Below are 72,089 nucleotides of genomic sequence, written 5' to 3'. Positions count from 1 at the left end.
TGACTTTTTGCAGAATTCATTCCAGTTAAAGAAACATTGGATTTGTGAACCGTTTATTAGCAAAGTAAGAAAAAGCTGATTTTTTCTTAAAGTTTTTTTTAAGGGTATTTGTATTCTGTTCATTATTTACAACAAAAAGTATAGTGGTATTGTGTTAATGTTTGTAATATTATTCTCCTCACAAAACTCATCAAGAAAACCCAAAGCTAGACCATCATCATTACCTAAAATAATCAAGTTTACATCTTTACATTGATTTTCTTATTAGCAAAATATTTTTACATAATTACAAATCTATTGTTATCTGTAAATAGATCAAATAAATTAGTTTCAGATGTTGGGTAAAGCAAATCTGTGTGAATTTGTGCATTCAATGTGTATTCCACAGCAAACACTGACTCTGAACTTTGACACTGTCATTTAGATTAATTCTACAGAGAAAGTACTGCTATATACGGATGCGTCAATACATTTTTGTATCCTAACTTCAGTTCAATATAGTACTTATTTGATATAGGAGCATATTTACTCATTTCTGATACTAATTGTACTATCTTAAGTTCTATGTTTTTTTTTTACATTTTGCATTGTTATAGTTAGTTACACAATTGGGAATACAGTCAATATTCAGAATGTTGAAACCATAATTTCAACAGTTATGAAATACTGACATTGAATATGTCAGCATCTGCATAAAATCCCCTATGTTGACATGTGAAATGTTGGCATTCTACAGGGACTGGAGGGATAGAATTAGTATATGGGAGGGGAGAGTTAAGGTTAGGCTCTAGAGGGAAGGTTAGGGTTCGGTTGTGGGATTGGAGGATTAGAACTAGGCAATAGAATGATTTTTAGGTTTAGTCTGCGAGAGCGAAGTCAAGGGCTAGGCACTAGGGGAAAGGTTTGGGTTAGGGGTTAGGGATACACCCCACCATCAGCACCTCAGGAACAGCTTGAAATCCCTATCAGTTGACTGCTGGACCCAGAAGACAATGCTGGAGCTTCCCACACTCAATACCAGGTAAATCACCTCTAGGCCACCAGGAATGTTTTGTTGACTTTCATCAGTGTTGACATGATGAATGTCAATGTGGTCAAAGTTGACATTACAACCATGTCAACATGATGAATGTTGACAAAACATACCACACCCCTAGATTGAATACTTGGATTTTGACAGTTGTACAATATTTACTGTATATAATTTTTTGCCATATTTTATAGGCTTGGGAGAGAGACTAGATTTTGAAATAGTGAAGAAGAGATTGACACCGACCCATGGATATGAGGAACAAAGGCTGGGAAAAGGAGAAGAGGAGTCTCGACTGTTAACTCCAATGGGACATAGACTGATGAAGAATAAAATATTTACTGTAAAGCACAGTATAATGGTGGTCCAATATATTTAAGAAAAACAAGAAGCACAAAAGTTTTTGCTAGAATACACAAAGAGAAGCTAGTTTATAATAGCTTTCAAGTTGACTTTACATATTGTATGATGCAAGCATACATGTCCATATAAACTCAAGGATTGCCATTAGAGTTTCCTCAGCTTCCTCAGGATTTACTATTGTTTGCTTTATTAGGGAGAAACCCATCAATAGTTTTCTCCCAAATAAACACTGTTTGTTCAATGCTCTGTATAATGTACACATCTTGGTAAGGAATATTTACTTTGTAAACTATAAAACATATGATTGATTCCCTATGAACTATGTCATTATAATAATATTAAACTTACAAAATTTCCTGTACTTTTCCAATTGAAATAGAAATATTGAATTATCATAGACAAGCACTTAGCTGCCTTAAAAACCTTAACTTGCTGCTTAAAGAAAGGAGATGCATTTTTTAAAATAAATGTCCAGCTCCTTTTGTTACAAGAAATAGCATAGATATATTACACTAAACAGCTTATTAAATCAATACCATATCTCCTTGACAATGTACTCTTAATAGTTATTCACCTAAAGCATTTGTAATTACTACATTTATTCTTCTCTGTTTGCTTTATGGTTTGTAATTGCAAAGTGGTAAGAACTGTATCTAGCACATATACTGAACTCATTCATACTACGCTACCATCTACTGGCTGCATCCTATATTGCATTAAATCTTTAATCATACTGGATGAGAAGCTTTATTTGTTTCTCTGATTTGCACCTAATAATACTAAGAACACTCTGTAGTAGCAAAGTACAGTGTATCAGTTTTTTTACATTCCCCAATTTTTCCTGGTGCAGTTTCTTGGCAAACACTGTGCAACACGCACACATTTATATACATTTCAAATTGCTTAACAAAAACAAACTAATTGTTATTGTTATGATCTGGGGGTACTAAATTTCACATGAAAACATGTCAGATAGTTTTGTTAACAATTTGGTCACCTTATTTTGTGGATTGACGAATAGTCTATGAAATACAAGAGTTCCAATATTTCAAGTGCACTTGTCCTATACACATTATTTACATATCTGTACAGATAGCATGTTTTACTTTATTATTTGTTATATACTATATAGTTTCTTCTATATTAACATTCTACTTGTCTGTATAAGATTGTAGTAATAGGAGCCATTTTCCCATCAGGTATCCATGTGAGAAACAATTCCATGTACTGTACCAGCAGATGTTTGCTCCTAGAGCAGATGTCCCCTGGGTTCCTAAGAACACTACATTTTTCCATCCAGAAAATTTTCTGATATGCAGCATTGAATGGGAATTGTGGTTTGTCACACAAAGCCAGAGTTCTAATCTTGTGACCGGAAAACTGAGTTTTTCATTCACTGTTTCCTGTCATTATGGGAGTTTCTCAGTATTACTTTTTTCTGGATGAAAAATCACAGTGTTTTAAAACACCCATGTAACAGCATGAGAACTTTTTGGTAACCTCTTCAAACTGGAGGAAAACGCACATAATTGCCAATCTGAAACATAGTTTTCTAAATGGATCCAATTTATTCCTCAGAAAACAGGGTAAGGCCTCGTTGTATCAAACTGTAATTTTTATCAATCCTCAAGTTTAAATGCATCTTTTTGAGTGGTTTTAAAACCATTCAATTTATCGATGTAAAAACCACATCAAAATGCATGTATTTAAATTACCAGATAAGAAACCACAATGACAATTTTGCAACTTGGAATCCATACGATAGATACCGTATGAATGGATTGTAAAACCACAGGAAAAGCACGAGGGAGGATGTACAACTTTTACATGTATCATACTGGCAAGATTGTGCAAGTGGCAAACATTTGAGTATGATAACTAGAAAAAGGTACTTTTTAAAATTGATGTAAAAATTGCATTCTGAAATTTGCAGTAATAAAAACTTCTGGACATTTATCTTAAGATATATGTAAGACAGTATTGAACACACTGCAAAGGGGCATAATTAACGTGTGTATGCTCTTACTGTACTACAGTTACATCAGATTGTGTCCTATATGTGAATGCAAGAATAAAGTATTGCAAGAATAAGATATAGTCAATTCAGATTACATGGATAAATTATTTGCATAGAGGATGCTATTAATAAATTACACTTTTTTGCTCAGTGTTGAACTAAGTATTCCTGCATAAGGTCTCATTTGCAAAGCCAGAGAAATGTGTTTGCTTAAAAACTTCCTGTGAAAAATGATACCACTGCTGATCATCTGGTTATCTGACTGTATATTCCTAGGATAAACACATTTTAGATGGAATATGCCCATAGGTGTGTTGACTACCTGAAGAATAAGTTTTATAGATTTGGTGATAAACTGGGAAAGGTGCTGAAGCACATTGCATGTCGCAAACATTACTTCACTCGAATTGCTAACCCTGCTACAGATGCCAGCTCACTTCTCACTCTGACACTGACACTCAGTTTCATACATTTTTTACAAACTTGAATTCCATTACTTCTGTTAAGCCTTTGATGTCCAACTCTCTTTTAATGTTGGGGAAATTACCTAGGCTCATTGCTCAGTAGAGGGAAAAGCTGAATACTGACATGTCATAAGACCTGGTGCTGCACACCATTCCATCTCTACCATCTAATAAATCCCTCAATCTGAATGGATAACATAGGGATTTTGGTAGAATATATTGTGCCTATGTAATCTAATCGATTCCAATTGACACTTAAAGACCAGGTTCCTTATCTCAACTTTAATGAGGCACTAACAATCCTCTTACCAAAACCTGACAAAAACCATTAATCTCTTGCCTATTATAAAAAAATGTCATTATCAAATCAGGACTACTGTATAAGATATTTACTAAATTGATGCCCACTAAACTCCAATCCTTTTTGTGACAGGTTCTTACATCTCATCAGCTGGGGTTCACTCATGGTTGTCATGCAAGTAAGGACATTCAAATTACCCTAGAAGATGTTCTAGCCTCTCAAAATGCCCTTCTCAGGTTACTGTAGAAAACATTTCCTGGACTCACTTCCAATGTATCTTTGTGGCCCATGGCTTTGATTTCCAATGTTCTTTCTCTGTCTACTGTATCTCTTTATCTTTCTATCTAACTATCTATCTGTCCATCTATCTATATATTTGCTGCATGTGCCGGCACTCCCTACATGCTGTTAAGTGTATTGCGTCTGGTGCCCTCCTATTACCATTACCAGTCAGGTAAAGGAAAAGTACAATACTTATGGTGCGGTGGCACTAAAGGATGTCTTTGAAGAAAGTATATAATAGCCGTAAATAGCAACGATGTTTCAGAACTATATTTAACGCTCTGTCATCAGGTTACAACAAATATGAACAATATCATTGCTTAAATACCTTACATCTGGTGCAATCCTTTAACCTCGTTGCAGAGTTACGTCAGAAAATGTGTGACATCACACCACCAATAATAATATAGAAACATACAATGCACTGTAAAACTGCAAAATGCAAAAATAAAAAAGTATTAAGATATCATATAAAAATTTAGTTACATAGATAAATTGTAACAGTTATAAATCAGAAATTCTGCATACTGATTAAATGCAGTTGCGCAGCATGATCTATAACTAAATGAAATTACAACTGGGATTTTATAGATACATTGGTGGAATATGTTGAAAAAAAAATTGACACATAAATAGTGAAGAATGATCACAGCAAAAATTTAAAGAAACTGTACTAGTAACTGAAAATACAAAGTAACAATTAGCTAAGCCTTTTAAAAGGATTATCATAATTAGCCCATACGTATCCAGAGACCCGATTGTAATAGAAACCAAAATTGAAATAATATTCACATAAAACATTGTAAGCTAAGTTGCTCATTCAAGCCCTTCGGTTACATTATATATATATATATATATATATATATATATATATACACAGAAAGATGAGGCGGCACTCTACAGACTTATAGCTGTAATCAATGGTCCATTATTCCGATGGCGTTTTGGGGGTATACCCCCATCTTCAGGGACATGCAAAAATATAATACACACAAAATGACACATATATACCTACAAGGCTTAATACAATTAACTACGCAAGGAACACATCCATTAAGGTGTCAGCCTTAATGATCATAATTTCATTGCTTTTTGAAGTTTGAGTGGCACAAATTCAGTAGGTTTTGTGAATTTTCAGATCATGTCTAAGCAGCCTTAATGGGACATGTGAAACCATAAAGTTTTTTGTCAATGGAATATATATATATATATATATATATATATCAAAATGAAGCCCGGCAATCCAGTATTGTAGCTTTGCTGTACTGCTGTGGTGCCCTCCTTGGGTGATAACATACCCCAATGTATGCGGAAAGATGAGGCTGCACTCTACAGACTTATAACTGTAATCAATAGTCCTTTATTCAGACAGCGTTTTGGGGTTATACCCCCATCTTCAGGGACATACAAAAATATAATACACACAAAATGACACATATATACCAACAAGGCTTAGTACAATTAACTACATTAAAAACATAATATGTCTCACATGTGTCACGCCGACTGGCATCGGCACCGCTTCATGTGCTGTGTCCATGCAGACGAGGGTACAATGACGACACCGGTCAGCGCCACACTATAGATCCAACTGCAACGTCTCTGGAGGAGCTCCGTGCTGTAAACAAACATTGATGTTTAAAAACAAAATAAACATTATTAAAAATAACCAGAATAGACTCAAAATGTACAATGTCTGATACACCTTCAAGCAACATTCATAATAACTGCACAAGTAGATATTGCTTTACAAAAAACACTGCAGACCCCAATATTCATTTAGCCCTTTAGGGGTCATATTGCCCAGGTCATGTTTCCACTCACACTCTTTCTTGAGTAAAATTATACCTCTATTACCTCCTCTTAAGTTTATAGGAACGTGGTCAATAATAGTAGTTCTCATATTTGCTATGTTATGTTTAGAGGCTCATTATATCATCCAGTTTCTATATGGTTAGATTCTTTGCCTAACCCATGTGTACAAAATATACCTTCATATTTAAAGGACACCATGGGCCTGATTCAGACCCACTCGCGAGCGGCTGTCCGCTCGCAAGTGGGTCGATGTTATGCACTGAGCATGCGCACGACGGAGGGAGCTCCGTCGTGCGCATGCGCCAGACGCGACGAGCGAAAGAAAGTCCTTCGCTCGTTGTGTCCGATCAAAGGGGGCGTGCTGTCAATGCTGATTGACAGCACGCCCCCTTTGGTGGGCATGCCGGGGGCGTCTGACATCACTAGTGAAGCCGGCCCACTGACATCACTAGTGATGTCAGTGGGAGTGATTTTGGCTCTGATAGAGCCAAAATCACTCCGGAGCTTGCGGTTGAAAACCTCAACCGCAGGCTCCGGCTCGCAATTTCGATGGTCGCGATGGTCTCGACCATCGCGGCCATCAAAAAGCACGCTCGTATAGCCTGTGGGTGGTGACCCACAGCTATACGAGCGTCCAGGAGGACGCTCCATGAAAATGGAGCCCGGCCCTCATTCAGAGCGTGCGCTCTACTCAGAGCGTACGGCTCTGAATGAGGGCCCATGTCTTTATTGATCATATTGCAACAACTGGGATCTATTCCAGTAGGCATCAATGTGTGTAGTTCTGTTGTGACTAGCCTCTACACCTGCATCCCACATGATGAGCTTGTAGAGGCAGTCAGGATGTTGATCACTGGTAATCCACATTATACAGGTCCTCCAGTTATCTTGTTTTTGCAATTGTTATCATTGGTTTTAACCAGGAATTATTTCCTATATGATGGCAAGTATTATATTCAAATATCAGGATGTGCCATGGGGTCATCAGTGGTTCCGGCATACGCTAACTCTTTTATGTATAATGTGGAGCAGAAATAATTTTATAACAATGGTAACCTACATGGAGATATGTTGCTGTATTTGAGCTATATAGACGATTTGTTAATAGTATGGAAGGGTGCTGTTAATGACTTGATCCAATTACTGGAATCCCAGAATAACTCTAATAGTGTTGTCAAATTGACATATAAAATTAGTGCAGAATCTATTCAGTATCTGGATGTTAATATTGCCAATGATAATCAGGTAATGTCCACCTCCTTATATACCAAAAGTACTGATCATAATACAATCTTAAGATATGAGAGTTTTCATCCATTGTCCAAGCAAAAGGGACTACCATACTCGCAATTATTGCATGTAAGATGCATTACTTCGGCCCCTAATCAGGTTGAACAGGCCTTGAATGAAATGGTAGACAAATTTGTTGTCAGAGGTTACAGGAGGAGTGAATTAGAAATCTTAAAAAGAAAAGTAATGGACACCCCACGTACATTTACTTTCGAAAGTTAACAGAAATCAAGATCCCTATTACCTAGTGACAATATACTGTGGGTCAATAGACTTTACCATGTGAGTAAAAGTACCACATACCAAGCAAAAAAATGGTGGCCGATAGTAAGTAGTGACCCAGAATTAACATCGTTGTACAATAAAAAATTGCTACCAAGTTATACAAGGGGTAAAAATATCAGAGACCAACTTGTGAAGCTAGATATTATGGGCTTAGATAAAAAGAAACCCACTCACTTCCTCAGTCATAAGACAGGATGTCATAGATGTCTAGGATGTGTGACATGTCGATCACTAATACCAGGTAGTACTTTTAGCCACCCACATACTGGAAAGCGCATTAGTATTAATTTTGCAGTCACCTGCACTACTACCTATGTTATATATATGCTAACATTTCCATGTGGACTGGCATATATAGGTAAGACACAAAGGCAATTTAGGGAACGCATGGCCCTACACCATAGTGCAACCAGGCAGGCACTGGAGTCGGGTCATAGTGATCAGCCAGTCGACAGGCATTACTTACAGGCTAAACATAACAGCAAATATGAGAACTACTATTATTGATCATTTTCCTTTGAACTTAAGAGGAGGTAATAGAGGTAAAATGATACTCCAGAAAGAGTGTAGGTGGATACATGACCTGGGCACTATGATCCCTAAAGGGCTAAATGAATATTGGGGTCTGCAGTGTTTCTTGTAAAGCATTATCAACTTGTACAGTTATTATACATGTTGCATGAAAAGTGTATCAGACATTGTACATTTTGAGTCTGTTCTGGTTATTTTTAATAATGTTTATTTTGTTTTTAAACATCAATTGTTTTTTATAGCACAGAGCTGGTTGCTTGGCAACCTCCTCCAGAGATGTTGCAGTTGGGTCTCTAGTGTGGCGCTGACCGGTGACATCATCGTACCTGCATCTGCATGGCCACATCGTGTGAAGGGTGCCGATGCCGGTCGGCATGACACAGGTGAGACATATTATGTTTTTAATGTAGTTAATTGTATTAAGCCTTGTAGGTATACCGCATATGTGTCATTGTGAGTGTATTAAATTTTTGTATGCCCCTGAAGACGTGGGTATAGCCCCTAAACGCTGTTGGAATAAAGGACCATTGATTATTACTATAAGTCTGTAGAGTGCTGCCTCATTTTTCCGCATACATTGGGGTATGTTATCACCCAAGGAGGGCACCATAGCACCACAGCAAAGCTACAAGACCAGAGTGCCGGGCTTCATTTTATATATATATATATTCCATAGACAAAAAACCTTATGGTTTCACATGTCCCATTAAGGCTGCTTAGGGAGAGATGGCTGTGGAGACAGGCTTCAGATGTGTAGGCAAGTGGCAGAAACAGGACATCAGAAGTATCAGCGGGTGACAGAGGGACTCACTGGTGCTGGGCATGCACATGAGAAAATGAAATCAATAAGACACAGATGCATGGACGTTTCAGTGAGATCCATCCATGCATTGTTTTAAAAAATGAATGTGTAATATAAAAAAAAAAATGATGTGTCCCCACAGCACAACCAGCATTGAGCTTTGGATCCCCAGTGCTGGTTGTGCTAAACATAGGGGACAAATGACATAGGGGTTCCCTGTATAAAGCACAATCAGCACCAGGTTAATCAGAGCCACTCCTGGTTACCAAAATACAGGGGACAAACGACATAGAGGTCCCCTAATAAAAACATAAATCTCCCATAGAGAATTGCGGAGGGAGGGGGCATGGTATTTAAGGGGCTACACTTCAAAAGCTATTGGAGATATGGAGCTTAAATTTGATGAAGTTCCACCAGGTAGTTTTATTTGCAGTATTGATGTTTCAAACCTGTATACTGTAATGCCCAGTCATTTGGGAATGACAGCAGTTTGCAAATTGATTGAAGATAATCCTCTATATGTGGGTCCCCCGTGGAGTCTTATTGGTGAGTTATTAGACATGATTCTTACTCTAATTAATTTCCTTAATGATTCTAAATTTTATTTATAATTGGCGGGGTGTGTGATGGGATCCAATCTGGCCCCATCGTATTCCAATGCCTTTATGTTTTTGGCAAAGAGGGAAATATTTTTTTTCTGATCCTGATGTATCTGGTTCTATACCAGATACATAGATGATTTATTTTTGATTTGGACGGGGACTGACTCACAATTTCTGGACTTCATGGATAGACATAGTGGTAGCAGTAGTCCCATTAAGTTAACATATACAGTAGTATAGATCTCAATACTGTTAACTTTTTGGATGTTCAGGTGACACTGTCAGCTGATAAGTTTGTAACCACTCTATATAATAAACCTACGGCTAGGAACACATTGTTACATTCTGGAAGTTTCCATCCTAGGTCATTAAAATATGGTCTACCATATTCCCAAATCATTCGAGCAGTTCACATTTGTAGTGATTTACGGTCAGCTGAGGAACACATTCACACAATGGTTACCAAATTTGTGCAACAAGACTACCTTTACTCAAAGCCAAGGAAAGAGCACATAAGACACCTTGAGATCACCTGTTGCAATCAGGTGTGAAATCTAAGGATAGAAAGCAGATGCCTTGGATTAATCAGTATAATGTAGCCAGTGGTGGCATTAATGTGGTGACAAAAAAATTGTAGCCAATGTTGCAATCTGACAGTGATCTAAACTTGTCAGATGTTTCGGTGATGTCTAGCTATAAGAGAGGACGCAATATATGTGATTGGGTCATGAGAACAGACATTTCTAAGATGCCAGGACCTGAAATTTTGCACTTTATGCAGCCGAAGAAGGGCTGCTTTAGATGTTTGAATTGTTTAACGTGTCACTAACTCACTGTTTGTGAAAGTTTCCATCATCCTTTCAGTGGGAAGAAATTTTTGATCAGACATAGACATGTTCTACCAAGTTTATTGTATACATAATTGTGTCCCTGTGGGAAGACTGACAGAACCCTCAGGGAATGCATGGCATTACACCGCTCCACTATTTGGAGTGCATTGAGCTCGGGTCAGAGTGATCAGCCAATGGCGTGGCATTTTTTGCAAGCTGGGCACAGTTTGGCAGCCCTATGATACATGATCATAGATTACATCCCCCAATCTATTAGAGGGGGTGATAGATCCCATAAATTATTAAGGTGTGAGTCTTGTTGGACCATTAGACTTGGAATGTTATCACCTAAGGGGTTAAATGAATCCATAGGATTGCATTGTTTTATGTAATATCGATTTAGGCGTACAGATGCTAATGTGCAATTCGTTGTATATAAAGTCAATATGCTATTGGGTTTAGTGATATTTGTAAATTCATATTGTATATACTTAATTAGCTTATGGATGGAGATGTATGTAATTGTGTTTTAGCTTTTTGTATATGCTGATATTTTTGTGTATATGTTGATATTGCTATTATGACATATGATGATTGGGCTCTATCTATCTTCATTGGTTCATCTGTAACACATATGTTGTATGTTGGGCCGTATTATGCTGACATCATCAGTGGGCGTTCATTTCCGGTTCCGAGACGCAATGGATATACATGGTGTTGGTGGAGGTTAAAAAGATGAGCTATTTTTATTGTTTGTGACCTTGATAATTATGCATTAAAGGCATCAAAACGTTGGTGATACCCCTGTGTCTTGTATCTTTCATTTAACTGAGTGCCGCCACGTGGACTTTGGAATTATATATATAACATAGTGCCTTGGGTTGAGTGCCCAGCATTTAGTCTGATTTAGAAATGTATGCACTGCTATTGTCAGATGTAGTGGGGCAATATTTTTGCATCTAAGTTGCATTGCGTATGCATCCTGATTGTGTCTATATAACATTGCAGATGTGATTTCAGATGCACGTGTGAAGAAGTGTATTGAAAATGTAGTTCCTGGGTGGTGACAGGGGAGTGCAGGTATGGAATTGGTCCATCTTATGGGTATGTTATGGGCGTTTTGTGGACATGTCACTGAAAGTGTCTGCATACACAGATGCTCAACTGCTCACATTGGAAGCCATACTCAGATGGAGAAACTGCACCCGCCACCTTCTTTTCTGAGATATAAATATGACATATATATTTGTTATTGGGATTTTCACATTTTATGGGATATGCATGTATGAGATGTGAATAAAAGTTTACATGTAATACCTTTTCTTGTGCAATGATTTCAAATTGCCACACGTGTTTTAGCACTTTCATTTAGTTCTTTTTAAGTGAGTATTTTATAGGCAACATCCTATCTCTAAACAGAAGCAATAATCTATGTGGATACTTGTAAATCTTTTTCAGGTATTAATAATAATTGGATACGTCTAGATAATAATTTTAGAATACTGCAAAAGACTGAAGTGAGACAAGCAGCACAGCCCTTTGTTTCTGATGCTGCATTATAGAAACTATCTTTCCACACCTAGGGGCATTTCTATTGGTTTACACTCTACTTCACACTGGCCAAAATGTTCTTGTGATAATGGTTTCATGTTATGACACAGATAACTTTTTCCCCCTTGCTCTTGATTGGGAAATTTTATTGGTCTCCTTCCCAGGCTTTAGAATCACAACTGGTTGTAAGATATTATTGCTGCTCATACTTGGAGTGGCAAAGAAATGTGTTTTACAACACTGGATTCAATGTGGTAATTTGGTCTAGAGATTTCTAACTTTTGGGAGCCTAGAGACAATAAATTTTGTCCACATTTATACCAGAATGAAAAATGATGCTTATAAAAAAGGCACACTTACCAAACAGGAACACAATTTCCTACAACTCAATCACATTAGAACACCTACATTATATATCTTATCTAAGGTGCTCAAAAACATTTCCTGGCAGACCTACTGTGTCAAAGATTGGCTGTCTTATATAACAAGCAAGCATCTTCCTTGACAAACATCTTAGACATTATATATGCCGATTACCTTCATATCTACAGGACACATATGATGTACTGAGAAAACTCCATGATGTCCAACTTACCATCAACCAATATCTTGACATAAAGGCCTTCTACATCTGCATAGGACATCAAGAAGTGATAGCTGCAGTGAGATCTTTTCTTAATAGAAAAGGCATGGATTGCTTTCAAGAATTCCTGCTAGAACTGTTGGAATTTATTTTTTATAGAAATTTATTTACTTATCATAACAAGTTCTTTCTACAAATCTGAGATGGGGACACAACATGTGCACCCATGTATGCTAACCTGTTCCTAGGATGGTGGGAAATAAATCACATGTTAATTTATGCAAATTATAAAATCACCAACCATCTTGGCTATATTCTTATGGTATAGCATGGAACTGAGGAATATCTTCTGGAGTTCATCACAACTCTGAACCACTCTAAATTTAGGACTAACATATGATATCAGTAAGAAGTCTGCAAACTTCCTCAATCTCAAACTAATAATGTGATGATGGTGCTAAATAGTAAGGAGACAGCAATAAATAGTGTACTACACCATAATAGTTCCCATTATTCACCAAACATCAGGAACATTCCTCAGACAATGTAAGAACTGTTCTGGGGATTAGACCTACAAGAAAAAAAGAGAAAAATTAACAAGTAAACTTCTTAACAGAGGTTACAATAGGAAATCTATAAAGCAAGTCAAATACCTTGAGTCTAAAACTAATAGGGAACTCTTATTTTACCTACCAACAAAGGCATATTCTACTTATGGACAAATGATCACAAAAATGCACTCGAACCCTGGGCATCTTTCAGCTGGCAGAGATCTACTAATCTGTGGGACAATTTAATCAAGAGTCACTTTGATAACAATTGTAAAAAAACAAACTTAAAGGTACTTATTCATGCGGAAAGTGTAAAGCATGCAACTACATCATCAAAAAAGTATTGTAAGACAATGTAGATTTGGCAGTTAATAAATTGCAATGCAATGAGTGTTATATACTGCCTGGAATGTACTTGTGGACTGAGATATGTGGGCATGACATCACAAACTCTGAAGTAGAGTGTACTAGAACATGCTGGCAATATAAAACACTGTGGCCACAGATATTCAGGACATAAAAAAAATTACCTCTGTTGCCAGAGACTTCCTGAGGACACACAAAGGGTACCTGAAGGACCTTCAAACTTTTTGACTAGAACATGTAAGAATCTGCATAAGAGGAGGCAAGCTTTGTAAGTGTTACTCCAAAGAGAAAGTCAATGGACATTCATACTAAATATTGTACATCCTCATGGGCTCAATTAGATAATTAACTATAGAGCATTTTTGTGATCCTTATACTCCCCCCTATTTATAGACGCCAACATAAGAACTATAGACATACATGTAAATTCTTTCTATATTATTATCAATTATGTATAGCCATTTCATCAAGGATACTACTACCATCTTATTTTAGAAAGCACATTTATACACTACTTGTGTTGTGTATTGGATCCCAGTGGTCGGGATGCCGGCAGCCAGAATACTGATAGCGGCATCATGACAGTCACAATCCCCTAACCCTCCCCCTATCCCTAACCCACTTTCTCACCGCTGTCGAGATTGCAGCATTGGGATGCTGAGTACAGACATTCTATGCACCAAGATCCCAACTACATCCCCACTATTTACCAGCTTTTTACTTTATTTACTTTTATTTTCAATACTTTTAATATTTAATTTTATTTCTAAATTAATCTAAATTACTTTTCATGTTATTATTAGAGATAAGCAGTTCAGTTTTGATGAAAACGAACACATCCAAACTGACTTACTTTGACATAAACAGCATCATCCTCTTGAATTTTATCAACTTGTTCTTGTCCAACAACTGCAACATCAACATCCTCATTACTGTCAGATACATAATAATTCCCCTCATCATGCTGAACTTCCAAAGTAGTATCCTCAATTTTCAATTTTCTATATCTAAACTATCATCATTACTTTTACTACTCCACATCCTCACATTTGCAGAAAATTCAGAAATGATGGAAGGAGGGTTCTCTAGGATTACAGTGTCAGAAACATCAGACACACACAGCACTTGTGGACACCCTTAGATCCTCTGCAGGAATCTGTGAATTTTGTGAAAACACAATTTGTTCTTCAGCCTTAGTGTTCTTTTTGTCACTGATTTACCTGTTTTAGAGGTGACATATCTAGACTCAAGAAGGAAGTACATGTGTACATTTGGCCCTGGCTTTTGCTATAGGCATTCTAGTGCATAAAAGAGCAGTAGCAAGACCAAAACTCACAAATAAAGGCCATGCTCTGAGTCTTTCCTTGCCACTACATGTTGTGTATGGCATGTTGACAATTTTGTTTTTTGACAGTAACTTTTCTCTTTGTTTGATGTTTTCTTTAAGATTGTTAAACATTGTTTAGATTTGGAGTGCCCTGTCTTACACCATTTTACCCCTTAACCTTCTTTAGGGGTAGATATTGAAGAAATACAGTATTATGACTGCCAGCACTTGTGTTTGGTTGTTCCTGTTCATCTATCAACTTCTCCATAATAAATGTTATTTTTACACCAGGACCAGAGTAAAACTACTGTAGTCAAATATAACTGCCACGACACCTAGTGAATGTACAAAGATGAGGGCCTGTTACCTTTATCATGCAGTTTTTTTGTTAAAATAATTGATGTTTTTAGACACCAGAGAAGAATTATATTTGCACTTATATTTCTTTTTGAGGTGCAGCTGATGGGAACATAACCACACCCTGTAAGTACAGTAATATATGCTGCTTCTTAGAAATGCACAGTCTTGAAATATGATTTAAATTGAATTATAAATCACTTGAGATGTTTTTTGACATCAGAATAAATGTCTGTTATTGCAATTGTTATTTTTGGGTGAAGCTGGTGGGGACATGATCACAGCCAGTAAGTACAGTAATATTCACTGCCTCTCAAAAACACACACTCTTGAAATATGATTTAAATTTAATGATAAAAGACTTTGTTTTTTGACACCAGAAAAAATACTTTTTTGCACTTATTATTTTGAGGTGCAGCTGACAGGCATATGACCACACAGAGTAAGTACAGTAATATATACCGCCTCTCAAAACACACACTCTTGAATTATGATTTCAGTTGATTTATAAAATACTTTATTTATACCAGATAAAAAGGTTTTTCTTCGCACTTACTATTGTGGGGTGCAGCTGACAGGGACATTACTTTACTCAGTAAGTACAGTAATATATGCTGCCTCTTAAAAACACACACTTTTGAAATATGACACAAAATGAATTATAAAAGACTTGAGATGTCTTTTGACACCAGCATTTTTTTTACTCTTTGGGGTGCAGCTAATGGGGACACCACACCTAGTAAGTATAGCAAGAAATATGAATGAAATTGAATTATAAAAGACGTGTTTTTTTTAAACAGGAAAATATATCTTATATGTGAGGCAGTTGACACAAACAGAGCACAGTATTTTGTGGACAGTTAAGTTTGAAATCACACTGTCTCTGCCCAATACAAGTTACAATAAATACTGCAGTATAGATAGATATCCTTGTTAAAACACACACAACAAACACGCAAGAGACTGTTTGCACTGGCTTGCAGGTTCTACTAGTGTCTGACAAACAAATAAACACACAGTGACAGTAGCCTGGAATGTTGTTGCTAGCAACCAAACACATACATAGTAACAAAGATGTCCATCTACCAACAACTCTATCTAATAGTAAATATTATTGTTGCTTGCTGCACATCTTCAGCCCACGCTCCCTCTTCATGCCCGCTCCTGTGTGAAACAGTGCCTGATCCCAAGGGAGCAATTCTGCAATCCAAATTTCATGAGATCTGATATTTCTGGTAACATTATGTTTTGCAAGCAAAAAAAAAATACAAGCAAAAAAAGTGAGTGTGCACTTGCATCTGTCTTTTTTTTGCTTGCAGTAATACAAGTCTCAGCAAGCAGCACCTCACATTGTGCTTAGGGTTTGCAATCTAGGGCCCCTACCCCTATGAACATTATGTTTTGCCTCATTTGAGACCTGAACTTGGCAGGAAGACATGAGCCAGGACTACCCGTAGTTGGGTATTTTTGGATTTTTGCAAAACTGAAAACTTCATCTCTAATTACTTACAACTAGAAACTTTGAATGCACAGTGAGTAAAAATGAAGCTTTTCTAGCACCTGGTTTTAGGTAAAAAGGTGTTGTAAAGAGAGAAAACATCTATTTGTTATTTATTGGGCTTTGCTGGGCAAAGTGCACATCTTTTTTTTAATATTCTAACAAAATTCATTCTATTTTCCTTATTGTCAGTGTCACTATCCACTTTTAAATTTAAACTGTGTCAGGAAACAAGTTCATTCTGGAATGTTAACTGAGATAAAGAATGTATCTTATATATAAAATTCATTGGTCTGTTTGTCTGTCCAGTTATGTACTTGGAAACCCCTAAACCATTTGATATGAAACCAATGCAAGGTGGTCCAGTTTGAGCCTGGCCATGTTTTAGGGGACTAGGGTCCCGGTTGGAGCTTCCATTGGAGTATGCTGGGCAGAATCTTGACCAAGGAGCCTATTCTGAGCCTTCCACTGGATGAATTTGGATGAAAACTTTACAAAGTGGTAACATTGGATCCCAGAAGACATATACTAGGGGGTTGAGGTCCCGGTCGGACCTCCTTCGAACTGGGTGAAACTGAACAAACCTTTGTCCTTTCACAGGATAAATTTAGATGAAAACAGAGGGGTGATAATTGGTCTGAGATCCCTAATGGAGTGGTTGGCGTCCCGGTCGGACCTCATGGTGGAGTTCACCGGCCGGCATTACTTTGACCAAGGGAGCCTGTTCTGGGCCTTCCACTGGATGGATTTGGATGACATCACATAATTTGGATGAAAACTTTACAGAGTGGTAACATTGGATCCAAGAATACATACTAGGGGGTTGAGGTCTCTGTCGGACCTCCTGTTAGTGTACACTGGGCAGATCTTTGACCCAAGGAGCCTATTCTGAGCCTTCCACTGGATGGATTTGGATGAAAACTTCACAGAGTGGTGGAAAATGGTCTGGGATGCCTACTGGAGTGGGTGGGGTCCCAGTCGGACCTCACAGTGGAGTGCACCAGGCAGAACTTTGACCCAGTGAGCCTGTCCTATGCCTTCCACTAGATAGATTTGGACAACATCAAATAATAAAAAATAATAACTGAAGATTTAAACCTGGGCAATGCTGGGTATTTCAGCTATAAGTTTATATTTATTATAAGAAGCTGATTTATGAAAATGCTAATTAAACTTATTTTATCCCACCAAGTGTTTGGAAAAAGTGAAAAAAATTGTGTCAATCTTAAATTATGCTCTAATGATTTATTCATCTCTGACCCTTTTACCTATTTTTAAATATACTTTGATTCCCTAATTAATGTATGCAGAATTTTCAATTTCTTATGTAGTTTAATCCTAAAACATGATAATGTAAAGTAATATTTCTGCTATTATGGTTTATTTTAAGTTATTGTAAAATATATTTAGGATTATGTAAATTCTGCAAGTAGGGCATACCATATTCAAAGCTTTTATGGTTAGAGTGCTAAAATGTACAGGAAACATATATACAGTACTAATGATGTATAAACTGTATGCATTGAAATGGTAGATACTTTATAGTGCTTCTGCAGACATGGTGAACCTAAAAAAATGACAATTACTATATGTAAAATGTAAAACAGCATATCCAATAAAAAAAAATATATATGTATATATATTCCATAGACAAAAAACCTTACGGTTTCACATGTCCCATTAAGGCTTCTTAGGCATTATCTGAAATTTCACAAAACCTACTTAATTTGTGCCACTCACACTAAAAAAGCAATGAAATTCTGATCATTAAGGCTGACACCTTAATTGACGTGTTTCTTGAACAATACAGATATGGTATGCCATCACACCCTGTGGTTAACTGCAGATTCAGCACTTTCATAGAGTGAGATTGCTGTCACTCACAAAATGGTGGAGCTGCTAATTCACACAACTGTGTGCTCATTGGAATAGACACATGCAGTTTATGCAACTGAGGTGTGAGCAGAAGATAGAGCTGCACAGATGGGATAAGAGTGGAGTGGATGTGCGAAGAGACAGAGCGGTGTGGATCCAGGACTTCCCCAGTGTCTTCTTTCTTCAGCAGGTCTTCTCTGCTGCCACCCGGTTGATGGACTGCCGTGCCGTGCGCTCATACTGGCTTATATTAGCCAGCCGAGGGGCCAGAGCGATGAGATTGCGAGCTGTTATTGGCTTGTGGCGGCCATCTTTGAATTTCAAAAATGTTGCTAAGACACCATTTTGAAATAGGCATGCAAGGTTCTCACCAGTCAATGGTGAGAACTGCTCATTGGCTGAGAGGCAGAAGGCTAGCCTCTCACAGCCAATGAGCACTCTGCCGCAGGATGTACTAATATCCTGTAGCAGATCTGTCTTTTGGGTAGTACTGTCCTCAGAGGATAGTACTAAAGTTCTCTGGTCCTCATATTTTTTTTTTGCCAAGACCCTATTGCCTACATTGGAATGAAAAGAACTTGATCCATGCAAGGGAGGTGAGGTGAGTATGGATTTTTAGTTATAGGTACACCATACATGGAGAAGAGGACCGATGGGCTAAAGGGATACATAGGTGAATATGTGAGATAGTGTGTGTACATGTATGTTTTAATAAAATTTTACTTTCTACGGTGTGTGTGTTCCTGCATGCTGGAACCCGTAATGCCTGGCATGCTGGAACTTGTGGTTCTCCAAGTACCAGCATGCAAGGGAGGCTTGTTGGGAACTGTAGTTCCACAGCAAAATACAATATTTTAATGCTTTACTTGCACCACACTTTACATATCGGTCAGGGGTGATGCTACAGCTGGGGGGCCTGGTGAAAAGGCTCCCTTTGGCTGTGGCATTACACTCACACTAGAATGGGTCCGGTGCTGGTTCTGATAAATACAGGGGGCCCTACGCATTTTGTCCCCCTGGTTTTTCAGAACCAGGACCGGCTCAGAGCCCAGTGCTGGTTGCGCTGAATATGGGGACTGGTTCTGAAAAGCCTGGTGCTTGTTGTGCTTCATATGGAGGACCCCTACATCATTTGTTCCCTGTATTTAGCACAACCAGTACTGGGTTTCCAAAGCCTGATGCTGGTTGTTTTTTTTTGGGGGGGTACTCAATTTTTTTTTTACACAGGTTTATTTTTTAACACAGAAGCACAGACAGGTCTCACTAATCCTGTCCGTGCCTCAGTGTTTGTTTATTTATAAAAAGAAAAAAGGGAAAGGGGGGAAAGATTATCTGCACACTATTTATTATTTGTTATTATAGATATGAAGCCCCATTTGTGATCGTAATTAAATATTATATCAAGTAGTGGGGGTGCAGCCCTGTTCAACCAACTTGGATCAAGGTATTGAAGAAAAGAGTAAAGGTGCATACACACATAACAATTTTGTAAATGATTGATTTTAGTTAACAATTTTCGTTAATTTTTTCAAGGGAAAAATGAACGAAAATCGTTTACTAAAATCGTTCATTTACTAAAAGTAATGAACAATTTTTTTGAACTACAAATGATTTTTGCTTCTTCCCTTAATGAAAATCGTTGAGTTGGTCAGTCTGACTGAACTACAAATAACAAACGTGAATGTGCATTAATGATAATCGTTCATCGTTTTAACTTAGAAAGTGTACGATTTTTTCAACGATTGAATGATAAATTATATCGTTAATGGTGATCATTCAAAAAATCGTTGTGTGTTTAGGGGTTGCTTTTCTGGGCTCACAAATAAATTTTTTTTGATAACATATAAAATATAACTTTTCTTTCATAATATATTACAAATCACCCCAATTCAGGGAGATTACGCAGTGAAAAATAGAAGGCTAAAAAGATGTTATTATACAAAACATATATGTTGTATGAAAAAATTATTATTGTGATAATCCCAATAATGTGACTAAACACAATTAAAAAGTCAGGTCCACTACTGAATTGTTGAAAATATAGGACAGTGACGTATAGCTGGATAAAGTCAAGGTATCTTAATAATACGTGATTTAACTTCTAATTATTATCTATACCATCAGTGGAGTTTAATAAAGTCTTGAGCTCCACAATAGATTGTTAGTGCATATAATATGAAGTGGCCCAGAAAATTCAATTATAACTAACAGGCAAAACAAATTTATGAGGGATACATAGTTACTGGCTCATCACAAGTATTAACATTGACAAAACCACATATTAGTATTTCCAAATTAATTGAGTAGCACTCAGAGGTATATAGAATTTAATATTGCATCTATTAACTCCCAGTAAGGTGCATATGTATGTAATCATCTATGATTTGTTAGTTCTGCAATATAACAAGATGTTACAAAATTGTTGCTAATACCGAGTGGTTATTAGTCAATGGCAACAGTATCCTTAAGCTGCTACCAGCATGTGCTAATGACCAAGCAAGAGTTTATTGTAATTTAAGGTTAATTTTAATCCCATAAATACTACGGCAAATAACACAACTGATTAGTAAGGTAATAATTAATCTAATCTATATAATAATTGTTATAAATATTTTTGTATGAATCACTATACATTTCTTAACATTTCACTATTATTTATCTATGTCTCCTATTACACTCTTAATTCATTTACACACTATGGGCCAAATGTAATAGGGTGAGAGTTTAGAAAATGTGAGAGTTTAGCAGTAAACTCTCACATTGGTTGAGTTTTATCTTCAAAATGGGAAAACATCTGAATGAGATTTTAAATCGTGAGTGTTATTTAAATCTAAAAAAACATGCAAGTTCGCTCTGCTACTTTGTTTTTGGACTCTATTACATTAGCAAAGTTTAAAAAGTGTCAGAAACTCTCACTTTTCTAAACTATCACCCTATTACATTTGGCCCTATATCTTATTTCACATTACAGTAGTTTGCCACATCACAAGGTTTCTGTCCCTTTTCTAATAATTTAACTTCGAGCACTTTTGTACACTAATTTAGTATTTAATATTTTTTGTACACCACTTTCCCTCCTTTTTGGATTTGTTTAGGAGGGATCTATTGTTGATATAAATTAACTTTCCCCTCTTATCGCCTTCTCCCCACCCTCCCTTTTCTCCCCCCCTCCCTTTAGGTTAGTACAACCACAGGTTTTCATAAAGAGCCACATTCACTTTATAGAGGCATCACTCTAATTCATGTTTTAATATTATTTGTATTTGCTATCTGGTTTTTGTTATATTTAAGCACTGTTGTCATCAACTTACCCTATGCTTGCAAATTCTGAAATGTTATTTTTTATTTTATTCTTTTCTCTCTATAAATTGTTTTCAATACGATCATAATAGACTGATACACACCCCCTTCTTGATTGGATGAGGTTTCTGATCACATGATCATGACCAATGTTTAAGATCTGTCATTCCTGATCATATGGGAAGTAATTACGTGATTACAGCTGTGGTCCCCTCTTATTCCCTTCTCCCCCCCCCTCCCTTCCCCTGGTCCCAGCCACAGCTAACACCCGCTTTCTTTTCACGAGCCCACTGCTGCTACCGCCCACACTGGCCAGCCAAGTGAAGCCAAAGTGAGTACCAATGCAGGAGGCTCCTACAGAGTCTGTGCAACAAGTTGAATCTTCCTATCTTTACAATGGTGGATTCGTGAGGTAATAGTTTAAAAACTGTAAATTTCTCAATTACCTAAACCCCAAAAGCTCTAACCCTGGAACAATAGCTGCCTAGTAAAACAAACCCCAAGTCTAAATTTGCCCCCTACCCTGAGTTATGCCTTTCCAAAAGTCCCCTATAGAGAACAGCAGAAAAGTTGACCTAATTGAGAGTGTCAAAAAAATTGACAGTTTGAACTTTAGATTACTTCCAAAACCTCATTTTTTATGTTTTTGCCCTGAAATTTGGCATGCAGCACCAAACGACAGTTCTACCCACCCATGTAAAATTTTATCTTGGCACCTCCAATAGCTTTTGATGTGTAGCCCCTTAAACACCATGATCCCCTTGGGAGTTCTCTATGGGAAAATTATGTTTTTTTAGATTCAGCCTTAATATAACGGCTTGACTGTGCCCAATATATATATATATATATATATATATATATATATATATAAACAGTGTTGAGGATGGCTCTCCAATCACAGATGCCTACAATATCACAACCTAATGGATATGTTGCAAATATATCAGAAATATAGAATGCAATCATGGGTCCTTATCTGAATACTGTGCTCAGCTAAACATACCTGAACTAATTTATGTTTCAGTAGACATCTGCACTTAGTTATAATATTTGAATCTTTAACACTGAGTTACTGGCCAGAACCTCTAACTTGTTTCAGGCTGGTAGATGGAAGAAGTGCATTTTAATTACTATACTACCTTTCTGGTTCTGAACTAATCTGTCTCTGATGGTCTAAGAATTAGTAATTCACTATAATGCAGAGTGCAATATTATTTAAATGTATTTATTGCAGTCTACATAAAATTGATTTTGTACTCAGGCATAGCAACCTATAAAACCAGTATTACCACCCAAGCATAACATTTTGAATACTTGCTGCTCCTCACCCTACTGGAGGGGAGTCCCATTTAGTCATTTTTTCTGAAGTTCTGTGGCTCTTTGACCTTTCAATGCAAAAAACTGGACTGTGTGATGTTATAAAGTGGATATGCTAGTAGAAAAGAATCGTCAATCATGGACATTGAGTGTATCGTTGTGAATCACTGGCAGGAATATAAGGCCTGATTCAGCAGTGGACGCAATGCTGGTATTTACGCAGATTGAGCGATTATTTACCATTGCACATTCATGTAAGTCGCACTGTGCATGTAACAGAATTGTATGGCAATTTCGTATGCACAGAGGATCAATTTGCAAAGTGAATGTCACGTGGTCAGCATTTGGGAGTGGTGGTTAAGTAACCAGAGGCGCTTCTGACCTTTTCAGTGCCGTTTCATGGGCATGCATAAATTAGCCACAGTGATTGCATTCATAGCATGAGGCCTCTATATGTGTGAGGAGTGCTGCAGTGTTTGTAGCTGGTCAGATCTGCCTTAATTGCTGCATGACTGCTTGATGTGTGATGATGGTACCAATGTTTACACAGGAGTGTGACATTGCACAGATATGAGAAGGCAGCACTGGGCGTCTTTATGTCGGCTGAGCTTTGACAAGCATTAGCTTATTTTAGCAACTTGCGAACTGTAAGTGATTGCAGTTGTGATTCCATTTGTGTCCTCTGCAGAATCAGGCCTATTGAGTGTGTCATTGTGAATCATTAGCAGGCATATAATGGAGTGCAAATTTGTGCTGACTAAAATAGTTTTTTTAAAAAGTGTTCATGCCCCCAAAGTGTAAAGTACTAGCATTGCTAGCCTAGGTTGGTAGTTGCAAGGATTAGATACAAAAGAGTGTGATGTTCCCTTGAATACTATTACCAGCACAGTGTGGTACTGATTCAGCAAGGTTCGCTATTCTGCTAGAATGCATGCACCGCAGTTGCTAATATTAGTGGTGAAATGCAAATGTTTGCAATCGCATTGCGATCACAGCTTACCATAAGGACGCCAACTTCCCCTTACACACATCTGTATACTTGGGCAACATAGTGAAATAATCAGTAACATCGGACCCAGATGCACAGTTAAGGCAGGTCAGACCTCACTCAGGAATTGCCAACTTCAGCACATGCTATGAGCCCTCATGCTGCATATGGTATTGCAGTAGATAATTAATGCATGCCCCTACAACAGCATTGCAACCCACTGGCACACCTGCATTTGCCAGACCACCCCCTGTCACCACCCACAAGTGGCACTTCCTGTCAATGTGATCTGGGTCTGCATAGCCTCTGAAAACACATTTACCATTGCAATTGCTGGTTTGCGCACATGCACTGTGATGTATATGCATGTGCAATGCGGATTAATCGACCAATTGCGTGCGTCTTTGCTACTGCTATCCTTGCTGAATCAGGCCCTGTGACCATAAAGGGCTGGTAGGATTCTAGCAATGGGACAGACTGCATAGGGTCCCCCTGTCATAATGACAAACCAGTCCTAGACTGCCCAGCATGCAAATGTATTTTCTAGAAGAGACCAGACCCATGCTGACAGCTCTAGGGCCATTCCCACACCCCACACCAAAGGAAAGGGATTTTATTAAAATAAAACATCCCAACACATACTTTGTTTACCAATATATTATTCACCTATTAGATTCTATAATTTAAAGGCTTGTTAATCATTAAACACTTAAGAGCTGCATGTCTAGATGCATTAGTAGCTCTCATCACAAATGGCTGGGTTTAGCATGTGCATTATTTACATATAAACTTGCTTAACTCTGGCTGGTTAGAATAAAATTCTTTTATCCAAAAGGGGCAATTACATGTACCCATATTTATGTGATTAGTCCACCTACTTACTCTTCCTTTTTCATAAAATGGGAAACTTCTATGTAAAAATGTCCAAATGGAATAGCTCTTGGTTTTCCAGTGAGGGAAAGGAGCAGGTTTGTAACATTTAACAATTAGATGATATTGCAAACTTCTCCTATCCTGCTTCTTAAATTGCACATGTATTTTTTTTAGGGATGTGCAGGCTCGGTTCTACTCGGTTCCGTTCGGTTCTTTTTACCGAATCTTATTGGCTATCCAAAACTCGTGACAGCTGAAACCCAATAAGATCCGGTAAAAAGAACCGAACGGAACCGAGTAGAACCGAGCCTGCACATCCCTAATTTTTTTTATTATGTATATAAATACATGTATTATATTTATATTTTAGAATATAAAGACTTCATAAGCATTTACTCTAGTGCATCTGAATGGTCCACCCAATGCATATGTACCATCCACTCTAATGGTACACAAAATAAGGTCCTGGTGCTCATGACACTTCTCTATATACGAGCCTACTGCAGAGTCAGTTCAGCATGATCAATGTGTCTGATTCATTACAGATCACAACTGCAATAGCATACGCAGATCAGCTGATGGTGTGTACTGCAAATGCATATGCACTGCAGTGTGCATGCGTGACTTAGCATTGCGATCGTGTGTCTCTATGCTGGCTTTGTGATGGCATTGAAATAGCATTCATTAGCATTTTTTCGCAGTGGGTCTGCATGTGTAATTGCAGCTGTGATCACATTAGTAATCTGTAGTGGATCAGGCCCATAGAGTGATTATAGAATCATCATAGAGTGTTCCAGTTAGTAATGGAGCAGCAGCTAGACCTAGTGATTGGAAGTGGTATTGTGATTGGATGAGATTTAGCTAATTATTCCTGGACAGAGCAAGCAGGGGTAGTCCAGAAGATTGTGTGCACTAAAGTTTTGCCAGAGTGGAGCAAAAGGCATTGGTCTATATTGATCATACAAGGACTTGTCAAGCCTAATGTAAATAGCACAAATCTTAAACAGTGAGACAGGTTGTTAGAGTATGCCACACAAGTGTCATATATGAAAGACTTTATTTAAGTACAACGCTTTCCTGGACAGACTCAGGTGTTAATTGTTAGAAGTGGAAAGCGCTACTGCACAGTCTCTGGGATGATGCTTCATTCCCTTTCTAAGATGGCTGCAAGTACTATTACTACACATGCACTGCATAATTTTGCAGCCTGTGAATGAGTGACATATTGGGAGATGGACCTATATCCTTTCATCCATATTGACTGCTGTTCCAGCACATGCACCAATTCCACATAACTGAATGTAAACAGAAGGGTAAGTGTTTGATTTATGTAACTTCCGGTCCATGTTAATCATTTGTGTAAACCTGTATATATTTTCATATTATCTGAGTTTAAAGCTTTTATAGATAGCATTTCAACAGTATATGTTGTATGTAGAACAAAGGTCATTTGTTCTGGTCACATAGTGACATGCACAAACAAGTTTTTATTGAGCTTAACAAAATATGTTGTGTGTGTAGTTCTCATAATATAGTAGCCAGTGGCCTGGACATTCACATAGAAAAACAAGGAAATTACTGTATTATGTTTTATTCATAATTGAGGCAATACTGTCCCTTGCTGCTAATAAAAGTAGAGTATTAATATATATGTTTGCAGAGACACCACCTCTATACTCATGGAGATAAAACATGATTTCATGCGACACATGTTAGCCTCACTTGGGACCATGCTGATTGATGTTGTCCCATCTTCTGAGACTTTCTACTGACATCTTTATACTTTCTTTGATCTGTGTATTTCACTAACTGTGGTAATATGGGGCTCCCCAGGCAATCATTGAATATAACTGAATTAGAGCTGATTATCTGCTTATACACAAACACAGACACACACACACGTGCGCACACACACACACACACACACAAGTTCTTCTTATATCTGTTATATACATTGTTCATTAATAAAATGATGTTTGATTATAGTATCATAGAAACCTGATTTTTTGTGTCTTTACTCAGTTACTACATACTTTCACTGGTAATAAAGTGTTCAAAGTTTAAAAACTGACCACACACATAGCACAGTATATAAAAGTAAATAATCTCTAGGTATGCAATCAATATGTACCTATTACATATTGATTTTAAATACTTAAAAAAAAATCAAAGGCTAAATTCTTCAGGATTTCCAATGTGCTTACCCACTTATGGCCTCTGCACCTGGGGTCAGGCAAGAATAACTTTGACAGTTATCTGTAAGGCCACCAGAAATCTCTACTCACTGCTCAGTTAAGAGGATCTTAAAGTTTCCTTTGGTTTTAGCACCTGAAAGCAGAGTCACTTTTTGTGGCTTACCTAGCATAGAGTCCATCATAGTAATTCCCACTAAAAAAAATATGCCCACATTATATTATAAATAATGAGAACAAAGTAACTACATTTCTGTATAAACAAAAAATTAAATATAAAATAATTATAGTTCATAGAAATATAGGGAAACTATAAATACTGGAATCTATTTTTTTTAATTAAACATACAATACAGAATACTTTATAGTTTTCTTTTTCAAACTAAAAATAAATTATGGAAAATGGTCCCAATGTGCAAGTACCAAGCAGCCTCTCGTATATAATTTAGGACCATCAAATCCTTCAGATATGAAATATGAAGAAAAAATATATACAAATTGGTGCTAAAGAAATGTCCCAACAATAGTCCTTAATCCAAATCACCTTTATAGATGAGTATATATTCCAATGATTAATTGATATTCATATCAGAGATATAATCTTGTAAATAAAAAGTATGAAGACAACACTGCATACTGTGAATCTATAAATGATTACAATCACACAACAATGTGCTCAGGAATCAGAGTGATATAGTATTCCAGAGTACAAATGAAGGAACCATCATAGGGATAGAGGTCCCTTTAGGTAATATGCTTACTTCGTGGTGGCTATATCAAAAGCATGTCACAGTTCTTTAGGCTGATCATTACATTGGTACGAGAGAAAAATAAGTTTTTTTGTATGGCGCACTATTTAAAACTTAACTTTTAATATTAAAACAAAATTTGTTTTAAAACATAGATAAATACAAACAAATTGTGTGAGAAAATGAGCAATAAAAATAAAGATGTGACTTAAAACCAAAGTATGCTGTAATTACTATATTTACTGTATGCTTATCCATTGGATTGAAACTGTGTGCATTTATTGTTGTTACTCTTTGATTTATTTGTGGTGCATACATTCCTTTAGTGTTGATACTGTAAAATGTGTTTATTAGTGCTCATGCACTTATAGGGAATCAAATTTACCATATTATAATTTAGTTATATCCTTTTAGGCTGCAATCTTTATTATTGGTGTTCACACACTGTAAGGGAATTAATCTATAGGTATTAGTTTGTGGAATGTGAATTTTAAGAGTTAAATTTGAGTGTAATAAGTTACATTTTTATTATTGTGCAAGGTAGGTAGACAGGTCATTAGTAAATTTAAATATATCTACATTTACTGTATATAGATATCAGCCAAATGTTACAATTCAGTTCCTAGATTGATCAGATATGAGGCTGTGCACTTACAGTAAATATAATGGGGAATATGTAGTAAGCTCTGAAAAGTGATACATTGGAAAGTGATAAACTACAAGCAACTCAGCTCCTAAGTGTCATGTCACAGGCTGCATTTGTGTTATGTTCTGGGTTGTTTGTGGACCCGGGGTGGTAGCAGGAGCAATCATAGAAGCAGATTTGAAAATAAAACTAGGATTTTTAATAAGTGCTTGAGCAGACATATAATGTGGCAGTAATAAAAGTCCAGGAATATATAAATGTGCACTAGAGTTCTGTGGTGGGAGTAAAAGGGTTAATGTGCAAGTAGAAACAATTAGAGCTGTCCAGGTGTGCAGGTAGTGAAACTGAAAATAATCAAACCAGGTATGCAGGGAGTGAACTGAAAATAAACAAGCCAGGTATGCAGGTAGTGAACTGAAGCGCAGGATGTCAGCAGGCTCAGGCACTCAGGTATGGGCAAGGGTGATGGAGGAAGCGGGGTAGTCCAGTGAGAGCTAGGAGCTGACAGGCAGACTGGCAGACAGCGAATTCACAGGAACAGGATAAGCACAGAGAACTCCCTCTCAGCTAGGCTGAGATACACGTTGCACTGGCAGAGAAGGAAGGCACTGACCCTTCCTAAATACCCCATGCCGTGCTGTTACTGGCCGGAGGGAACATGTGACTCACCAGGATTGGCCAGCCGCATCACATGGCCATAAGGCAAGATGGCGGCGCCCATGCCAAACGGAACGGAGACGCCACCAGGCCTCACCAGCGCAGCGTGACAACAGGGCCGCACAACAATGCGCGCAGCCAAAGCCCCCCGCCAGACACCAGCTCCGCCACCAGACAGCCCGCGCCACAATGACCTCACAGGTAACACCCGCCTAGCGCCATGCTGAAATACCCTGGCCATGACAGTTTGAAAATGACAGTTAGGAGCTGATTGATTGGTAGCTTATCACTGTCCAATTTAGCACTATTCATAGCTTAGTACATCTCCTCCATTGTCCCTTATTACCAATAAGATTATCACTTTTCACTGTTGTACAATGCTTATATGCTTTACATTTTACAACAGTAAATAAACTTTTTATTTTACATTTTCTTGCATGAGCTGTTTATGTTTATCTATATTTTAACATTATTTTGCTGGTTTTGTCAACTATTTTTTATGCATTAATGTTAGAAGTTTCGTTTTAAGGGCCATTGCTTGGTAGCCATACTGAGAGGCCGCATCTCTATGAGGCTCCCGTTTCTGGAGCCTATACTTGGCCTTGGAGCAGTCCCAATGGGGTTAATTGAGCCTCACTTACTCTGACAGGGTGCCCTGCCAGAGTGGTGACTGCGGAACCTCCCAGTGCCCAAGGGTTTGGTGACGCGGACCTCAACCTGTAGCAGCTGTACATGGACCCCATAGTGTGTGTCTGATGCCAGCGCCCTCATTCCTGGACTAGATAGCGTGGCTATATTGGCCCTCCCATGGTGGTGACCAGTCACAGCCGTGCCATTTCTTACCTTAGCAGGGGCCCATACTAAGTGCCCGGCAACAGCTCTGCAGCCTGCACCTCACTCCTGGAGCTGCCACAGCCCTACACTGGAGACTGCAATGTTTTGGTGCTCTGCAGACCAGCACAATACATAATAGCAGGGTCCATCTTGGAGATCCCTGTCCTACCTAAATGGGCACCAGTTCTGTACACCTCCACTGTAAACACCTGTTATACCTGCCTTCATCCTGATACACTCCCTGAAGATCCCTGAGTTCAATTACCACCACCCATCCTGGAACTTCTATTCATTTATTATCCTCTGGATGCTGTGGCTCTCATAGACATAAGGCCCTCTTTAAATAAGAAGACTTCAAAGTGTATATTTTTTCTCATCATTCAGTTCCTATTTTCTAATCTGGGTTTTTAAAGTTTACGTAAAGCTCCAATATACAACACAGTGTGTTAGTGTCATTTAGTGTTTTTTTTTTTTGCATCACTACATCCTGAGGTTTTTGCATTGATGCTGATTTCCAGACCCCTGTGGTTACTGCTCTAATGTGTTGAGGCTGTAATAATTCTACTGTCCACCGGATTTATTACTTTACCTACAATATCTGTCCTATTCGCATTTTTATTTGTTAAACAAAATGAACCGCAACACTGCCAAAGGCATAAAAAGCACTCAACAGGGTATAAATCCTAATTTATTCCATTCAGAACCCTTACAAACTTCAGCGTCTCCCCCAGCCTCTCTGGATGTCTCGCTGTGTTTGGATTTATCTTCCAGTGATACTTATGCAACCAAAAGTGACATTCAACTGATGCTAGCAGAGCTGAATAAAACTTTCAATTCTAATTTTCAATAAGTAAATGCTGATTTATGTAATGAACTCGTCTCTCTTTCCAAATGCACCGCTGTAATGGAAAATGAAGTAGAATCACTCTCCACAGTATTACAAGAAGCCTTGCATGATATCAAATCCCTTTATAAAGAGGTAGTATTACTTACGGATAAAAATGAGGATTTCAGAAATAGATAGAGGCGTAACAATTTGAGAATCTGTAACGTTCCGGAGTCAGTGTCACCCCAGTCCTTTGAACCATATCTTTTAATCTCTTTTTGATGTTGGTACCCTCACTATCTGACCAATCATTAATTATTGAAAGAGCTCATAGGGCCCTCAGACCAAGACCTAAGGAGAGTGACCCATCTAGAGATGTTATCTTAAAGTTCTTGTCTTTTAAGATTAAAGTGTAAATTTACTAAAGTGAGAGTTTTGGGAGAGTTTGCAAACTCTGTAGAGTTTGGTCATTTTTTCTCACTCTCAAATTTACTAATGTCAAACTCGGCAGTGAGATCTCCTTTGCTACGGGAAAGTACTGGAGAGTTAGCAAACTCTCTTCAATTCACCATCAGCAAAACTCGAGAACCTTTTCACTAGTGAAGATAGGATTTGGGAATTTACCAAGCAGAGAGTTTCTAAACTCTAATGAGATGGGAAAACTCGTGAAAGAAATACTCCTGCCTGCGATTTTGGCAGAAACATACACAGATCACTGTGATTCATGTATGTTTTTGCCTATAAATTGTGAAAAAAAGGCTAAAAGTAAAAAAAAATGACATAGGGTCCCCCTCCTAAAGCTTAGCCAGCCCCACACCTGCCAGCCAGTCCTGATTTCTAAAATTATGAGGAACAAAATGTGTAGTGTTCCACAGTAATTTAGAAACCAACACCAGGCTGCTGGTTTTAAATATAGGGGGAAAAAGTGCGTAGGGTACCCCCTATAATTAAAACCAGCACCGCACCCAAAATGGCTGGGCTGTAATGCCATAGCCCAGAGAACCTTTCACCGGGGTTCTGGGGCCAAAGCATTATCAGCCCAAGCTGGTCAGGCCAAGCCAGGGATCTCAGTACCCTATGCATTTTTTCCCCCCTACATTTAAAACCAGGACTGGCCCTGCAGCCTGGTGTTGGTTTCTAAATTATGGTGGAACCCTACACATTTTGTTCCACATAATTTTAAAAACCAGGACTGGCTGGCAAGTCTGAGGTTGGTTAAGCTTCAGGGGGGGGCTAAGTAATTTTTTTTTACTTTTAACCCATTTCTTTTACAGGCTAGAACACAAGCAGCTTACACATATCTCCCTGATATGTGCAGGTTGCTTGCTCGGGAGAGAAGACACTGCAATCTCGGGTAAGTAAGCTCCTTCAAAACCTGTTACTTGGGGGAGAAATCTCATTCTGCTTCACCATCGGACATCTCCCTCTCAGCTACCACTTCTTCGTAAATTTGAGAGTCTCAGGAGCCTCAAATCTCTTGAGTTTTGGCATAGCTAATCGAGTTGAAAAAAAGCAAACTCTTCCAGACTCTTGGTAATTCTTAGTAAATTTACCCCTAAGAATCAAATTGCTGCTGCCAATAGGTCTACATCATGGATTCTATTTGAAGGTACACAATTACAAATTTTTCAAGACCTTGCTCCAGCAACTTTATTTAAATGCAGGGGTATGCGTAATATTACCAAAGTGCTATGGGACAATGACTGGGGATTCCCCTTCCACCTGATTGAGGAGGTGAATGGCCATCAAGTGTCTGTGTGAGATGCCAAAGAGGGCAAGGATCTGCTGCATAGACTTCAGCTATCTGGAAATGAAACTGAAGCTCCTCCTCTTGGGCATGATGATTCTCTTCCTTGACTATTGGGCATGTATCTTGTTATTGTTCAGCTACTATCATTAGGTGGCCCCCCATGGTGTATATAGCCTATCTTTCCCTGACTCTTAAAATGTTATTTTTATTTTCTTATTTCATGGCATTTCAAATGTCTTATTATGTTCCTTATTTATTCTGTTCATGTTTCTCTGGGTCAGTAATGTTCAAGTTTATCTGGATCACACGAACCATAGTTGATCCAGATGAATGGTGTTTAGTTCTCTCATATTGCTACCTCCTCCCATTTACGTGGGACTACTGAGAGGTTCCCTTGTGGTACTCCTCTCCTCAGCAGTTATTTGTTCAGTCATTTTAGTTGATTACAGCCCTCCTAAATCAGGCACCCATTTGAATTTATTCCTTTTCTGGAGTGATTTATTTTCTTTTTCCATTTCTTTTTCTCTCCCTATTGGGCGCACCTATTGTGAACTTCAACCCTCTCCAGAGGGTATGTAATTGTTCACAGGATATTATCCCTCCTCCCTTTTCTATTTTTTTCCCCTTTCCAACTATATTTTTTGGTTAAGTGAATAGTTGTATTTTGTTGTTGCTGCGACTGCAATACTAAATTATGCCATTACCAATATTATCACTCAATGTAAATGGTCTCATTAACCCACAAAAATGCTCACTTATGTTAAAAACGATCCAAACTCATCAAGGTGACATAGTTTTCCTACAGGAGACCCATTTTAAAAAGAAATCTCACCCCTCATTAACAACTAAATGTTTCTCTCATGTTTTTCAATCCACTCACAGTTTTAAGAAACAGGGGGTGTCAGTCATGATTTGCTCAACTGTCCCATTTCAACTTCTTTCCTCTAGAAGTGACACAGAAGGCAGATACATTGAGGGTCATTCAGACCCAGTTGCAAGCACCGATGTGCTCGCAACTGGGTTGATGGGTAGACCTGCGCATGCGCAGCAGCTGCACTGTGCCAACGCAAGCCCCGAAGCAACAGCTCGCCACTTTTTGTAGTTGGGCTGGGGGGTGGTTTCCAAAATGGAGGCTTTCCTTAACTAATGCTTTCTGTTTTGTGGGTGGCTGCACTGACATCATCAGTGATACTTCCTGCTCCATCAGAGCAGAAAGCTCTTTGGGGCTTGCGAGTGCCCAGACCAAACCTTAGGGTCTGTTCGCAAGCCCCGATGGTTGCGATGGTGATCACCATCACGACCATCACCCTGGTCGCTAGCTAAGCTGTGGGTGGTAACCCACAGCTTAGCCTACAACCAGGAGGCTGCACCAAAAAATAAGCAGTGCCCGCCCTCATTCAGAGAAACCGATCGCTTCTTGCAACTGCCTCTGAATGAGGTCCATATTTCTAACAACACAAATTGGTCACCAGGTCATGACTATTGTGAACTTATATGTGCCCAATATAGGTCAGGCTAAGTTTTTTGGGCCTTAATTGGTGAAATTCACAGATTACATAGGGGTCTGGTTAGGAGGTGACTTTAATGCTATTCTCTCCCCAGAGCTGGATAGCATACTCCCTCTTCCCGTTTGCCATTTGGTATTTTACATAAGACAGTAACTGAGGCTGTTCTCTTTGACACATTTAGGGCTCACAACCCAACTTCCAGAGATTATAAATTTTATTTGGCTCCTCATGATTCTTACTCTAGAATTGATATGATACTCAGTTGCAGTGGTACTTTGTATACATTAGTTAAAGATAATATTATCCCTATTGCCTATTCATACCACTCCAATGTTTTGGCCACCATAGACCCATTGCACTCATGTAGGGGATGCCCTTCTTGGAGGTTTAATGAGACTCTTCTTTGTATCCCTCAGTTGAAAGAGTATCTTCACACCAAAATTAAGGACTACTTTGACTTTCATGTTACCAAGGATGTTCCTAACCCCACACAGATGGTGTAATGGTTAGCATTACTACCTCACAGCACTGAGGTCATGGCTTTGGTTCCCACCATGGCTCTGACTGTGTGGAGTTTGTATATTCTCCCTGTGCTTGCGTGGGTTTCCTCCAAGCACTGTGGTTCCCTCCCACACCCAAAAAATATACTGGTAGGTTAATTGGCTCCCATCAAAATTAACCATAGTGTATATGTGTGTGTGCATGTGATATGGAATATAGATTGTAAGCTCCACTGTGGCAGGGACTAATGTGAATTGCCAAATATTATCTGTACAGTGCTGCAGAATATGTATGCACTATATAAATAACTTGTAATAAATAATACATAAATAAGGTTGTCATTAGGGGGGTAGGTATTAAATACACTACGCATAGGAAAAACAACAAACTAAAAGAATCACTGAGTTAACTACACAATTATCTATACTAGAAAGCTCTCATAAAAATTATCGTCTGGTTTCTAGTAATCATTCTTCTATAATTATTTCAAGTCACTATACAACATAGTTGTATAGTTTTTCTCAAGCTTTAATTCCTCTTTCCATGTTGGCCCAGGAGTACCAAGACTCTTGTAGACTCCCTAAGTTTCCAGATTTGTTGTTTTGAACTTAATTTACCTGTCACTATTGAGGAGTTGGATTTAGCTCTGAAATCGCAGAAATCCTCTAAGGCCCCTGGACCTGATGGCTTGCCCTCTTCTTATTATCGAACGTTCTCTACCCTTATTTCACCACACTTAGGACCTCATTCAGAGTCGGTCAAAGCGGCTGCACGGTCGTATGGGAAAAGGGGCCGGATATGCAAATGATTCCCTCGCAAGTTGCGTCCCTAAGTTCAGATCGGTAGCTGACCGACCAAGGGGAGGAAGCGGTTGGAAGACAAAAAAATACGCCCCCTTCTCGTACACATTACACGTCATCTCTGGGCATAAAAGGATTAATCGAGACCATCGGGAACCATCGGAACTGGTCGTAGAGCTTAAGGTTGACTATACCCTCTCTTAAGCTCTACGATCAGGTCAGTGTAAAAACCTCCCATGTCACATGTGCCATGATGCTACTTTGTTAATTATGCACTCCCATAATCCGTATGCACTCCCATAAAACGCCGTTCGCATAATGAGGCACGTCTGCGTTCGGATCTCCACACCCCCGTTTTCAAGCACCATCCCCTGTTACCACCCACAAATGCCTCCATCTGTCACTCAAACTAGTGACCTGGCTTTGTTCAAGGAGAGAGAAATTTCTGATCGTAGCGGCTAGTTTGCGCACGCGCATTGCGAACTTTACGCATGCGTAGTATAGCGAACATCGGTGGCGTACAACCGTGCGACCGCTTCGACTGACTCTGAATGAGGTCCTTAGTCTCTGTTTTTAATAAGATTCTGTGAGGGACCATTTCCATCCAGATTCTCTGAAGTCAGTTGTTGTTACACCTAAGCCACAAAAGGACCCCACTTGCCATATTAATATAGGCCAATTTGCCCAATTAATGTTGACATCAAGCTGTTCGCTAAGGTTTTGGCTAATAGATTGAATTCACATTTATTACATTTGATTGACACTGATCAAGTTGGATTTGTTCCCACAAGACAGGCTTTGGATAACACTAGGCGCGCAAGTAATATAGTTTCCTACATTAACAAGAACAAGTTGCCATCCGTGTTGTTATCACTTGACGTGGAAAAGGCCTTCAACAGACTTAATTGGTCTTTTATGTTTCAGGCATTATGAATATATGGATTTGTTGGCAGTTTTTTGTCAGAATTGCAGGCCCTTTATTGTGCTCCCACAGCTTCGGTTTAGATTAATGGACTCTCCTCCCCGGTCTTTGGTTTGGATAATGGAACGAGACAAGGTTGTCCTCTTTCCCCTTTGTGCTAAAATATGTGACAACCCCAATATTAAAGGTGTTTTGGTAAAAGGATCACAATATAAATTATCCCTGTTTGCGGATGACGTGCTTTTAACCCTAACATCGCCATTAATTTCACTTCCTAACCTACAAGCTGAATTGCAAGCTTATGGTGCATGCTCAGGGCACAATGTAAATACTTCTAAAACAGAGGCTTTAGCATTTCATCTCACATCCCCTACTGTTAAACTTTTTGAGACCAATTTTGCATATGTTTGGCCTCCAAAATCTTTTAAGTATCAAGGGATACACATCACAAAGACCTATGACTAACTCTATCAGGCTAACTATATCTCCTTACTTCATGCAATTAAGAAAAATTTGCTTACGCTCCTCATTGTGTTTTGTGGACTGGCCGAATTAATGCGGTCAAGATGAATATACTACCTAGGTTGCCCTATCTGTTTCAAACAATTCCAATTGTGGTTCCGGCCTCCTATCTTCATGAAATCCAATCGTTGAGTGGCTTGTTTGTGTGGTCCAATAAAAAAAAACAGAAATCGTAGGGCTTGTTTGGCCAAATCAGTGGTTAATGGTGGACTTGGGCTTTCCATTTTCGAAAGGTATCTCTTTGCAGCACAACTGAGCCACAAATTGTCTTGGCGCATGGAGGCTAGGTGTAAAAAATTCGTAGTATTGGAAAGTGACCTGGTGGGCGATCATCTTGTATGCTTTCTCCCATGACTTTCTCCTAATCTGAGCCCATCCCCGGTACCAGACATCCCATGTGTAAGGGACGTCTTATCGATATGGGACAAATTAAATAAAATGGTAGAATTAGCTCCTTACCCATCCCCCTTGACCCCACTGTGGCGCAATCCTCAGTTTCCTTTGGGTTGCATGTCCTCTTACAGATGCCCTTGGGTGACTGCAGATGATCACAAGACTCCTACATATTAAAGGTGATTTTGCACCCCAGAGTTTTGCAGACCTATGTGAAAAATACGGTATGTCTCCGAATTTGCATTTTGCCAACCTACAAATCTGTAGTTTTTTTCACTCTCTCAGTACGTCTAACAAATTGAGACAACTCACTGCATTTCAACGTCATTGTATCCATAATCCAGGTTGTAAAGGCTCTATCTCAATTCTGTTTTCATTGCTATCCCCCTCACCTCTTGTGTTTATAGAATCTTTCAAATTAGCATGGAAACAAGATCTGGGAGTGTGTCTGGAGAAAGACGATTGGGCACATGTCAATGGGTGTCTAAATCCTCCATTAATACTAATATAAAGGAAAACTCCTACAAAGTGTACTCCCACTGGTACTTGGTTCCTGAAAAGTTACATAATATTTTTCCATGTTCATCCAAACTTTGTTGGAGATGCTGTGGTAATGTGGGTTCTAATTGGCATATTTACTGAGCCTGCCCCCTGATCTCTACATTTTGGGACAAGGTCATGTCTTTGGTGTCTAGAGTGATCAGCATTTCTCCTTCTAAAGACCCTCAAAATATGCTTTTGTGCAAACCCTTGAGATCACATTCTAAGTTTCAGAATAAATTATGCGGCCATATATATAATGCAGCAAAACTCCTAAATTCTTTGAATTGGAAGCAAACTGCAGCTCCATCAATGAATGCTTTGATTAAAAAAAATGATATTTAGCTTCATTGGAGAATTTATCTTCCTCTCTCCATGATAATGTGTCACATTTCCATGCTACCTGGGACTCCTGGTACTCCACATTTAATAGACAATTACCTGGTATAGAGTGAAGCTGATCTCCACTTAGTAGTGCAAGGCCCTACAGGATGGTCCTACCTTTACCCCTTTTCTTTTTTTTTCTTTATTCTTTTTTATATTTTATTTTATTTTGATTTTTTTTTAAGTTTTATGTTCTGTTATATTTTAATTGTTTTTGATTTGTTATTATGTTATATTCAAATTGGTTGACATTTTATTGTGGTGTATAAACTATTTCCATGGTATGGTATTTTTTTATACCATGCTGTACTTATACTGCATTTGTTTTACACTATTCTGTATTTTATGTCAACTATTCTAAATAAAGAGATTTTTAAAAATAAGTTTTGCTTTAAATAGTGCAAACATACAAAGACAACTTATTTTATTTCTCTTGTACCTATGTGATTGTCTTCACTAGCTCTCCTTGGCAGCAATCCCGAAATAAAAAAAAAATAATACAGGGAATTCACTTAAAATCACTATCCATTAATACAACTTGTGCAGAACTGTATTCCTCTTTTATCTTTAGGGTGATCACATATGACCAAGATCTATGATACTCCTTTAAATTCGATATATTTGTGCCAATAAATACACATGGAAATAAAAAGCATATATATTGGGGTCTATTCATTATGCCTTAATTTCTACAAAAGTGGGTGAAAATTAAAATTTTCCCCTACTTTCATAAAAATTAAGGTTTAAGGCTATTCATCATTCCTGTAATGCAGGAGATATCACAGATATCTCCTAGTTACAATTCTCCCCCAATAATTTCCACAGTCCCCATACAGTACTTTAGTAGGGGGATCTGGGTCAGACACCGGCATTGGGGGAGTGTTAAGGGGGAGAGTTACACAGACAGAAGCAGCGGCGGCTGCCGAGGCTGTGGGTCATATATTATCAGTGGGTTACAGGGGAGAGTTACACAGACAAGCAGCAGCTGCCGTCATGGAGAGATGGGTATAGGGGGTCTGAGTCAGAAGGGATATGGGGATGAGTTACACAGAACAGAAGCAGCAGCTGTGGGGGGGTAGGGTCAGACAATGGTGGTGGAGTAGGGTTATGGGGGAGAGTTATGCAGACCAGCAGCAGTGGTGGCCATGGGGGAGCAGGGACAGACTCCAGTGGCTGCACATGGGATGGTGGGTCAGAACAGGCACCGGTGGCTGCATGGGGGGTTAATAACAGTTGTGTGGAGTGTGGAGGACATACACTGGCAGGAGGATACAGTGTCTGTGATGAAAGACAGCAGTGGAATTAGAGAGGGGGGACTTATGCAGTGATAAAATCATTATGGATACTTCAGCTGTAGGAGGAAAAGTATCACTTTTCTGCAAAGCTAACTTGGCAAGAAGAGCAGCTTTTTGGAAGTCATACTTTTGTTAATGAGGCATGATGAATGCCTCCGAAAGGTTTTTTAAACTTGCAGCAAGTTTAAAACATAATTATCACTCGAGATAATTATGTAATGATGAATTGGCCCCATAGTGTGTAGGTCAAAATGTTATAAGCCAAACAAATGACAAGATGCATATATCAAAGATAATAAATATCTTCAAAATAGTGTGATTTTCTTCCTAGCAGACAGAAGATGTAATACTGCATGTCAGATAAATCACAGCGGACAAAGATGGAACCTGGGTGCAATTCCAGAAGTGTTTGCTGATGGAGCATCCGCAGGAGGTAGTCACACTAATACACACTGCAAATAATATTTAGCAAGGTGAGCGAAAAGGTAAAATTAAAAGGGCTTTTGTATCTGAGCCACAGATTTCCCCCATCTGAAATTTGGACTGCGCATAGCAAGAGCCACTAATTGTTTGTGGTAATATTCTCAGGGTCAATAAAGTTAAGAAAACTTGTAACATAAGTCTGCTCCATATATATCCTGATCAGAATGCGGGCTACAACACCACTTCCAGTGACTGCTGTAAACATAATAGCCTAGGTAACTTGCAATGTCCTGTATTTATACTTTAATACACCTTCAGAGATTGGATAATGTAACTAAAATGACAACCACCCATACAGACACTGTGAATATTTTAAATGAATGTGAACTGTACATGGTAACTGAAGACATGGATTCATAGGCAACCCATCCACAATGGCCCATATGAGGTAATATGCTCATTTAAAATTCACTGCATGTAAGTGGGGTGTACCACTTTTAAATTATGAGGAGAACTATTAAGGGATAAAAACATTTTTTATGTATTTTATTTAATCTAATAAAAATATTTTTAGACATAATATTAGAGGTTGGTCATATATTGTGAACTTTCCTGATAAATTGTTTTAACCAACTTCTGTGTTTTGAACTAATAATTGAATTTAGAATTGAATTGAATTTAGAACTTTTTTAGAACTTTTTTTCTTACTATGACTCACAATTATTTAAGTGTTGTTTGCAACTGAAACATATTTCATATGGTCACCTATACTTTCTATTGTTATATATATATATATATATATATGGTTAACTGATAATTGAATAATTTCCTTAGTGTATAATATTAATAATATAATATTATTCAAAAATTATTTGCAGAAATTCTATTAACATATAACTTATATGTTATTTAATGATTATTTGGCATTTAGCTCATATTTAATAAATATTCCTAAAGTTTACTGGACAAATTAGATTTATTTTTTAAAAAGTAGATTTTTTTAAATTGATTTGTGCAGAACATGTTCCAAAAACATTATTTTTACCACCTCCATAATGCTGGGTTTTCTTAGGTTTGTAAAATGCCAAATATATCTTACTGACAAGGGTTGAAAAGGAATCTTGTTAAAGCAACATCAGAAGTGGCACTAGCTGAGTAATATAATAACTTCTCAACAAACTTTCTCTTTTCAGATTTTTTTTCCAGTTTAAATGGGTTGGAAGTGTAAAATGTAACTTGAAGGGTAATACCATGACTTATACTGTAATTGCTAATGAGATGCTCAAATGCAGAGAGTATCACGGGGCGTCTGAATATATCATATATTTTTTATTCATGAGGAACTAATGACCTGATTAACTTAAAGAGACTGGGATTGCTGAAAAAATGAAGAATATTTTATAAAAAGTAATCAGTAACAAGTAATAGGAGACAATGTAGAATTATTTTCTAACTTGAAATAGCACCTTTAAATAATTCCTTAAAATTATGCTCCCAGCATATGTCAATTAAAAGCATATCTGCACATGCTATACTGAGAGTATTAAGTAAATATATATTTGATTAAAATTAGAAGTCTATGAAAACGTTTTCTTGATTTTATTTAGAACCATATAAGCGGCTGAATAAAATAAACTGTTTTGCTTCTTTTGGGCTTTTCTTTTTCTTTTAATAGCTCTCAAAGAGTGCATAAAACTAATAATATGACAGTTAACTGTAAAAGGTCTATATGAGGAAAATGAAGATGATGTACCCCTGTGTTTTGGTTTTGTTTCTGAATCATCATCATGATGTGTTGGTTTTGACAAAACTACCCTCTAGTGTTTTGGTTCAGTTTTGACATTCTTTAAAATTGATAAAAATAGCTAAAGTCATGTCATTTCAGCCTGTTTTTGTTCCCAGTTTTATTACTATCAATAACATTAATTTCCCGTCATGTCCAGTCAATTTTGACAACTCACAGCTAACAAAAATGTTGTCACCAATATTGCCCAAAGGCTGAAGTGAGCTGGCTGGCTAAAGTAAGCAACAACCATCTACCTTGCACACTCACTAGATATGGTATTTTTATTTAAATAAGCAACCTACCCACCTCACTCACCATGGGACATTTTAATTAAATTAGTTCACACACACTCTGACTAAACTGGGCATTGCATATATGCATACCAAGCATCAGTATCAGTCTCCTGTGTTGTGTTCCGGGTGCAGAAAATAGCTTCTCTCTTAGGTGGATGGCATTCTGGTTGCAGAAAATGGCTTTTTTCTGAGGCAGAGAAGGAGGGCTTATAAGACATAGGTGGGGACAACAGCACAGCACAGTTGTACAACCTGACATTTTGGTGGAACTCAGAGCTCAGGACTGAGTAATCCCAAATGCCAGAGCTGTACTCTGCCTCCCAAATTAGATTAAAATATATTTTTTCTGAAAATGAGGCAACAACTTTTAGATCTTGCATTTTTTGGTGTTAGGATCCACAATCTTGTCAGAGGTTTGAGGAATTGTTAGTTAAGTATGGCACAACTTGCACAGAGTCTAATTCAGCATAAATATTGACCAGTTACCCATGCAAATAAATATGGGTTATGCTACACAGGTCTCAACTACCCCAGTAAGTACCAGACATGACTGGCAGTGTTGAACAAGACACCAATGTACTGAAGCAATGATATCAGTATGAAGTCAGAGACAGGCAGGGTCTGAGCAGGCAGCAAACAAGAATGTTCAAAGTACAGTCTAATGTCAGGGTTGTAGATATCATAGTAAGTAAAGAAACAATCAGAGTCAAACAAAAAGGTTCAGACAGATAGGATAATGTCTCCATCACTGACTGGCTTGACTTTCTGCCTTATATACTCACAGTCACAGGGGACAGTCTGTGGCCAGAAGTTGATGGACAGCTCAGAAGGTACAAGCATATGTAAAACAGAAGGCTGACCAAGCAGCCAAGCAGCCACCTCTGTGGCTAAACCAACAGAAACACAGGCTCCCAGTTCACAAGTCCTGGGTCCACATCCTGCTGAACAACCCCATTCTTTTTATTGTGGGACTGTGATACTAGCCTTCTGACACTTGTATTGCATCTAAAGTATGCGCCTTCTAAACTATGCAAGCTCCATGCTTTCCACAAAAATTATGTCTCTTTTTCAGTAATTACACTTCCTCCTAACATGTATTGTTGTGCATAGGCTATTGCTACACTTCTCTCCTGTCAGGGTTATTTTTTTTCAAGTTTGTTAACAGCCTGTAAACATATTGTCAAGAATAGTGAAACAGATACACCATTTGTCTAATGAATGAATCCTTCAAATTAATACTCTTATTAATTAGGTAACGTGGAAAAAATGCTTTACTTGAAGGCAAAGTTGTGTATATACAGTACAATACTGAACAAAACATGCACACAGGGTTTGGATCAGGACTATTCATTAAACCAATTCTTAAAACCTTTCACAAATGTACCATTCTCACAGTAAATGTAATTGTCACTGTTACTAGTATGGCAGTATACAGTGACATAATCAAGGACAATTAATCAACTACAATGGAAAAAGGCACATTTTACCAATGCAATGGTCTATCATTTCCAAAGTGACTTTTTAAATGTAGCCATTAATCTTATGTTATGCAGAGAGCCTGGCATGCATGAAAATGAAAGAGGTAGGGGGAAAACAAAGATGCAGTTTTTTGCATTGTGTACATTGCTACTTAAAGTGACTTTAATAAGTCACATATAGCAATTCAGTAGTAAAGTTAGATAGAAAGTTTATTTGATTCAGTTTAAAAAAAGAATTGTGCCTAATGTTGGCTAATTTGTACAACTTTGAAATTACATGAATTGCCTTACAATTTATGGAAGTCATTGCACTTGAAATATTTTTTTACAACAACCTATATGTACAAACAATACAACATTGTTATATTGCAATCTAAAATAGAAGAAAAGCAGTATCATTTATCAATGTACAATAATAATTAACTTACTCACATACAGTATAAGGGTATATTTAATCAAAAGTGCAGTCTGTCCCTGAATATTAAGTATCCTTATGGCTGCATATCACAGCTGTAAGGATTTCTTTTTTGTTTAAATGTTTTATTATAAATCTCCGAGACACACGCTACTCGTATATGTGACAAAGGAAGTATTGGGAGCATGTATGACTGGGGGATAAAGGATTCAGGGGCATATGTGACAAAGAAGGAAGGAGTTAATGCATAATGTGTGACAATAGAGTTCCAGAGGGGGCAAACCATCTTTGATTGGCAGGAGTATGGGGCATGAAGGGTCCACCAGGGAAGGCAGTGGTGGGGGCCTATGCTTAAAAAGTGTGGCCAGCCACCATAGGGCATGTGGTAGGCCACCAGAGTGTATGTAACCAGCCACCAAGGAGGGACTTGGCCAACCACTGGAGAGGACATGCAAAAATAGGGTCCTTTATAAAGTATCAGACTAGGGGTGTGTCAGGACCATCCACTTTGATTTACAGGAGGGCTAATCTTATTGTAGGTTCTAAAAAAATAAACCAAGCACCCAAGTTTATCCATGATCCTGCTCCACCAAGTTATTGACCCCTAAAGGAGGGGTGGGGCACACAGGCAGTGGGGTCCACAGGGGATCTTCCCTCTACATCTGTTGACCAGTTCAACCCTGGCTCCGCACCCCACTGCTGAAATCTTCAATTTGTGGAATTTTAAATATGGAACTCTTCCAGATATTCCAGGAGTATAGACAAGTATGGACTGATACTGACTCAGACACAAAGTGGCTGTACTTGCAGGAAGCTTGATTAACTGTCTTTTGCTAATGTGATTTTTTGCAGGGCTTATTCAAGGAACCCTACAGCTTCAAGTATAAAGTTGCTTCACCCACAAACATCATCATTAGTATTGGCACTTGCACCAGCCCCATGCCAGATACAAGAGATCTGTCTGAACCTGGTTGCCATTCTCCATAAGCATGAATCAGAATAGCAAAGAACTCATTGCCAAGCTCCCACCCTAAAACACCCATTTAATGGAAAGACGATCTGGCAAAGATCTGTCCAGATCAGAATATGATTGAGATATACAAAAATGTGTAAAATTTAATCTGCACATGTGCTACATGCTTAAACTTGCTATTTGCATCCAGGCACAGCTCCAAAATTCAAACAGTGGAGCCACACCAACTGCCCTTCCAAATGCTGCCAAACATCACTTGGCTGGGATTCACTGGCAGTTAGAGTGACTCCCCTATTTTACTTTTGGACTGCACTGCAGCCCATCCTCTGGAGCCACCACTGTTTGCATCCATACAAAGATATCCATCTATATGGTAATAGAAATGCATGAAAGGGATGGGTTACACCAAGTAGAAAAAGGGGGATTGTAACCCCCTATTGTTCCTCAGCACACTGAATACTTGGCATGACACCTCCCTTTCATGCACCTAATAAGTACTGCCAGATTGATTGAGCAACTGCCATTTTTTGTTTGTTGTCATGAGATGCATGAATGATCCAGGATTAGGAGGGCATCAATTTGGATGCATTTATGTATGTGCCTTTATCATGAGGCCTTACATTTGACAAAATATATATGTGCCTTTATCATGAGGCCTTATAATTGGTATAATATTACATTTGAGGTGAGCGTTTGTGCATAGGGGCCCCTGTGGCTACTCTGCTGGGCCTCCTCAGGGCATCACCACTTAATACACATAGTTACTTTTCACATTACCTTTTATGTTTATTTTTTATTCATGTAATTTTTTCACATATATTTTAACCCCTTTTTCAACACTTATTAACTACTCGCACACATCTATACCTTATACTGCACAGTCACCCTTTTCCCATTTTTCATGTGATGCCCTGGGGGGTTCCTAGGCTGGATGTTTTTGTGGTGCCCTGCGCCCCGGATGTGAACCCCTTAGAGTTAGGGACTGCTAGTAACAGAGAAGCCATGACATGGCCTAACAGCTTCACATGAATTTGCAAATGCATGCCACCAATGTCTCTGAATTTCTATTACCATATAGTCTTCATATATTGTTGCAAGTATAATTTTCTACTTGGTATGACCCCTCCCTTTCATGCACCTGATTAGTACTGCTGGATTGATTGAGCAGCTGCCATTTTTGTTTGTTTGTTATGAGTTGCATGAAGGAGCCAGTATTAGTAGGGCATGCTGGTTCTAGTAGTGCTAGCTGGAGTTCCCAGGGGTGACTCCCAGGTAAGCTGGCTCTCAATTTGGATGCATTTATGTATGTGCCTTTATCATGAGGCCTTACATTTGACAAAATATATATTTGCCTTTATCATGAGGCCTTATAATTGGTATATATTACATTTGGGGTGAGTGTTTGGGCGCAGGGCCCCTGAGGCTACTCTGGCTGGGTCTCCTCAGGGCATCACCACTTAATACACATAGTTACTTTTGACATCACCTTTTATGTTTGATTTTAATTCATGTAATTTTTTCACATATATTTTAACCCCTTTTTCAACACTTATTAACTACTTATTGCTTATCATCAGTGCCCATTACACATCAGCTGATCCAGCACTGCATCCTTATCATGCCAGCCTAACTGCTGACTAACCACATCACCCAAGTCTCCCCACCGGCTGGTGGGTCGAGCGGCCGGCCTTGTCACCAGTTAGTCAGGACCACATGACTGGTAGGAAGTGTGGGCGTCAGCAGATGATCTCGCAGTTGGTGAATAAGGAGGATCCATAGCAAGTGTGTTACCAGGCACACACTCTAACAGGAAGCAACAGGTTTTACAACACCCAGGACAACAGTGGATTGCAGCACTACACAGGACACCGGGTAAGTTGACGGACCGGAGGGCACAGGACGCCGCCCCTCCAGACCGCAATGACCACATACTGTAACTGCATTATTTTTCTTTTTTGAGACTTTTGTATTTGCATATTTTATATATTCTGATTCTCTTCTGATTTTTTTTTCTTTTACACAATTTCTTTACTTTTTATTTATTTTTGGACATTATACTTAGACTGCAATAACCCCCCTCTCCTATATATGTCTTAATTTTGGGGTATCAGGGGCATACAGGGTTTATCCCCTCTTTTTTTCCCCTTCCCACATTTCAGTCAATCACAGAGAGAAGCACTGTGACTCCCTTTGATCTCTGTACTCCACAAATAAATGAGTTTATTATTTACATATAGTCACCTGTATTTATTCTGTAACATACATCTACTATATGTGTTGTTCATAATATTAATCTAGGGGTTTGGATTACTCCTGGTGCCCGCTGCCCTAATTCAACCAAATGAAACTGTAACATGAAGAAAAAGAGCTAGGTTTTATTGGAAGGTACACTCCCTGCTGTATTTGCGATACCAGCACTGAGATGGAGGTCGCAGGCTGGGATCTCCATCACAACCATCAGTGGTCGTTGGTCATGGTGGCGGATTGTGCCGGGTGGCCAGACAGGTCAGTAAGCCTCAGCTTAATCAGACTGGCCAGCTTGTGAGCCCAGAACAGTGTGTACATCCACACAGTATCTGGGCTGTCCTTTCCCAGAAAATGAGGCAGACACACCCCCCATTTCTGGGAACAGCGGCTACGCCCGCACCACCCTTTAGATGTGAATCAGGCAGAGGCATTCAAGGGCTTGTTTGCGATTGAACAGGACCAGTTTTGCAAACTCGCAGAATGGGTCCTGCGCATGCACACATTCCTGATAATACATTTTTACTCATTTGGGTGTCACAATGTCTGTTCGAACACAATGACTTCAATGCTGGGGATTCTAAGTAGATAAGCCTTCCCACTCTCAAATGCATGACCTCATCCATGTAACCAAAAAGTGGCTACAACCAGAGACTTTAACAGGGCTGGGAATGGTTGTTATAATACATTCTCTTCTTGCAGTTTTGTGCAAATGGGGTCCCTAAAACTGCACACCAGCTGGTGGAATTGTAGAGAGGTATGGTCTGTTGAGTATACCCCAACAGCCCCTAATCCTTCAATGTCATTCTCCAATTAATTTTGGTAAGGCTGTTCCAGGGTAAAAGAGTGATGGGCAGTGGAATGAACTTAAAAATCCAGAGATAGTAAGTTTGGAACCTGCAGATTGGCCAGCTGTGCAAGAAGAGTTCCCACCTTGTAAAAGACTTGATAAAATTATAATCAGATGTTTTAGATGTGGTGGCTTGGGCCATGTTGCTGCTATTTGTCCACTTACCTCTGAACCTAGTGATACTGCTCATATGAATCATAAAGCATATTTCTTGGCTCAGCTAGCCAACACTGCAGATTAACAGGCTGAGCCAGATAAACAAATGTGTATAATCACTGTAGAAGGCACATTGTTATTCTTGTAAAAGCCAAGTTATTGAATTTCTCAAATGGTTAATGAAAAACTGTTGGTGTAATCTGTATACATGGGATACTCAGTATTATGTTACTGCTGAAGTAAACATAGAAACACAGTGTGGTCCCACTGTAGTCACTGTGAGATTAGTGTCTTCTTTGATGTACAGTATAATGCTGTATTGGGAGAGATTTTCCCCACTACTGGAAGCTGTGGGAACCCCAATTTATTACAGAAGTGAATAACCAAGACCCAATTGATAATGTTTATGATAGAGTGGCAGTGGAAATGTTTCCTTTTCAAAGAATAATTGTGGATTCCACCTGTACCATTGCTCAATACTGAGGTCCCATTTGAGAAAATAGCTATGCATTTATTTGGGCCTATAAATAAGTCTATCTGAGGCCATCAGTATATTTTGATGGTAATGGATTACGCTGTCAGATGCCCAGAAGTGATTCCATTGCGCAAAATGTTAACAAAGACAATTGCTACGGAACTATTACATTTTATTAGCAGACTGGAAATACCTAAGGAAATCCTAACTGATCAGGGTACCCCATTAATGTCAAGAATCATGAATGAGTTGAGCAGCCTGCATAAGTTTACTCAGCAAAGGATCCCCATGTATCACACTCAGACTGATAATTTATTGGAGAGGTTTATGAAAATGTTAAAGAATATGTTAAAGAAAGTGGTGGCTAAAGATGCCTAAGATTGGAATTGTTTATTACCCTATGTATTGCTGGCCTTTAGAGAGGTTCAACAATCTTCCACTGGGCTCTTGATTTGCTGTATACTGAAAAAAAAGACATGGGAGGTGCAACACAGTCCTTATAAGAGGAGAATAGCTGTGGTGGTACTGATAATAAGAGAGCACTTGGAACAGGCCCAACAGGCATAATGAAGGCTGTATAATTGTATTGCCCAACTATACACCTTTGCTCCTGGGCAGATCGTGCTTATTTCAATTCTCACAAAGAATGTAAATTCTTGGCCAAGTGGAAAACACCATTTGAAATCATGGAAAAAGTGTGTGAGGATAATTATAAGGTGTACCATCCTGGGAAAAAATCTACTGTCATGAACCGATTGGTTTGTGAATCCGGACTCAGGTTGTGAACTGGATGGGGTCTGAGTGAGTGTGGCTGACTTGAGCTGTGATTTGCACAGACTCTGGGAATAGCAACAGGGAGAATCGATATAATAGTTGGACTGGATTATGCGGAGAAACTTTATTCAGACAGCAATACTGGGGAGACAGAGCTAGAACAGATTCACATATGTGCTAAGAGGTTAATATATATTTATATATATATATATATATATATATTAACCTCTTAGCACATGTGAGGATTGTCTATACACATAAAAACAGAGATGGAAATTTGGTGTCAGCATTGTATCATATGAATGCCGTGGGTGGGGGGAGGGGGGGGAAGAGGGGGGATGAAGTGTGGTGGATGAGGTGGACCTGGATGGTATGTGGGTGTTTATTGACATGTGATGACTTTTTTGACCTCGTTGTCCACATTGAGGCCTTGTGGTTGAAAGGTTTTTAAAGTGTATATCCACTTTAATTCCTCCCTGTTTAGTGTTCTGTCGAAGTCCCCTCCTCTCCAGTTCTTCTCAATTCTGATTATCCCTATATATCTCATCCCTTTGGGGTCCTTGTTATGTGTCTCTCTGAAGTGTAAGGAGAGGTTGTGTGATTCAAGACCTTTCTTGATGTTGCACCGATGTTCAGATATATGTGTTTTTAAGTTTCGTTTTGTTCGTCCTGTGTATTGCAACCCACAGGGGCATTCAATCAGGTATATGACCCCTGTGCTGTTGCAGGTAATGTGTTATTTTGTTCTGTATGTCAGATTGGTGGTATTGCATATGAAATGCTCCACTCTTTTTGTGGTCATTTGTCCGTCTCTACAGTTTTTGCACGTGCCACAGTAGTAGAACCCCTCTCTGATGTTTGTATTATCTAGTGTCATCTGCCTCAAGGGCTATCTGTTATGTGATTTTTCACAAATTTTTGTTTCAAGTCATGGGCCATTTTGTATACTACTCGTGCTCTTGCTGGTATGAAATCTGTCAGTATCTCATCTTCTTTTAGAATGTGCCAGTGTTGTAGTTGCCTGATGTCTTTATTGAATTTTGTTATAAAGGAGATTTTGTAGGGGTTATAACTCTCTTCGTTCTTCTCTTTGTAGGAGAGCAATGATTGTCTCTCAGTATTTTCTAACTTATGGTATGCATCTTCTACCATGTGTGTGTCACACTTTTTGGCAAGAAATTGTTCCTTCAGGTTCTCGCTTTGAGTTTTGAAGTCGTGAGTTTGAGTGCAGTTGCATTTTATTCTGGTAAATTGGCTACTGGGGATGTTTTGAGCCAATTGTGGTGGTGTCCGCTACTTGACAGGATAATTAACCTTGAGTGGTGTTTAGCAATCAGGGACTAATGCTGGCCATACACTGGTATGATGTAGTACGATGAGATTTGATTCAACATACGTTTTCCATTGAGCTCCCCAGCAGTTTTGATGGCACAATTTGGTGCTTTTTAACACACATGATCTGCATACGAATATGATAGATATGATGGGCTGCACATCTGATCATATGATATGTTTTAAGATCAGCGGGAGCATGCATCGGATCATATCCTACCTAAATGCTATACGATTTTGACACGATACATCATACGACACGTCGCAAATCGTGCAATCAGCCCAAAATCACGCTAGTGTATGGCCTACACTCTACAATTATCTATAGAAGGTTGTCCTATAAAGTAGGACAGCAAAAGAAAACTCCTTTTTGGGGGCACTCTTAATAGATCATATACAAGAAATTATTATTACTTAATACGTAACCTTTATTTAATAAATGCACTAAAAAGGACAAAGACAGACAAACAACAGTAAACATACACCATGGTATATAAATGTTTTAAAAGAAGGGAAATATCAGCTCCACAGTGTTTAATACCATATATAGCTGTAGAGCATATAATATCCTATTGTCTCCCTTTACCATCAAAATATGATGAAAGAGAATCTGGTGAAAATATTCAGTATGCTTGATACCATAAAGAGCAATAATCAAATATCATGTAGTTTGGTTCTTGTGTTCAAGCAAATATAGTGGCAGGCATCTAAGATTGCAATTCTTGCACACCAGTGCACAACCATAAAAAATATATAAATCCAATGGTTCAAAATACCCGTACTAAATCGTACTTTGCAACCTTCATATACCAGAGAGATATATAATTTTTGGTAATAATAACCCTATAAGTAAACTGTTTCCTAAATTAGTATTTCATACATATGCATATTGTGATAGTCCTCCTCTGAGTAATATCTTTTTATGCCAATCCAGGATAGGTATGCATAGCTCCATATACTACTGTGAGGTAACTAGTTCGTGCAAAAAATGAGATGGTCATCATACAACATAAATTAGTTAAAGTGATAATCAGTAGTTACAATGAAATCAGGCAGTCTGCAACCGATTATTCCTTTTGGAAAAGTTGATAGTATCACAGTCCTGTAACCGGCTTATAGGTCCCTTATAGTCTCAAGGGAATAATTACCCATATCAGTCTGAACGTTATATTCTGACTGTGTAATCGTAGTAACAATACCTTTATGCAGTCTGCAGCTGATTAATCATAGAATTGGTGTTTAATAATCTCACACTTTTGTAACAGATATACAATCCCTTAAAAAATCAAGGGGTTAATCATACAATTCAGTCAGATCATCATGGTCTGACAGTGTAGTCGTAGACACATTCCATTTATACAGTCTGCAGCCGATTCATCATAAAACCAGTGATTGATAGTCACCCACTAATATAACAGGCATACAGTCCCTTTGAGGAATCAAGGGGTTAATCACATCTGTCAGTCAGATTATTAGGTCTGACCATAACCATCTAAGTGGTAATACCATCTAAGTCACAATAGAGAAAAGATTGCGCAGAATACTTTATTGTGATCATCACCTTCCAATTAGCATTACCACCTGAGTGTCAATATATCCTGGATTGATTTGCCCAAGACAAGCTAGGCATAATAATCGGGTCCGTGTGGTGGATATCGCTATGGGGGGTATATCAGGGAAACAGAAATAGATAGGTTACCTCTCTGGAGTCACCGCGAAGTAAAGCAGAGCTATGTGCAAGTGCCTGCCATGAAGTCAGCTGAGCACAGCTGATACTCACGTGGCCTGGACGCGCATTTCGCCATTCTGGCTTTATCAAACAGGAAGCCAAGTGTTGGTGTCATATCCTAGCAGCTCCTTTATACGCTGCACAGTGTAGTGATGTCACTTGTCTCTGCCCCTGTCTTCATACACAGCGTGGGGAGGGACAGACCAGCAAAAAGATAGGTTGCCATAGTAGCAGTTCTTGTTTACCTTAAAGGAATCTTGTATATATACGTTAAATCAGTATCACACATGATCGCAGTATACTTTGAGCTGCAGTATGTCACTGAACATTATCTCAGTACATTTGTGTAAATACCAAATAGAAACATTGAGAGGCATAAAAATAATATATACATATAGAGAAAATAACAAATTATTAAATTCATGACACTAAAATAGTTCTAAATAGCCAAAACAGGCTGGATATTAATAGTGGGCACGTTGGAAAGAAAGTGTTGAACATTATATATATAACAAATATAACACATATGAAAAAATAGGCAATAGTGCCAGAAGTCCAATACAATAATTAAATATTAATTATGGTGATCAACAGCATTAAATCGGACACAAGAACAGCATTATATCGAAAGATAAAATAAGCATTAAATACTTGAAAATATGTGGCTATAAAAGATCAGAAAAACGAGTAGCGATCCTATAACCACAAAATCCCATTCCGTCCGTGTGCAATGTTGCAGTGAACGGACCCTACTCAGGTATGTGTTGTATAGGATAGCTATTATAAGAAAGATAAAGTCACTTCTGCTGTTTGTATAGTTTGTTAACCGACATGAGCCCTGGTGTCATATATACATTGCAGGGTATGATGTCGGACCGAATGAGAGAGTGATTAAAGATATCAAGGTAAAAGTAGGAAAAAACACATAACTCCACTTAAGGAGTATGTCTAAATATAGATCGGTACACGGGAACAAGAATCGTGAGCCTGTTAATTTGATGGTAATAAATCCACATACCATAGCCCTCAGATAGATATATAGGTAATGTGGATGATATAAGTAGTAATAGTATAAACGAGTCATGACCCTATAGCCACAACACCCTTTCAGTCCGTGTGTTTAATCACAGTGAACAGACTTCACTCAGGTATGTGTTGTATAGGACTTCAATTGGAAGAAAGATATAATCACTTCTGCTTTTCGTATATCATGTTAGCCGACAGAAACCCTGGTGCTTCAATACCTACTGCACCTGATATAACCAGATGGTCCCCCAACCAGGTACTAATCAGGCCCACCACTGCATAGCTTCCAAGATCAATCGAGATTGGGCATGTCCGGAGTGGTATATCTGTAGAAGTTTATGCATTGCAGGGCATATTTGACGGACCGAATGAGAGAGTGATTAGGTGCGAAAGTAAGAATACAGTCTCAGGAGAGAGATATTAGCCAAGCAATTGGTATAATATATATACCGTTAAAGCCTCTATATACATATTTTTAATACTTGCTAACCAAAAAAAGATTTTAACAATATAAGGGAATAGATGTAACGTAGATGTTAGGGAGTTATGATAAAAGCTTCTATGTATATAACTTCTGTGAGTAAATCGTAGTGGACAGACTCGAAATACATATAAAAATAAAAGACAGTATAATGTATACTGAGATTTATAAAATATAAAATAATACATTAATCAGTGAAGAGAGAAGGGAAGTGAAAATATGTGACCAGATCTGAGGAAAAAAAAAAAAAAAATATATATATATATATATATATATATATAAACGTAGGTGCAAGTGAAAAAAATGGGTATTATTACCCAGAAGGTCTATGTGTTAGTGAAGCATATAAGAAAAGAAAAATACATATGTATGTATATATAAATATATAAAAGAAATAAAGTAGAAAAGAATTAGTGATACCCAAATCATACAATCTGTACAAGGAAGTTGGTAGTGATATCAATATGCATAATATAGTGCATATAAAAGTGGAAAATATATAGTTGAAAATATATATGTATGTGTAGTATAAATAATGAAAGATGTGAGGATAAGTGAGCGGAAAAGAAGGGTAATAGAATAAAAAGTGTACACAGGTAACAAAGAGATAAGGTACAAGAACACTTGTATTGTATCGATATTAAATAGTATGTGCTTGTGTCATTACAAAAGCAAGAAAAATGAAAAGGGAAGAACATAAATAGAATCTAAGTTACTATCTATTACTCAAGGGGGTGATACTTGGGTAGCAAAATCAGGGTGTAAACCTGATCACATAAATAATGTACAGTATAAAGTGTATGCATACCAAAAAAATGGAAGAAGAAAGGGAAAAAGCCCTGATGTTAACTACGTAGAATAATATATATGTCATGGGGGTAAAAAGATACCATAGTTGATTTGTTCATTTAGGCCCTTGGGAGCTACAGTCCCTACCCTACCCTCATACGTACGCGATACATCTGACGTACTTATGAAATTGCATGATGTAGCTATGGAGGATACTTACATACTGGCTAGCCTGGATGTAGAAGCCTTGTACACCAGCATTGGACATAGATCACGGATTGAAGCAGTCAGGTACTTCTTGGCCATGGAAGGCATGGATGAATTTCATGAATTCATCCTGCAACTTCTACATTTTATTCTACACAAAAACTTCTTCACCTTCAATGATAAATTTTATTGGCAGGTGAGGGGCACGGCAATGGGATCAGCCTGTGCCCCCACCTATGCCAATCTATATCTAGGGTGGTGGGAGTAGGAAGTGGTCTTCCATGAGAGTAATGATCAATACACTGACAATATCATAAGTTGGATGCGGTATATTGATGATATCCTGGTCATATGGGATGGTAGTGAAGAAAAGCTTCTTGAATTCATCAACCTACTGAACAATAACCACTTGAATTTGAAATTAACACATGATATTAATAAAGACAAAATCACCTTTTTGGATTTAGCCATTTATAGAGATCACAATGATATGCTGGCAACAGCACTACATAGAAAACATACTGCAACTAATAGTCTCCTGCATAGTTCGAGTGCCCACTTCCCACCCACAGTGAACAACATCCCAAGAGGAGAATTCCTCAGACTGAGACGAAACTGCTCTGAGGATAAGGTCTATAAAGAAAAAAGTTTGGAATTGGCTATGCGACTCAAAGAAAGGGGCTATAGCAACAGACTTATCAAAAAAGCCCAAACATCATTACATAATACTAAGAGAGAATCCTTAATATTCCAAACTAGAACTAACAAATCTGATAATCAAGAAATCAGATTTGTCGGTAATTACTGCCAAGAGTGGAAAGAGATACAAGAATCTATCAATAGACATTGGCCGATATTACTCTCTGATATGGATCTTGCAACTAAACTTAAAAGAAAGGTATCCATGAGTTGGAGACGCTCACCCAATCTACAGGATCATCTTGTTAAGAGCCATTTCTCTAACATTAAAGTTGGTCAGCCCAAGACAAAAGGCACCTACCCATGTGGCTCATGTAAAGCCTGTCAGTATATCACTAAGATGGATCATATCTATGATAAAGATGGTATGGTGATATCTCTTGAAGATTTTACCAACTGTAATACTTCGGGTCTGATATACTGCATCACATGTACTTGTAACATGAGATATGTTGGCATGACCAAAAGATCTTTTAAAACAAGGATACTGGAGCATATAGGAAATGTGAGAAATGCCAGCACAGACCTGGCCAGGATGAAACAAATTACATCTGTAGCAAGACATTTCCACACTAAGCATCCTGATAAAGATAAGGCCATGAGATTCTCTGGCCTAGAAAGGATAAGATTGGGAATTAGAGGTGGAGACATTACAAGGGAGCTTTTAAAAAAAGAATGTCAATGGATTTTTAGACTGGGGACTGTAGCACCCAAGGGCCTAAATGAACAAATCAACTATGGTATCTTTTTACCCCCATGACATATATATTATTCTACGTAGTTAACATCAGGGCTTTTTCCCTTTCTTCTTCCATTTTTTTGGTATGCATACACTTTATACTGTACATTATTTATGTAATCAGGTTTTACACCCTGATTTTGCTACCCAAGTATCACCCCCTTGAGTAATAGATAGTAACTTAGATTCTATTTATGTTCTTCCCTTTTCATTTTTCTTGCTTTTGTAATGACACAAGCACATACTATTTAATATCGATACAATACAAGTGTTCTTGTACCTTATCACTTTGTTACCTGTGTTCACTTTTTATTCTATTACCCTTCTTTTCCCCTCACTTATCCTCACATCTTTTATTATTTATACTACACATACATATATATTTTCAACTATATATTTTCCACTTTTATATGCACTATATTATGCATATTGATATCACTAACAACTTCCTTGTACAGATTGTATGATTTGGGTATCACTAATTCTTTTCTACTTTATTTCTTTTATATATTTATATATACATACATATGTATTTTTCTTTTCATATATGCTTCACTAACACATAGACCTTCCGGGTAATAATACCCATTTTTTTCACTTGCACCTACGTTTATATATATATATATATATATATATATTTTTTTTTTTTTTCCTCAGATCTGGTCACATATTTTCACTTCCCTTCTCTCTTCACTGATTAATGTATTATTTTATATTTTATAAATCTCAGTATACATTATACTGTCTTTTATTTTTATATGCATTTCGAGTCTGTCCACTACGATTTACTCACAGAAGTTATATACATAGAAGCTTTTATCATAACTCCCTAACATCTACGTTACATCTATTCCCTTATATTGTTAAAATCTTTTTTTGGTTAGCAAGTATTAAAAATATGTATATAGAGGCTTTAACGGTATATATATTATACCAATTGCTTGGCTAATATCTCTCTCCTGAGACTGTATTCTTACTTTCGCACCTAATCACTCTCTCATTCGGTCCGTCAAATATGCCCTGCAATGCATAAACTTCTACAGATATACCACTCCGGACATGCCCAATCTCGATTGATCTTGGAAGCTATGCAGTGGTGGGCCTGATTAGTACCTGGTTGGGGGACCATCTGGTTATATCAGGTGCAGTAGGTATTGAAGCACCAGGGTTTCTGTCGGCTAACATGATATACGAAAAGCAGAAGTGATTATATCTTTCTTCCAATTGAAGTCCTATACAACACATACCTGAGTGAAGTCTGTTCACTGTGATTAAACACACGGACTGAAAGGGTGTTGTGGCTATAGGGTCATGACTCGTTTATACTATTACTACTTATATCATCCACATTACCTATATATCTATCTGAGGGCTATGGTATGTGGATTTATTACCATCAAATTAACAGGCTCACGATTCTTGTTCCCGTGTACCGATCTATATTTAGACATACTCCTTAAGTGGAGTTATGTGTTTTTTCCTACTTTTACCTTGATATCTTTAATCACTCTCTCATTCGGTCCGACATCATACCCTGCAATGTATATATGACACCAGGGCTCATGTCGGTTAACAAACTATACGAACAGCAGAAGTGACTTTATCTTTCTTATAATAGCTATCCTATACAACACATACCTGAGTAGGGTCCGTTCACTGCAACATTACACACGGACGGAATGGGATTTTGTGGTTATAGGATCGCTACTCGTTTTTCTGATCTTTTATAGCCACATATTTTCAAGTATGTAATGCTTATTTTATCTTTCGATATAATGCTGTTCTTGTGTCCGATTTAATGCTGTTGATCACCATAATTAATATTTAATTATTGTATTGGACTTCTGGCACTATTGCCTATTTTTTCATATGTGTTATATTTGTTATATATATAATGTCCAACACTTTCTTTCCAACGTGCCCACTATTAATATCCAGCCTGTTTTGGCTATTTAGAACTATTTTAGTGTCATGAATTTAATAATTTGTTATTTTCTCTATATGTATATATTATTTTTATGCCTCTCAATGTTTCTATTTGATATTTACACAAATGTACTGAGATAATGTTCAGTGACATACTGCAGCTCAAAGTATACTGCGATCATGTGTGTTACTGATTTAATGTATATATACAAGATTCCTTTAAGGTAAACAAGAACTGCTACTATGGCAACCTATCTTTTTGCTGGTCTGTCCCTCCCCACGCTGTGTATGAAGACAGGGGCAGAGACAAGTGACATCACTACACTGTGCAGCGTATAAAGGAGCTGCTAGGATATGACACCAACACTTGGCTTCCTGTTTGATAAAGCCAGAACGGCGAAACGCGTGTCCAGGCCACGTGAGTATCAGCTGTGCTCAGCTGACTTCATGGCAGGCACTTGCACATAGCTCTGCTTTACTTCGCGGTGACTCCAGAGAGGTAACCTATCTATTTCTGTTTCCCTGATATACCCCCCAAAGCAATATCCACCACACGGACCCGATTATTATGCCTAGCTTGTCTTGGGCAAATCAATCCAGGATATATTGACACTCAGGTGGTAATGCTAATTGGAAGGTGATGATCACAATAAAGTATTCTGCGCAATCTTTTCTCTATTGTGACAGATGGTATTACCACCTAGATGGTTATGGTCAGACCTAATAATCTGACTGACAGATGTGATTAACCCCTTGATTCCTCAAAGGGACTGTATGCCTGTTATATTAGTGGGTGACTATCAATCACTGGTTTTATGATGAATCGGCTGCAGACTGTATAAATGGAATGTGTCTACGACTACACTGTCAGACCATGATGATCTGACTGAATTGTATGATTAACCCCTTGATTTTTTAAGGGATTGTATATCTGTTACAAAAGTGTGAGATTATTAAACACCAATTCTATGATTAATCAGCTGCAGACTGCATAAAGGTATTGTTACTACGATTACACAGTCAGAATATAACGTTCAGACTGATATGGGTAATTATTCCCTTGAGACTATAAGGGACCTATAAGCCGGTTACAGGACTGTGATACTATCAACTTTTCCAAAAGGAATAATCGGTTGCAGACTGCCTGATTTCATTGTAACTACTGATTATCACTTTAACTAATTTATGTTGTATGATGACCATCTCATTTTTTGCACGAACTAGTTACCTCACAGTAGTATATGGAGCTATGCATACCTATCCTGGATTGGCATAAAAAGATATTACTCAGAGGAGGACTATCACAATATGCATATGTATGAAATACTAATTTAGGAAACAGTTTACTTATAGGGTTATTATTACCAAAAATTATATATCTCTCTGGTATATGAAGGTTGCAAAGTACGATTTAGTACGGGTATTTTGAACCATTGGATTTATATATTTTTTATGGTTGTGCACTGGTGTGCAAGAATTGCAATCTTAGATGCCTGCCACTATATTTGCTTGAACACAAGAACCAAACTACATGATATTTGATTATTGCTCTTTATGGTATCAAGCATACTGAATATTTTCGCCAGATTCTCTTTCATCATATTTTGATGGTAAAGGGAGACAATAGGATATTATATGCTCTACAGCTATATATGGTATTAAACACTGTGGAGCTGATATTTCCCTTCTTTTAAAACATTTATATACCATGGTGTATGTTTACTGTTGTTTGTCTGTCTTTGTCCTTTTTAATGCATTTATTAAATAAAGGTTACGTATTAAGTAATAATAATTTCTTGTATATGATCTATTAAGAGTGCCCCCAAAAAGGAGTTTTCTTTTGCTGTCCTACTTTATAGGACAACCTTCTCCAGTTGTATATAACCCTTACTCCTGGGGAGCACCACCAACCACTTCATTAGCCAGGGATGTGTTTATCAAACACCCCTAAGAGCAATTTATATGTTGGTCTTTTTCTGAATGAGTTTCTAATTATATTCATTAAGTGCGGAGTCTCTCTCTTTGTTCTTTTACTCTACAATTATCTGTCAGATATCTGTCCGATCTGGCTGGTTGGAGTGAAAATCTGGTAATGTATGGGAGCCAATGACAATTGACCATATGGTCTTAAACCCTGGAAATTGGAAAAAAAATATTGGTCAAATTGGTTACATTAATTTGATTTAACCAATTTGTCTGGATGACAATTTTTGTCTGTCAGTGTTTGTGAGCAAATGGTTGATTGTCATTGGCTCCCATACATTACCAGATTTTCATTCCAACCAGATTGGACAGATATCTGACAGATCATTGTTTAGTGTATGCCCAGCATAAGTATTGCAGACAGGGAAGTAGTGAACTTAGCAGGTTACTGAAGGCAGAGATCAGTGGCTGGAATCTGGATACTGGATTCAGTATCTCAGTCAGAAGGAACTGCAGCACAGATAATCAGTAATAGCTCTAGCAGGAAACTAGATACTAAAGTTTAAGAATACCTTCCACAGTGGTAACTGTGTTAGATGTTGCACTGGCAATTTGATAGAGCTAATGGATTGAACATATACCCCTGGCTTAGCTGTGACAGGATAAGCAGAATCAGGTGGTTCAGTGAAGCTCAGTTTGGCATTGGATTGGAAGGACCATGGTCAGGTGATCATAACATGTCACAGCAGTACTCCAGGCTAGGTTCAGATGTGGATTATGGCCTAGTAGGCAAAGAAAACTGAAGCCGAAGCATCCAGAATGGACAAATGATGCTGGCACCTTGCCATGAGACTGGATCACAACATGGCAAGAGTGGTAAGTGACCCAGCATCACAAAAAACATGACAGGGCCATGACAGCTACCATGTAAATGTTATAAAACCTTGGATGGTGGAGTAGCTATGTTGGCCACCCCGGTCACTCTAGTAACTGCAGCTCATTTGGTTATATAAATACTGTAACAATAGCCAATATAATATCATCTATTCAGCAGCATGAGGTTAAAGAATTTCTTGTAAGAAATATAATAAAAAGTACTCCAACAGGAATCAGTGTCTAAAGAAATACAAATAAAATTGGAATTAGATATACTGTAATTAAAGAGTCACATAGTGAGTGGTGAAGTCAACCTTATACTCCTGCAATAATTTCTGTAAATTCAATAGTGTGTCTAAGCTTGATTAGCAGTCTCACTTACTGTTATGGTTTTCCAAGGATACCCTCTGAAACCCCCTAGAGCTCGATGGATGAGATCTTCTGCCACTAACAACTGCCCGTTGTACCCTTAGAACTAGACATGTTCACCAGTACTTAGGCAGCTGCCTGGACTTAAGCTAGGAGTAGTAGGGGTTTACACAGATCTCCCAGGAGTACCAGAATAAAATATGACACCAACGAGAGCCAGTAGCAGAGATGTGGCTAGTGCAGCACTGGTGGTATAGACGTGGCTAATGAAGCCCTGGTGGTACAGATGTGGCTAATGAAACACTGGTGGTATAGATGCTTCTAATGGGTTTGGGATTCTATGAAAGGCACCATGGATCTTTGCCATAATACTGTAGGTACACATGATAGACCTTTTCTCAACACTTGCCTCTCGTTGTCAGACTATTTGTAAGAGGACAAAGTAAGGCTAATTTCCTGAAAGGGAAGGGGGCCTTCCACCATGTCCTCTACCTCTTCTCCTGGCCACCACATATTGTGTGCTTTCTGGAGGACCAGAGTTTTTGGCCCAAGTAGGATGTCCCTGGGATGATGATCCAGAGAGATAATCTGATCTCTCATAATCCCTATTTGAAGAGGTCATATTATTTAATGATTCTATATCATATGGTCCTCAACAATATATTTGGCAAAATGGTATTTTTGGATTTTTAGATGTGTCCAGCGATAGACTGTGTGGTTCTCATAGTAAAGTTCAGCTTTTCTCAATTGATCTTGTTTCAATTTCACAAGCTCATGCTTGAACAGTTGTATTAGATTGTTCAGTTTTCATACCAGTCTGTACTGGAAACATTTTCTAGACAGCTCTTCTGCATGGCTTCAAAATAGACTCTTTTTTCTTTAACTTGGCAAGCTCTTTACTGGATTGCTCGATGACCAGTAAAATTAAAACAAATAAGCACTTATTAAGATTAGTAACACAGCGCTTGCAAAAGGTGGGGTCATGTTTGCTGTTGGTAGGGCAATTCTGAACACGGATCAGCGGGGAATCTTTTTGATTTTATAATAGTCGATTCATGAAAAGGTGTGGAACAAGAACTCAACTCCACTTCTTTTTTTTTTTATTTGTAATAGGTTCTGGTATAATTATTCCATTGTTATACATTCAACTTGATCACAAAGCTGCTCCTTGTATAAAATATTTTCTGCCCCTAAAAAACTTAAAATGTCCCCCATGGGGAAAGTTAGATGATTATAGTCACTTTCAGCTGCATCCTGAGACATTTCAGCCATAATAAAGTGTACAGTGCAGTGTGTATACACAATTAATACAATATGGTCCAAGTATGTGCAAATAAGCAAAGTCCCAAACAAGGGAGAATAATAAATATAGCAGGGTCCATATACCATAAGAACCACTTGGTTTATAGCATTGTTGTCAGCAACTAGTATCCCTTTAATAAAAACAACAATAAATAAGGGTGCTAGCCTGAGTGGAAAGTGTATCAGGCTTTCCAGGTGTGCAAAGCAATGCACTGATTGAGTTTATATGGGAAATGGGCCTCAGACTGCACACCTTGAACATATATACATATAATTGGAGGTGCTACCTGTGGATACAATTGATATATGTACAAAAAAAGAAGTACAGGTGCTCAACTACAAATTAACTGATTATATATAAATAAATAAATTTCTGTAATGAATAGAGGTTTTTAGCATAATCTTGGCCAAGGTTATGGGCCTACCCACCGCCTGAGACACTTTATACTCAGGCTAGCACCCTTATTACATTGGTTAGAGCATGGAGTCTGGCATTGTAATATGCACACCAGTCAGAGGCTCAAAATAGGTAAGTCCTGCAAATATTTAGACTGTGTAGTACAGCTTTGGTTCATTTTTGGGGCATGGGTCCCCCTGGATTGCTTTTGTTGATCTGTTTCAGGGCACCGCATTATAACACATTTTTCCTTCATAACACATTTTAACCTTTCACTGTTTGTTTATTATAAATGTACACAGAAAAAAGAAAATTGCCCCCCAGCACACTGCAGATAGATCAAAAATACTTGACTCCTACATGATAATAGAAATTCAGAGGTATTGGTTTACATACATTTGCAAATATATGAATAAGCGCTGGGCCGACATCAAGGCTCCTCTATACCAGCGTCCCTAACATTAAGGGGTTCACATCACTTCTCTATTTGTTTGTATATTATTTATGTCATTTTAATTCTTATACATTTCATTAACACTTATTGATTTATCTTTACACATCTATCCTTTTACACTTCACTATCACCTTTTTTCCCCTTTTCGTGTGATGCCCTGGGGATGGTCCTTGGCTGGAATTTTTTGGGGTGCCTTGCTTCTCGGACGTGAACCCCTTAATGTTAGGGATGCTGGTATAGAGGAGCCTTGACGTCGGCCCAGCGCTTATTCATATATTTGCAAATGTATGTAAACCAATACCTCTGAATTTCTATTATCATGTAGGATTCAAGTATTTTTGATTTATCTGCTATTGTGCTGGGGGGCAATTTTTCTTTTTTCTGTGATCAGTGTAAACCCTGCCCTTTACAAGCACCTGTAGTATATCATTAAGCTGATTGAGCAACTACCATATTTTTTGCTTGCAGTTTGGAGGCATGAAGGGAGTCAGCATTAGGAGGAGGTGCTGATCCTTATAGTACCATGTGGAGGTTTTTTTGGGATACCTCCAAGGTAAGTTAGCTCTCAGCTCATACATGTACTGTTATCATGCAGTACAGCAATTTGTAATTACATGACCCAGAGTGGGTGCTACTATTATGTAGCAATAATTATTTTGGGGTGAGCATTTGGGAGTGGGGCCCCTGGGGTTGTTCTGGCTGGAACTTTCTCATGGCATCACCACTTAATTCACATAGAATATTTTTTCACTTCTCTATTCATTTGTATATTATTTATGTCATTTTAATTCTTTTACATTTCATTAACACTTATTGATTTATCTTTACACATCTATCCTTTTACACTTCACTATCACCTTTTTTCCCCTCCTCATGTGATGCCCTGGGGATGGTCCATGGCTGGAATTTTTTGGGGTGCCTTGCTTCTCGGACGTGAACCCCTTAATGTTAGGGAAGCTGGTATAGAGGAGCCTTGATGTCGGCCCAGCGCTTATTCATATATTTGCAAATGTATGTAAACCAATACCTCTGAATTTCTATTATCATGTAGAATTCAAGTATTTTTGATTTATCTGCAGTGTCCTTGGGGGCAATTTTCTTTTTTCTGTGTTCAGTGTAAACCCGGCCCTTTACAAGCACCTGTAGTATATCATTAAGCTGATTGAGCAACAACCATATTTTTTGCTTTTTTTTGTTTATTATAAATGTACTTCACTTTTTATTTTTATTCTTTCTATGCAGCCTGGCTGCTCTTAACTATCTCTTTTACACTGCACTTTTCTTATTATGGCGGTGTCCTGGGGTGGCTTAGCTGTGCCAGTTTGGGGGTGTCCTGTGCTCTGGATTTGAATCCTAGTATGTTAGGTACCTACCCTACAGAGGTTACCCAGATGCGGTGGGTAGGCCCATAACCTTGGCTAAGATTATGCTAAAAACCTCTATTCATTGCAAAAATTTATTTATATATAATCAGTTAATTTGGAGTCGATTTGGTGACAAATACAAGCTCATTGTCTGGGTCAAGTGGCGGCTTCAGAGGTGGGACTGCAGCAAATAGGGGAGCCTACACCAACTTCTAGTAATGTTTGGCCACATTTTGGGTGATAATTGGTGTGGCTCCCTTATTTGAATATTGGACTGCTCTTCAGCCATACCTCTGGAGTTGCTACTGCAAAGAACTTAACACTTTGACTAGGTTTTTTCCATCTGGGTACTTCACTTGCTTTATATTTGGATTTTTAATTTTCTTGAACATGGGAATAGAGTTTTTCAATTCAAAAGGGGAGATGGTACCTCACACCATCATCTACATCACAGGAGATGGTGCCTGCCTATTGTGGTCCCTCTCCGATCTCATGTATGACACTCAGCTAATGGCTAGGGAGGAGTTATCCATCATGTCCCACAACAGCAAGGGGGCAAACTACACCAGCTCTGCTGAATTCCTCCTTGACATGTCCTAACTCTTTACTTATGGTGGTTTATGTGTACTGGTGGAGGCTGTGCAACTGTTTGAGTTCATCCTTGAGTTTTATTGCAATGGTGAGCTCTATGAGAGTTTCTGTGCTGAACATCACCCCTGCAGGAGGCTATGCTTTACACCAGACCTCTCTAAGGGACATTGCAATGCATACCTGCCATGTGAACCTCAAAAAGTGTGCAACACACCACTCCTCAACCAGCCCAACTCCGCCGCACACCTCTCATAGGCATCAGCTCTCCCTGTCCCCAAGAAAGTTCCTACCAAACATCATGCTAGATATACCCACACTAAGAGGAAGCAACTATGAGATGACATTAGAAAATATACACAGATTAATCCTATGGTGCACTGTGCTGTGGTGGTTTAGTACCAACAAAATAATCCCTAGGAGAGCAGAGCAGTGGTGGTCAGGCACCAGCAAGATCACCCCGAGGTGCACAGAGCACCATTGGCCAGTCTCCAGCAAGATCACCCCTATATATATGTGTGCTATATTTATTAAATATTTAAAATATTCATACAACCAACTACAGAAAGACAGTATTTTTCACTCATTTAATGTATGACACACAAGGGCATTCATCAAAGGATTTTTATTCTCTGTCCCGTGAGATAAATAAGACACATTCATATCTTACTTCATGAGATGTATTTATCAATATGTCTAAAATTCACTGTTTGATGAATAAACCTCATAGGATGACACAAGACTGTGTCCTATGTAGCTCACATGAGAAAAAAAGCACCTTTGAAGAACAAGCCCAGTAGATTTCACAGCATATTATATAAAGCAAATACTTATAAAATAATCACATTCTAAATAGATGCATCATTATTATGATTCCCCAGAGCAAATATTAAACTTTTCCCTAACATTCATGAATTCATAATAAAATGACGATAGAACACCAGGTTTTGTCACTTGATTAATTAGATGTCTAGCTTGGCAAAGAAAGCACAAATTTAAAAAAAAAAATGTTTGCCCTATATACGCGAAATGTAGAACAGTGAAAAATTGATAGGAAAAATAATCTCCATGACCAATCTACTCTGATAAATATGCCATAGAAAGCCTGTCATATTTCACAAACTTTTCATTTCCCTGTCGTCACATTATCCAAAGAACACAGAAACTTCTATGTTCTTCAATGAATACAGTACCTTACTTCTTATATAAAAAGTTATCCAAAAGTCATTAATTATTGCTGCACTGGGCAGGCAAAATGTCTGAATCTCTCCCTTTTTATTTCTAAAGAGCTGCAAGAATGTTTTAAATGTCAGGGGTTCAACTAATGCTAACGTAAAATATCAATAATTACTTTCAGCTACATATTGTAAATGAAACAACTGAACAAACCTTCATACTATTAAATTGTGTTTAAAGGTGCTTACCAATATCCAACGTGCATTTAATCAACTTAACAATGCACATTTTATAACATAATGGGGTAGATGTACGAAGCCCAGAAGCGGTATCAGCGCACGTTATGTGCGCTGATACCGCTTCTCCCCGACGTATGATCGGGGTTCTGGGCGGTAAATGACAGGGGCGCTATGCGCCCCTGTCATTATCGGCACTGCTATCTACAAGATAGCAGCTCTGATAGCCTGGGCTATGTACGAATGGTCAGATTGTCTGACCGTTTGGCCAGCTGTAGCTGTCGTTATTGATAGCTACAGCCTGGCGCTAGCCTATCCCCACAGCAGGGACTGCACTGTCCCTGCTGCGGTGGCTACTGGCTCCAGGGCTCCACCCGGGGATCTCGCGATACTTGCGAGATCCCGCGCATGCTCAGTGGAGCCGGCCGGGAAGAGACACAGCGTATAAGCACTAGGCTGATGCGCTGCAGTCTCTAGCGGGTAGCACCGGATGGGGGAGTTAATGCTCCCCCTCTCCAACCAATGAGATGTTTATACATCTCATTGGTAGTGCTTCCTGCTTCGCCTCAGTAAAGAGGCGAAGTGGGAAGAGTTATAGCGGCACGTTAAGTGTCGCTATAATATATCTACACCAATTTAGGAAAGCAGTGTGGATATAAATTAGTTATACTGTATATATATATATATATATATATATATATGCACAGAATATACCTGTTACATAGTTATTAACATTATAATATATCAAATTTATCCCATTAATGTGAAAATATATAAATGTTCCACCCACTAAAAAAAACACAGGGAAAGGAGGGATTCCCAATAACGGTCCTTAAAGCACACTATTAGTCCATGTTTAAAGGACAGCCATACTTGAGCACAGGTGACTTAATTAGTACCTCAGATATTTTGATTTAAGCACCTGTGCTCAAGCATGGATGTCACTAAAACCAGTACTGTTAGTTTGCCTTGAGGACAGAGGTTGGGAATCACTGCCTTACAATAATACTGTAATGTATAGTCCAATTTGCAATAAGAGAAAAAAAACTCAGACAGCAATAAAATATTGCACTTACAAGGAAATAAAAGCAGCCAGCATATAACAATGTATTTATCTGCTGTCCATGTCTACAATGAGAATCACTATATTGTAATGCACTGTATAATACCATCCATGTCTAGAACAGCCAGATTTAATTGTTAACACAAACATGTTTGTTAAGCCTCAGATACAGGGGCCTATTCATCAACACTAAAATAACGTTTTTAAGGACATTTTCCTTAAATAACATTATTTTGGTATTCATGTAGCCACTTAGCACAGGAGATATCACAGATATCTCCTTGCTAAGTTCCACTGCATTAATTTCCACACTCCCCATACATTAGTATGGGGATGTGGAAATTGTGGTATTCATCAAATTCCGAAAATTATCAATTTTCGGAATTTGATGCAGTTACTATTCGCCACTGTGAGGTGGCGAATAGCAGGCGAAACTTACCTGTATCCGCATGTGCAGGTCCCCCGATGAGTCCCTCCAGCGCTCTGCTCCGTCCTCAGGCTCCGGAGGCTGGTTGGACATGTGTGCTCCCCAGCAGAGCACAAGAAAGTTTAGACAAAAAAAAATTTTTTTTTTTCTAATCTGTCATGTGGTCTGCTGGGAAACCACATGACAGACCAGCAGGACAGAGCCGGAGGCTGCTGCGCGGACAGGTAAGTCGGGGGGGAGGTGAGCGGAGGGGGGAGGGGGGTGGGGGGGTACACAAAGTTACCGCATCTGTAGGCAGTGCTGTGCATGCGCTGGTTTTACAGATGTAACAGCGCATACGCAGCACTGTTTCCAGATGCGAAGGTAGTGTAGGCAGGGAAAAGTATCTATTTCCCGAAAAGCTGTCATCGCAAAAATGACAGCTTTTTGGAATAGATGCTTATGGAGAAGTGGAATGATGAATTCCACCTATAATTAGCTAGAACTCCATGAGAGTTCTAAAGCTAATTATCTCCAGAGAATTTTTAGGTTTAATGAATAGGCCCCACAATGTGAATTTTGTTCTCTTTACAAGACCTACTATAATAGAGGTCTTCACTTGTCCTTAAGGCTGAACATTATTCAAATACTTTTGACCATGATTTAGATGGATGCTACTGCAAAGCCACTGCATTTTTGTACGCAGCAGCTATGCATTAATATGCCAATGACGTAGGAGGAGTCTTGTGCAAATAGATCCCTCCTACTGGCTTCTCTGATCTGCTACTGTGTCCAGAGATGCAGCATTGAATCATATGCATGTTTTTACACAGCCCGGGCCAGTGAGTCTGCGTCAGAAGATGCAGACACTGGCCTCGACACACCTTGGAAACGGGGCCAACACGTCCCCATTTCTTAAAATACCAAACCCATTAATTTCCCTTGATGGCTGCAGCATGCCAATCATGCTGCAGCTAGGGGGCACTGCCTGTGATCTCACAGAACAAGATCTGCACATGCACATATCTCACACAATCAGATATTTACATAAATCATCAGGTTTGAATATATCTCTGAATCAGGCCCTTATATGCCCCCAGGGCAAAGGGTTTTATTTAAATTTATCGGTGGTCAGGACAAGATGTTCTTAAATGTTCAAGATGAATGTCATCATCACAGGTAGAAAATACAGTATATTAATAATTGATATACTTACCATGTAATAACCTTTACTTAATAAATGGCAAGTTTTAATGAAATAATGTTTAATTAAGTGGATCCCAGTTAAGTGCTTAGCGATAATTTTCAGAGTACTGTTCTGCAAATACATATAATATAAATGTACAGTAAACCAGTTATATACTGTATGAATATACGGTATATAATGCCCAGGCATTAGATAAATTAAATCTGATAGTATAAGCCAATGTCAAGGGTTGGAGACATGGATGTCTTGATAAAGTTCAAATTGGTGAGCAAAATTCATTGACACTGTTCGGACATTAGTGAAACACTTAGAGCACATCTACTTTAGTACGTAGATGTTCTCTGTGCGTCAGCTGACCAAAGGAACTATTGTGCTGATCCTAACAAGCAGTTCCATATAGCTGTTACAGTGTTCCCTGGGGACTACTATACAGGCGAGCTCTACTCAACCAACAAGATGGTCTATTCAAGCTGTGCCCATGGAGCAGGAGACAGTGGGACTTTTCTGGATGGGCATGTAACCAATTATCTTTGTGAAATTGTGATTGCCTAATCATTCGACATATTTACTAAAGGCATTGGATATCCATAATGAGATGTACTGTACATGTATTTACAGTTAATTACAAAATATATGGACCAAATCTTCTTTCAATCCATACTAAAGCAACTTTAATATAGAAAAGTCATAACAACTGCTTTTTCTTTAAACTAACTTAAGGACTGCATGTATACATGCTCTGCTTATTAACTTCATTATAATAGTGTCGTTCAAAGCAGAACATTGTTTGACAATTTTATTTAGTATATATTGCTAGTAATATATGATCATAAATTTGTAGCTATGTGTTCAGATGAGATATTTTATCTGCATTTTAATTTTAATTAAATTCTTTATTAAAACCATCTCCTTGTGTCATTAAGGAGAATGATATTAGGATTGTTCATAAGCATTGTTACCTGTTGCTTAATATTGGTCAACCAGCACAGCATTATTGTCCATATCTTTTAGTCCTTGACTATTTTTGGGGCATTAGTGTCTGTATGCTAGCAGTGGTTTATCTGTACACAAATTTAATTACTACTGTATTTATGAGTAACTAGCGCCAAAGTATTTTTGTTAAGTAGTTATAACTCTCTTTAGAATTTATCCTTTTTTTTCCCCCCACAAGTGCAAAATAAATTACATTTTATAGTATATGTCAATGCCAAGGGCTGTATACATAGATAGTTACTTTTAAACTTAGGTCAGTAACAATAAATTAGATTTTGAGCTAGTATTAGAAACAATGAAGTAGCTCTTAGCAGCACAGATCGCTGCAATAAAGTAGAAACTATCACCATCATGGGTAAACTGCCAGGCAAGTAATTTAACTTGCCTGGACCAATAGAGTGATCACTGACAGTCCACCCATAACCAATGCACTTGGCCACTAGTGGAGTTTCCATGAGTCCCAGCACTATTACAGAGACATAAATGACATTGTGGAGCAAAGTATGGGTGCCTGTCACCAAGCATCATGTATCTTACATTGCTGAGACCCACTGTCCTTTCTAAAAGATAGATGAAATAAAGCAGATCTTTAAAGTGTGTATACTATCAGCATATTAAAACCCCTTGGCTTTCTAAATGCAGTGAGTTCATATCTGAAATAAAGAATTTGGACCACACTAATATATTATTTTCTTAACTTTTAATTTAGTCATAATCATGACATTCCACTTCACACCTCTGATCAGTGGTAGTTATTTCTGATATCACTATTAACAACCTTGCACACTTTAATCCATTTGGCAATTGAAACATCCACTTATTAAACAGCAAGGGGTATATTTACTAAAGTGTGGGTTTTTAGAAGTGGAGATGTTGCCCATAGCAACCAATCAGATTCTACTTAACATTTATTTAGCACCTTCTAGAAGGTAATAGCTAGAATCTGATTGGTTGCTATTGGCAACATTTCCACCTCTAACAAACTGCACTTTAGTAAATATACTCCCAAGTGTGGTAATTTTGGTGCTGACACTAAGAAGAAGTAAATCTATGCTTTAGCTAACAGAATCTTTACATTATTATATATTGTTATAAAATACAAACATAAAGTACTATAAGTCAAAAAAGTTTTATCCATTTTATAAGTACTTTCTAGTTATTATTTTATTACTTTATTTCACTATTAGAAGATTTTCAGGAATAAGGTAATATATGTATAACAA

This window comes from Taudactylus pleione, unplaced genomic scaffold (genome assembly GCF_031769625.1).
Source record: "Taudactylus pleione unplaced genomic scaffold, aTauple2 ptg000093l, whole genome shotgun sequence".
Taxonomy (NCBI): Eukaryota; Metazoa; Chordata; class Amphibia; order Anura; family Myobatrachidae; genus Taudactylus; species Taudactylus pleione.
The sequence above is the reverse complement of the archived record's forward strand: the minus strand, read 5'-3'. Positions refer to the sequence as shown.